Here is a 53,952-nt window from a genome sequence, read left to right on the forward strand (position 1 = left end):
TTGTCTTGAACTGGACACTAAGATGTCTCAGGACATGGTGATGCTTGGCTGGATGTATACATGTAAATTAATTATGGAAATATCTGTATAAATAGGGTGGATTGATTGATTGCAAATCTTCAGTAAAGCAAGCAACAAAACACATAGTTTTCTCACAGATGAAGACTGGTCTGTTGCCACTGTAGATGTCAGGTAACGTTGAAGGATTCCCTCTGTGTCTGGATATCTTCCTCATAAATACTGGATTATTTGCATTCATCTTGAAGATTTCTGAATTCAAACGCATTAAACCATTGCTTATTTAGTTAGCTTGCTAACTAGATACATATGTCTGTCGTTAACTAAGCTAGTTAGTTACAAAACAATGACAGGCAAAGATTGAAAAGAGACAGATTATTTATGTTAACAAGCTAGACAAACATTTGAAAACATTACCTCACCGAAGAATACTTTTATTTTTTAAACTGTAAAGCATTGTTGATTATCCTGGAGCACATTTCATTAGGTAGATAGTTAGCATAGTTAAATACATAAAAATATGTTTTTAAGTCTGAAAATCCTAAATAAAAATTGGAAAAAGGTGACTGCAGTTGACGATGTTGATGTTGGCGCGAAAACAGCCAGTGAATTCTTAACGTCATGATATCAGTCAGCACAACGAACACAATTTATTTTTTATTTGTATCAATAACTATTTTACTTGTAAGACAAAATAAGTATTTTGGAACATGTGGTAACTACATTTAATTATGAAAAATAAATAATTATCACGAAAGTAGTCCGGTCATCACCCTTGTTTCATCCGCCGTATTGCACAGTAGAGACCTAGATTGTCCCATTTATACGTTGTTTTCGCCGTTGTATAGTATTTCAATATCAATATTTAACTGGAGAAATCTATATTGACTTAGAATAGAAACATTTGCCTCTATAGTATTGCATTTATTTAACGTTTAATTTGCCGGAAGTGTGACGACGTCGGAAGCATATATCGTGTGAGTTGCATTGCCAACTTCCTTTTCTACTCTTATCTTCCATTGAGTGAGGAGCGTGGTTCTCGGGGAGCCGAAACACAAAAATAAAAATGGTGAGAATCCTAGCTAATTTGTTTCAATTGTATATACCATTTGGCGTCAGCGTTAGTGAGCAAGGTATAGTCGCAAACCGAACACTTGTCTCGCTACAATCTTTACAAGGCAATGCCATTTAACTCATTCCATGTCGAAGCTGAACGAAGCTGACACGAGGCGACATTTTGGATGGGCACGGTTCTAGCCAAGTCACATGTACTTTCCTTGCAACCACAGGCCGGGTTTGCTCAATTATAGGTGAGATTCGTAAACCAGTATACCTTTCTTCATTAAACTGTCCTGAATATGTACTTAGCTCAGTTAGACCTTTGCCAGGTGTGCTACCTACAAACATGCCAGTATGTCGTGATTTTACTTTTAATATATTGCAGTACTTAAATACATTTACTTGCTATGATGGTGTAATTTGCGTCCTACTTTGCGATCAGTCGACAGATGCCTACTGTCATATGCTGGCGCAAGTGAATGACGACAGCTGAATCTGAGCAAGATTGCAAACTAGCTATATTAGCTAAAGTTAACCAAGAGTCCCATCTGAAATGTTTAACTATCAACATGCGATTGGGTACATTGTAACCTACTGCAAGATTTATCAGATTTCCCTGACCTTTGTCTTCCTCAGGCTTGTGCCCGGCCTTTAATCTCTATCTACTCCGAGAAAGGAGAGAGTTCAGGCAAAAATGTCATTATGCCTGCCGTGTTCAAGGCTCCCATCCGCCCGGACATTGTCAACTTTGTACACACCAACATGCGCAAGAACAACCGTCAGCCCTATGCTGTCAGCAAACTGGCCGGTGAGTGACTATTTAAGCATGTATTCAATCAAATAAATATTGCTTTTTGGAGACAGGTTGCAAGCTTTAATGATTAGTTTCCACTTCGGTCCGTGTTTCTGAAAGCAGTGATTATACTAGAAGTTCTGAAGGGCTTTGTCTGTACCATAAAACCAATAGCAGCCTATTTTGGTATGTATAGAGGACAGGTTCTAATGCACTCTGGGTTCCAGGTCATCAGACAAGCGCGGAGTCCTGGGGTACAGGCAGAGCCGTGGCTCGTATTCCTCGTGTGAGGGGAGGTGGTACCCACCGCTCCGGCCAGGGAGCCTTCGGAAATGTATCCTTCTCTGACAGACTAAATTAAACATTTCCTATTAATCTTGCCACGTCCATCGGGTACAAATGTGCTACCGGGGTTCTGTTCATTATGGCTCATTGTGACTTCGTTTCTGTTCATTTGAGTTAATTTGTTTCTGATTGTACAAGTACAGGTGGCACCTCACTGTTTTAGTGTTCATCTGTTTGTTGCCTAATGAACAAAGCCCTGGTGGTAATGCATGCTGACGTGGACTAGACATTCAAGGGGCTTGCAGTGATGGTGTCATTTGCGCCCTACACTGTGAACGGTGACATTATGCCTGATGTCGTATGCTGGCACAAGTGGCTGACGAACATTGAGTCTGAGCAAAGCACCTAAATTCATTTAGGGCCAGTTTCCGAGACAGACTTGTCCTAGACTAAAGACCACTTAATGTTGATTTCCTGCGACTTAATGTTTGAAAAACTGGTCAAAAAGATAACAATCTTAATGCTTTGTTTAGCCGTTCCTTGACCCCTGTGACTGTAGATGTGTCGTGGAGGTCGCATGTTCGCCCCCACCAAGACGTGGCGCCGCTGGCACCGCAGGATCAACACTACCCAGAAGCGTTACGCCATATGCTCTGCCCTGGCCGCCTCCGCCCTGCCCGCACTTGTCATGTCAAAAGGTATGCCGCCCACCGTGCTGTACTCACTGCATAGCTTGGTCTTCTTACCAGTGTAAATATGTATTTAGCCTTTATACAAGGTCTCATTTTTAGGTAAGACACTTGTTGCCAGACGCCTGTTGTGTATTTAAGAAATCACAGGTTCTTAAAGAGTTCAGGATTTTGGCAAGGGGCCCCTTTTCCGCTTCCCCAGAGTTTATATATTTTTTATTTTTACCTTTTATTTAACTAGGCAAGTCAGTTAAGAACAATTTCTTATTTTCAATGACGGCCTAGGAACAGTGGGTTAACTGCCTTGTTCAGGGGCAGAACGATCTTGTCAGTCAGGTGAGTGCAATTTATCTAGCGTTTGTGCAGTGACTGAAAGTCTATTGTAATAGCTAGCATGCCAACTCCTCCTGAGTTTGTTGTGCTAACGCTAGATGGCATTAACTCGCAAAACATCTTATTTCTTTCATACTGGACACAGACACAAATGGTATCTGACTCCGGGGAAGTAAAGATCCTCATTGCCAAAATGCAGAACTGCAAAATGTTGATTCATTAAAGCTGACTTGCTATGATGGTGTTACTTGAGTAACTGAGCAGTGGTTTACTGACTCTTGTAGCTGACAGTGGGTTGACAAAACAATTCTAACACAATATTGTGACGTGACGATGCTGGCAACGGGGTTGTAGCACTTTTGATCCCCCAACTTCAGTGTCTCGCTCTCTTCACAAGATGATACTTGTGGATCTAAATGGCTGTAAATCTCTAACTAGAGGGCCTCCCCTTCAGGACACCGCATTGAGGAGATCCCAGAGGTTCCCCTGGTAGTTGATGACAAAGTGGAGGGTTACAAGAAGACTAAAGAGGCCGTGCTGCTGCTGAAGAAACTCAAGGCCTGGAACGACATCAAAAAGGTCAATATAGCTAGTTAATACTGTCTCACTGGTCAACGTTCATTCTTCCTCTTCTTATGAGTGACCATGAGGCAATGATGAGGTTCCACTTCAGGTCCGTGTTTCTGAATCCTGATTTGAATGGAAGTCCTGAGCCATGGTGTGATCGTGAAATTGAGTGTCCTTGGATGAGTGGATGAGATTAATGTGTCCCCTGGTTGTGTGCGCAGGTGTACGCGTCACAACGCATGCGAGCTGGCAAAGGTAAGATGAGGAATCGCAGGCGTATCCAGCGCAAAGGGCCGTGCATCATCTACAACCAGGACCAAGGTGTCACCAAGGCCTTCAGAAACATCCCTGGTATGTACTGGCTAGTCTGACCTGGTGAGAACATGTAAAGATCTCCCATTCTCTCCTACTTTGGCACCCTGTTCCCTCAATGGGGCACTACTTCACGCAGTGTAGCTGTGATTCCCACTTCTGGTCCGTGTTTCTGAACACAATGATTTCAGTGTTCTGAACCCTCGTTATCAGTTGTCCTTTTTTGCCATGATTTTATTTTTTGCATTGGAACAAAACATGATAAATGGATAGGTGTTTTCTGTAAAAGGATCACGGTGAATGTCATTCTGTACTAAAGAGCACCTGTCACTCTAAATGACCAATGTTGATCCTCTTCTTTTCAAAGGAAAATGTCTCTTTAGATGCCACTGTGTAGGAAATGGAGTTTGAGTCTCGTTTTCTTTTTTTGCTGTCTCAATAAGTGCCTCTTCTCAATATTAAAATGTAACTGTCCTCCCATCCCTCTACCAGGCATCACCCTACAGAACGTGAACAAGCTGAACCTGCTGAGGCTCGCCCCTGGTGGTCATGTCGGCCGCTTCTGTATCTGGACCGAATCCGCCTTCCGCAAGCTGGACCAGCTCTACGGGACCTGGCGCAAGTCTGCCTCTCTCAAGGTGGACTACAAGTCAGTAAAACGAGGGTTACGTGGGCCTAATCCTAATTGGACTCTGCTCTTGTGGACTTCTGTTGATTTTGATAGAAATTTGACCAGGTTACTTAAACCAGTCTAGCCTATCAAGGTTGAGCTACTACTAGTGTTAGGTGACGCGACAATGTCCACTAGGACAGAATTCTACAGGAACACACTAAACAAATGTTTTACTAAATGTCGATATGATCATAAAAATTGATAATTAGAAAACATGAATGTGGCTGTGAACCGTGTCAGGCTAGGTGGGTGGCGTGTTGGTCAGGCTAGGTGGGTGGCGTGTTGGTCAGGCTAGGTGGGTGGGTGGGGTGGCGCGTACGGAAGGGCTGCTACCAATTATATGCCAACAGATGCGCATCTGTATCCTTGGTCTTGAAATCCATAAATGGGGCAAAATGAATTTATTCATAGAAGGAAATCCATCAATTTAAATAACGCAGTGAAGTCATTAGTAGCTGCATATTGGGCTTATTTTTGTTCAGTGTACATTTGTGCCCATATATGGTGGTCTGTTTACGTATGGGGTGTGGCTGGGCGGCGTCCTGCCCTCGGGAGGAGCGGAGTAGGGGCCTGGGACAGGGGAAGTAGTACTAGTTGTGGCTGCAGTTTGTCACGTCAGTTTGTCTGAAGTTTTTCTACCGTACCATCTGGTACTGCCTGTCTTCACTGAATCAAGTCGTTCTAAAGCTAGCTACAGTATCAAGGCTAATTGAGGCTATTTTACTGCGTTCTCCGTCCTTGTCTATAACAACTAAGTATGAAACAGCTGACCTGTTGGTTGGATCATTGTAGCCTGCTCCTTCTCATTTAGCCAACCCAATTCAGTCATTTTGTTGTATTGATTAGAAATCTCCCTCTTCACTTGTTACACATGGAGCCTCTGACTGTAAACGCAGCTTTGACGTACACTAACAACCAGCTACTGTAAATGTGTGTAGGCTATGGGTGTCTTTAATGAGATGCACTCGTTAAAACTGTTGAATGTAGTTGTCTTTGTTAAAATACTTTGTCTCTAAAGAATACTCTCCCAAGTATTAGATTATTGTTTGGGATAGTGGAATGACTTATTTTTTTACACAATGCCCTTTTGGGGTAAACTAACTTCATAGTTTAACAAATAATCTGTTACCGTCAGACGAGTCTCGTGTGGTTCGTAGAACATCCCCTTTCCTCAGTGGGGTCCAGTTCGGTAGCTTCCGAACGGTGGCACATCGGCGGTTCTGACTTGGTAATGTCCTAAGATCTCCTGGTGTATGGGGTGTACTTACTATTGGGCCTTAACTTACCAGTTGGTAAAAACTGGTTGAAAATTGAAGTTTGGCGTTTAAACTAGTTAGTGATGTTAACCAGTTGGGCATCATGTTGTAGTGTTACCCCAGCTCAGTCCTCCAGAACTCCCAGCAAAGCACTTTTTTTAGTGTGTAGCCCTGAACAAACTTGCCTCATTCAACTCTGAGGGCTTGGTTACTTGACCAGCTGAATCAGGTGTACTTGTCCTGGTCAACAGCATTGTGTTGGATGTGCTCAAGGACGGGCCTTTAGTGTGTTGGTTAGTAACAGATTTGAGAGCTATTTAATATCTACAGTGATGAGCTTCCACTTCGGTCCGTGTTTCTGAATCCTGATATCCACCAGAAGTTCTGAGTTTTAATGAAATGCTCTAATGGTCTGTTGCTAAACCACATGCTCCCCCCAACAGCCTTAGAGGTACTGCCAGCTGTATTCTGACCTCTGTCATGTCTCCGTCTGTCTCCCACCTCCAGTCTGCCCATGCACAAGATGACCAACACAGATCTGAGCAGGATTCTGAAGAGTGAGGAGATCCAGAAAGCACTTCGTGCACCAAAGTAAGCCCAGCTCACTTTCTATTGTGCAGAGCATTATGGGTACTGTAGTATGATGTTGCATTATCCTCCATTGTGACATGAAGCCTTGATGAGGTTCCACTTCAGGTCCGTGTTTCTGAATCCTGATTTGAATGGAAGTCCTGAGCTATTCCGATAGGTTGCATCCCGAATGACCCGTTCCCCATAATGCACTACTGTTGATCAGGGCCAATTGGGCTCAGGTCTAAAGTAGTGCACTATGTAACAGTGTTCCATTTGGTAATGTTACCATTAACAACACGAAGGTTCACTCAATGCTGCTAGATTTGATCCCCTCCTGAACCTGTCTGGCCTCCTCACAGCAAGAAGATCAGGCGCAGAGTCCTGAAGAAGAACCCTCTGAAGAACCTGAGAATAATGATGAAGCTGAACCCCTACGCCAAGACGGCCAGACGTCAAGCCATCCTGCTGCATGACCCGGCTGTGAGTAGAACACCAAAATGGCCGACTAGGGCTCTCAGTTGCATTTGAAGGCCTGTATAATAGGGAAACTGGTTAACCATTGGGCATACTCCTGGAGTCTTAGTCTAGGCTTAATCTGTGGTGAAACAACCCCAAATTATCACTGTTTGTAGTGTGGGAGTGGTGAGTAACAGAATGAGCTATTTAATTCTACACGGAGCTTCCACTTTTGTCCGTGTTTCTGAATCCTGATATCTAGCTGAAGTTCTGAAATAAAGCCTGTGAAATACTCCCCATTGCACCTAAACAATGTGACACAGGAGTACTAGTAGAACTATCATCAAATCTCTTCTTCTGGCTTGCCTAGTTAAATAAATACAATTCTATCACCTCCATTCATACATTGAAATTGACCAACCACTGCATCAATATCCTATATTGTCCTAATGACAGGTCTCTCCCGCGGCCCCCGCGCTCTCAATTCAATTTAAGAGCTTTATTGGCATAGGAAACATGTTTTAAAATTGCCAAAGCAAGTGAAGTAGATGATAAACAGTATACATTAACACTAAACATTACCTTCCTGCTCTTTCTTCCCAGATCAAGGCCAAGATGCTGAAGCCTAAGAAGAAGCTGTCCAAGGCGGCCCCGTCCAAGGCGGCCCCGTCCAAGGCGGCCCCGTCCAAGGCGGCCCCAGCCAAGGCATAGAGCAGCTCGTCTCTTCTAACAGACTTTGGGGTTCGGAGATGGTTTGAAATAAAATATGTAGAAAAACAATTTATTTCTGCAGTCTTGATAACCCTTGGATTTGGCATGACCCGTCAGGGACAATTAAAATGAATGAGTGCTACCTTCTGTTGTTAATTGAAAGCGACCATGCAATGCTTTCAGTTAAAAACCTAATTTATTAACATTATTTTACATACGCTTATTAAAGCACCTGTACACCTAGCTACAGTTGAAGTGGGAAATTTACATACACCTTAGCCAAATACATTTAAACTCTGTTTTTCACAATTCCTGACATTTAATTCTAGTAAAGATTTCCTCTCTTAGGTCAGTTAGGATCACCACTTTATTATAAGAATGTGAAATGTCAGAATAATAGTAGTGATTTATTTCAGCTTTTATTTCTTTAATCACATTCCCAGGGGGTCAGAAGTTTACATACACTCAATTAGTATTTGGTAACATTGCCTTTAAATTGTTTAACTTGGGTCAAACGTTTCGGTGCGCCTTCCACAAGCTTCCCACAATAAGTTGGGTGAATTTTGGCCCATTCCTCCTGACAGAGCTGGTGTAACTGAGTCAGGTTTGTAGGCCTCCTTGCTCGCACATGCTTTTTCAGTTCTGCCCACAAATGTTCTATAGGATTGAGGTCAGGGCTTTGTGATGGCCACTCCAATACCTTCACTTGGTTGTCCTTAAGCCATTTTGCCACAACTTTGGCAGTGCTTGGGGTCATTGTCCTTTTGAAAGCCCCATTTGCGACCATGTTTTGACTTCTTGACTGGTGTCTTGAGATGTTGCTTCAATACACATTAGTTTCTGACCGCCATGATGCCATCTATTTTGAAGTGCACCAGTCCCTCCTGCAGCAAAGCACCCCCACAACATGATGCTGCCACCCCCGTGCTTCACGGTTGGGATGGTGTTCTTTGGCTTGCAAGCCTCCCCCTTTTTCCTCCAAACATAACGATGGTCATTATGGCCAAACAGTTCTATTTTTGCTTCATCAGATCAAAGAACATTTCTCCAAAAAGTATGATCTTTGTCCCCATGTGCAGTTGCAAACCTCTGGCATTTTTATGGTGGTTTTGGAGCAGTGGCTTCTTCCTTGCTGAGCAGCCTTTCAGGTTATGTTGATATAGGACTCGTTTTACTGTGGATATAGAAACTTTTGTACCCGTTTCCTCCAGCATCTTACCAGGGTCCTTTGCTGTTCTTGGATTGACTTGCACTTTTCGCACCAAATTGCGTTCATCAGACAGAACGCGTCTCCTTCCTGAGCGGGATGACTGCTGCATGGTCCCATGGTGTTTATACTTGTGTACTATTGTTTGTACAGGTGAACGTGGTACCTTCAGGGGTTTGGAAATTGCTGCCTATTACACTGTTGTATTGTAATACTGGACCTGTACACCTAGCTAGGTTGTACTGTAATACTGGACCTGTACACCTAGCTGGGTTGTATTAAGACCGTTTACTTTCTTCATAGTAGTGGTGCAGCCCTTTCAAGTGTGCAACACATGTAAAAGTGTTGTCTTGGAGGCATTACTGGGAGATTCCACCATGTTGTACCAGTCCTTTTCAAATCAGTGAAGGGAAGTGAACCGGTGAACAGTTGGTAGTCTTTGCCCTAGTCACTTGACAACACTGGGACTGACTTTCTAGTTGAGTCCTAAGGCGCTACAGAGAGTGGGAGAGAGAGGGTGTGTATCCAATGTATGTACATGTGGAAATGGTAAGATCTCAATTACATACTCCTTGCGTCCTCTCTTCGTCTCCTTCTCAAAACCCATTTGAGGAGGGGAGGGACCTCTGGCTTTCTCATCTAATGGGTTTGTAAGGAGAGGCAGAGGATATTTTTATTTCACCTTTATTTAACCAGGTAGGTGAGTTGAGAACAAGTTCTCATTTACAACTGTGACCCGGCCAAGATAAAGCAAAGCAGTGCGACAGTTACACAAAAAATGTACAGTCAATAACACAAGAGATATATGTGCAAATGTAGAAGAGTAGGGAGGTAAAGGCAATAAATAGGCCATGAGGTGAAAATAATTACAATTTTAACATTAATACTTGAGTGATGTGCAAGAGGGTAAGTAATAATATTGGGATGAGGTGGTTGGGTGGGCTATTTACAGATGGGCTGTGTACAGTGTTCTGTGAGCTGCTCTGATAGCTGATGCTTAAAGTTAGTGAGGGAGATATGTGATTTTTTGCAATTCCAGTCATTGGCACCAGAGAACTATAAGGAAAGGCGGCCAAAGGATCTGTTGGCTTTGGGGAAGACCAGTGAGATATACCTGCTGGAGCGTGTGCTATGGGCGGGTGTTATCGTGAGCTGAGATAAGGGGGAGCTTTACCTTGCAGAGACTTATAGATGGCCTGGAGCCAGTGGGTTTGGTGACGACTATGTAGTGAGGACCAGCCAACGAAAGCATACAGTTCACAGTGGTGGGTGGTAAGTATATGGGGCTTTGGCGACAAAACGGATAGCACTGTGATAGACTGCATCCAATTTTCTGAGTAGTGTTGCGGGCTATTTTGTCAAGGATTGGTAGGATAGTGGGTATGTTTGGCAGCATGAGTGAAGGAGGCTTTGTTGCGAAATAGGAAGCCGGTTTCTAGATTTAATTTTTGATTGGAGATGCTTAATGTGAGTGGATGGACAGTTTACAGTAACCAGACGCCTAGGTATTTGTAGTTATCTACGTATTCTAAGTCAGAGCCGTCCAGCGTAGTGATGCTGGATGGGCGGGCAGGTACGGGCAATGATTGGTTGAATAGCATGCATTTTGTTTTTGCATTTAAAAGCAGTTGGAGGCCACGGAAGGAGTGTTGTATGGCATTGAAGCTCATTTGGAGGTTTGTTAGCACAGTGTCCAAAGAAGGGCCAGAAGTATACAGAATGGTGTCGTCTGTGTAGAGGTGGATCAGTGAATCACCAGCAGCAAGAGCGACCTCATTGATGTATACAGAGAAAAGAGTCGACCTGAGAATTGAACCCTGTGGCACCCCCATAGAGACTGCCAGAGGTCCGGACAGCAGACCCTCCGATTTGACACACTGAACTCTATCAGAGAAGTAGTTGGTGAACCGGGCGAGGCAGTCATTTGAGAAACCGAGGCAATCGAGTCTGCCGATGAGGATGTGGTGATTGACAGAGTCGAAAGCCTGGTCTTGATGTCATGATTAGGGAGCGTCTGCCATAGATAGCTCAGCTTTGATTAAACTGCTATGATGATTCGACTGATTATTGTAATCTACCATTAGAAGTTTTAGTTCACATAACAAAGGACACATCTTTTAAACTGGTTTATTTATTTGTAGAAAAAAATGCAAAAAAGATTTTCAAGCAGAAAATAACCTGTTATTTATAGCATAAAACTAAAGTATATTATACAGAGACCAAAATATAAACAATTTCTAAACTTCTACCAATTACAATTAATTTAAGGACATAAATAATTTCAAATAAATCCATTGGGCCCTAATCTAGGTGGATGGATTCATTTGGCAAAGGAGAAATGCTCACTAACCAATGTAAACAAATTTGTGCTCAACATTTTAGAGAAATAAGCTTTTTGTACATAAGGAACATGTCTGGGATCTTTTATTTCAGCTCATGAACATGGGAACAACACTTTACATGTTGTGTTAATATTGTTCACTATATAAATTTCCCACATCCATAGAAATCTGTAGATTTTGTTTGTAGTAGCCAGCAGATTCCAACCCTACCATTACTCTTCACACTGAGCTGTACTGGAGTCTGAACACAATCATAGTTTCATTAAGACACCATGGAGCCAGAGCGAGATATTGGGAAAGGGAGATAGCAAGTACGTTGTACAACAATGCGGTTTACTGAAATGTGTCTTCTGCATTTAACCCAACCTCTGAATCGGAGAGGAGTGGAGGGTTGCCTTAAAGACACCCACGTCTTCTGTGCCCGGGGAACAATGGGTTAACTGCCTTGCTCGGGCAGAATGACAAATTCTTCGGTTACTGGCCCAACAAATTGTTCGGAAAACGTACTTCGATGCAGGGATGTGATATGCAACTGTACTCTTGACCTTTATCCACACTGATATATCGAGAAGATTGAAATACTCCAAAAATGTAGAGTACAGTAGCAAACCCCATTCCTGCATTGAGGTACATTTTCTGACCAATATCTCCATGTTGTCAATGTAACCATGATTCTGCTAGGTAAGTTTCTAGATACTCACTCTGTGGCAAAGGTACTGTTGACCGTGTTGAGTTTAATTAATTTGGGCTTCCTTCTGTTCTGCGTCCTGTCGGTCAGTCTTCCACTTATTTAATCAATCCACTAGGCTACCTGTGGCGGCAGGTAGTATTGGGCCAGTAACCAAAAGGTTGCTAGATCGAATCCCCGAGCTGGCAAGGTAAAAATCTGTCGTTCTGCCCCTGAACAATGCAGTTAACCCACCGTTCCCCGGTAGGCCATCAGAGTAAATAATAAATTGTTCTTTTAACTGACTTGCCTGGTTAAATAAAAAAATAAACCTAATTAATTATCCAAAATTTCCTAATGCTGTCTTTCAAGAACAATTCAATCCAGCTCATTTTGATTAACTAAATAATTAACACTGGGGCGGCAGCGCAGCCTAGTGGTTAGAGTGTTGGACTAGTAATGATCATCTTTCTATTTACACTTCGGTTCTATTTACACTTCGGTTCTAATTCTATTTACACTTCTGTTCTGGTTCACCGGTTGTGGCTGGAGCAAGCAGCAGAACAACCAGGTGGACTGGGAACAGCAAGCAGTCATCAGGCCAGGTAGTCCTGACGCATGGTCCGAGGGCTTAGGTCCTCCGAGAAAAGGGTGAAAAAAGAGAGAGGGAGCATACTTAAATTAACACAGGACTCCGGATAAGACGGGATAAATACTCCAGATATAACAAACTGACCCTAGCCCCCCTGACACATAAACTACTGCAGCATAAATACTGGAGGCTGAGACAGGAGGGGTCAGGAGACACTGTGGCTCCGTCCGACGATACACCTGGACAGGGCCAAACAGGCAGGATATAACCCCACCCACTTTACCAAAGCACAGCCCCCACACCACTAGAGGGATATCTTCAACCACCAACTTACCATCCTGAGACAAGGCCGAGTATAGCCCACAAAGATCTCTGCCACGGCACAACCCAAGGTGGGGTGCCAACCCAGACAGGAAGATCCCGTCAGTGACTCGACCCACTCAAGTGACTCACCCCTCCTATGGGTGGCATGGAAGAGCACCAGTAAGCCAGTGACTCAGTCCCCTATTCTGTTCTATAGAGGCAAATATCACCACCTAGTTCGCTCTTTTTTGTTGATTCTTTCCAATGTGTCAAGTAATTATATTTTTGTTTTCTCATGATTTGGTTGGGTCTAATTGTGCTGCTGTCCTGGGGCCCTGTGGGGTCTGTTTGTGAACAGAGGACCAGCTTGCTTAGGGGGCTCTTCTCCAGGTTCATCTCTCTGTTGGTGATGGATTTGTTATGGAAGGTTTGGAATCGCTTCCTTTTAGGTGATTGTAGAATTGAACGTCTTTATTTGGTGTTACATTTTTTATGAATTTGTGTTTTGTGAGCGAACCCCAGACCTCACAACCATAAAGGGCAATGGTTCTATAACTGATCCAAGTATTTTTAGCCAGATTCTAATTGGTAGGTTGAATTTTATGTTCCTTTTGATGGCATAAGGCCCTTCTTGCCTTGTCTCTCAGATCGCTCACAGCTTTGTGGAAGTTACCTGTGGCGCTGATATTTAGGCCGAGGTATGTATAGTTTTTTTGTGTGCTATAGGGCAACGGTATCTAGATGGAATTGGGCCTGTAAGTAAGCATTTCACATTTCACACACCTGTTGTATTTGGCGCACATGACTAAACTTTTGATTTGGTGGACGTTCTGGCAGTCAACATTCCAATTGCACGCTCACTCAACTTGAGACGAGTGGCATTGTGTTGTGACAAAACTGCACATTTTAGAGTGACCTTTTATTGTCCCCAGCACAAGGTGCACCTGTGTAATGATCATGCTGTTTAATCAGCTTCTTGCTATGACACACCTGTCAGGTAGATGGATTATCTTGTCAAGGAGAAATGATTACTAACAGGGATGTAAACCAATTATTGCACAAAATTTGAGAGAAATAAGCTTTTTATGCAAATCTTATTTCAGCTCATGAAACATGGGACCAAACTTTACATGTTGCGTTTATGTTCAGTCTAATTGTAAAAGTAAAATAAGAAATAGCTTATTTTAAACAAAACCAGATGGCTCCATAATATTGTTTTTTTAATTTATAGAAAGCCAGAGGCACACTCAGACATAATTTGCAAATGAAGCATGTGTGTTTAGTGAGTCCTCCAGATCAGAGGCAGTAGGGATGACCAGGTATGTTCTCTGTTTAGTGAGTCCTCCAGATCAGAGGCAGTAGGGATGACCAGGGATGTTCTCTGTTTAGTGAGTCCTCCAGATCAGAGGCAGTAAGGAGGACCAGGGATGTTCTCTGTTTAGTGAGTCCTCCAGATCAGAGGCAGTAGGGATGACCAGGGATGTTCTCTTGATAAGAGAGTGAATTGGACCATTTTCCTGTCCTGTTAAGCATTCAAAATGTATCTTTTGGGTGTCAGGAAAAATGTATGGAGTAAATTATTTTCTTTCGGAATGTAGTGAAGAAAAAGTTATAAATAGTAAAGTATAAATAGTAGAGTACAGATACCCCAAATAACGATATAAGTTCAACTTTAAAGTGTTTTTACTTAAGTACTTTACACCACTGATGATGATCGAAGATCAGCACTCCTACTCTGAGAGGCTTTGTGAGCGCAGAGATCCTCTATGTGGACCAGCTAAGGAGCAACTGGAGGAGGAGATAATGTCCCCAATGGAGGACAGGAAGCTCCGGAGGACCAACTTTTCATTTTGATCTACAGAAGGGATTTAGAGAATCTAACCCTGTCAATCTGATTGGTAAAATCATGGGTAGAATCATAGAAATAAAATCTAGTTTCTACATCTCTGCTTTTCATCCAGTGGATTCCAGACGACCTGATGGTACACCATCTTGACAAGGGCCCATAGGTCTACATCCTAGTGCACTATGGGATACCGTATATTATATTATATAGGCCTACATCCTAGTGCACTATGGAATATTATATAGGCCTACATCCTAGTGCACTATGGAATATTATATAGGACTACATCCTAGTGCACTATGGGATACTGTATATTATATAGGACTACATCCTAGTGCACTATGGAATATTATATAGGTCTACATCCTAGTGCACTATGGGATACTGTATATTTTTTAGGCCTACATCCTAGTGCACTATGGAATATTATATAGGACTACATCCTAGTGCACTATGGGATACTGTATATTATATAGGACTACATCCTAGTGCACTGGGATACTGTAATTTTTATCATAGGTACACTTCAACTGTGAGAGACGGAATCTAAAACAAAAATCCAGAAAATCACATTATATGATTAAGTAATTAATTTGCATTTTATTGTATGACATAAGTATTTGATACATCAGAAAAGCAGAACTTAATATTTGGTACAGAAACCTTTGTTTGAAATTACAGATCATACGTTTCCTGTAGTTCTTGACCAGGTTTGCACACACTGCAGCAGGGATTTTGGCCCACTCCTCCATACAGACCTTCTCCAGATCCTTCAGGTTTCGGGGCTGTCACTGGGCAATACAGACTTTCAGCTCCCTCCAAAGATTTTCTATTGGGTTCAGGTCTGGAGACTGGCTAGGCCACTCCAGGACCTTGAGATGGAGCCACTCCTTAGTTGCCCTGGCTGTGTGTTTCGGGTCATTGTCATGCTGGAAGACTCAGCCACGACCCATCTTCAATGCTCTTACTGAGGGAAGGAGGTTGTTGGCCAAGATCTTGCGATACATGGCCCCATGCATCCTCCCCTCAATACGGTGCAGTCGTCCTGTCCCCTTTGCAGAAAAGCATCCCCAAATAATGATGTTTTCACCTCCATGCTTCAAAGTTGGGATGGTGTTCTTGGGGTTGTACTCATCCTTCTTCTTCCTCCAAACACGGCGAGTGGAGTTTAGACCAAAAAGCTCTATTTTTGTCTCATCAGACCACATGACCTTCTCCCATTCCTCCTCTGGAACATCCAGATGGTCATTGGCAAACTTCAGACGGGCCTGGACATGCGCTGGCTTGAGCAAGGGGACCTTGCGTGCGCTGCAGGATTTTAGTCCATGACGGCGTAGTGTGTTACTAATGGTTTTCTTTGAGACTGTGGTCCCAGCTCTCTTCAGGTCATTGACCAGGTCCTGCCATGTAGTTCTGGGCTGATCCCTCACGAGGTGAGATCTTGCATGGAGCCCCAGACCGAGGGTGATTGACCGTCATCTTCAACTTCTTCCATTTTCTAATAATTGCGCCAGCAGTTGTTGCCTTCTCACCAAGCTGCTTGCCTATTGCCCTGTAGCCCATCCCAGCCTTATCCCTGATGTCCTTACACAGCCCACTGGTCTTGGCCATTGTGGAGAGGTTGGAGTCTGTTTGATTGAGTGTGTGGACAGGTGTCTTTTATACAGGTAACGAGTTCAAACAGGTGCAGTTAATACAGGTAATGAGTGGAGAACAAGGTGGGCTTCTTAAAGAAAAACGAACAGGTCTGTGAGAGCCGGAATTCTTACTGTTTGGTAGGTGATCAAATACTTATGTCATGCAATGAAATGCAAATTAATATCTTAAAAATCATACAATGTGATTTTTCTGGATTTTTGTTTTAGATTCCGTCTCTCACAGTTGAAGTGTACCTATTATAAAAATTACAGACCTCTACATGCTTTGTAAGTAGGAAAACCTGCAAAACCGGCAGTGTATCAAATACTTGTTCTCCCAGTGTAGGACTACATCCTAGTGCACTATGGGATACTGTATATTATATAGGGCTTCATCCTAGTGCACTATGGGATACTGTATATTATATAGGGCTACATCCTAGTGCACTATGGGATACTGTATATTATATTATATAGGACTACATCCTAGTGCACTATGGGATACTGTATATTATATAGGGCTACATCCTAGTGCACTATGGGATACTGTATATTATATTATATAGGACTACATCCTAGTGCACTATTGGATACTGTATATTATATAGGACTACATCCTAGTGTATTATGGGATACTGTATATTATATAGGACTACATCCTAGTGCACTATGGGATACTGTATATTACATAGGGCTACATCCTAGTGCACTATGGGATACTGTATATTATATTACATAGGACAACATCCTATTGCACAATGGGATACTGTATATTATATTATATAGGGCTACATCCTAGTGCACTATGGGATATTGCATATTATATAGGACAACATCCTAGTGCACTATGGGATACTGTATATTATATAGGACAACATCCTAGTGCACTATGGGATACTGTGTATTATATAGGACAACATCCTAGTGCACACTGGGATACTGTATATTATATATGACTACATCCTAGTGCACTATGGGATACTGTATATTATATAGGACAACATCCTAGTGCACTATGGGATACTGTATATTATATTATACAGGACAACATCCTAGTGCACTATGGGATACTGTATATTATATAGGACTACATCCTGGTGCACTATGGGATACTGTATATTATATAGGGCTACATCCTAGTGCACTATGGGATACTGTATATTATATTATATAGGACTACATCCTAGTGCACTATTGGATACTGTATATTATATAGGGCTACATCCTAGTGCACTATGGGATACTGTATATTATATTATATAGGACTACATCCTAGTGCACTATTGGATACTGTATATTATATAGGACTACATCCTAGTGTACTTTGGGATACTGTATATTATATAGGACTACATCCTTGTGCACTATGGGATACTGTATATTATATAGGGCTACATCCTAGTGTATTATGGGATACTGTATATTATATAGGACTACATCCTAGTGCACTATGGGATACTGTATATTACATAGGGCTACATCCTAGTGCACTATGGGATACTGTATATTATATTACATAGGACAACATCCTAGTGCACAATGGGATACTGTATATTATATTATATAGGGCTACATCCTAGTGCACTATGGGATATTGCATATTATATAGGACAACATCCTAGTGCACTATGGGATACTGTATATTATATTATACAGGACTACATCCTAGTGCACTATGGGATACTGTATATTATATTACATAGGGCTACATCCTAGTGCACTATGGGATACTGCATATTATATAGGACTACATCCTAGTGCACTATGGGATACTGTATATTATATAGGACTACATCCTAGTGTACTTTGGGATACTGTATATTATATAGGACTACATCCTAGTGCTCTATGGGATACTGTATATTATATAGGACTACATCCTAGTGTACTATGGGATACTGTATATTATATAGGGCTACATCCTAGTGTACTACGGGATACTATGGGATACTGTATATTATATAGGACTACATCCTAGTGCACTATGGGATACTGTATATTATATAGGGCTACATCCTAGTGCACTATGGGATACTGTATATTATATAGGACTACATCCTAGTGCTCTATGGGATACTGTATATTATATAGGACTACATCCTAGTGCACTATGGGATACTGTATATTATATAGGACTACATCCTAGTGTACTATGGGATACTGTATATTATATAGGGCTACATCCTAGTGTACTACGGGATACTATGGGATACTGTATATTATATAGGGCTACATCCTATGGGATACTGTATATTATATAGGGCTATTATCTCCAGCCAGTGGGTTGGTGGGTTGGTGGGTTGAAGGTTGATTATATTTTGACCAGGGGTAGAAACCTAAATTATTTTACAATCGTTTCATTCTGAACAGAACCATTCTTTTCTTTGTTCTGTTCCATGGTTCCGACCAGCAAAATAAAGTTCTGAACAGGTTCCAACCAAAATAGCACCAGTTTATATTGTTCCTTTATGTTCCTTTAAAAGGTTTAAAACCTCTTTTAATATTGTTTTTTGAAACTTTTAGCTCGACATGAAATTACTTCACCAATCAGAGCAGCTTCCTATAGAGCGGGGACAAGCTATTGCTCAGTGAGTCGTTTACATGGAGAGGGCAAGCTATTGCTCAGTGAGTCGTTTACATGGAGAGGACAAGCTATTGCTCAGTGAGTCGTTTATATGGAGAGGGCAAGCTATTGCTCAGTGAGTCGTTTACATGGAGAGGACAAGCTATTGCTCAGTGAGTCGTTTACATGGAGAGGACAAGCTATTGCTCAGTGAGTCGTTTACATGGAGAGGACAAGCTATTGCTCAGTGAGTCGTTTACATGGAGAGGGCAAGCTATTGCTCAGTGAGTCGTTTACATGGAGAGGGCAAGCTATTGCTCAGTGAGTCGTTTATATGGAGAGGACAAGCTATTGCTCAGTGAGTCGTTTATATGGAGAGGGCAAGCTATTGCTCAGTGAGTCGTTTACATGGAGAGGACAAGCTATTGCTCAGTGAGTCGTTTACATGGAGAGGACAAGCTATTGCTCAGTGAGTCGTTTACATGGAGAGGGCAAGCTATTGCTCAGTGAGTCGTTTATATGGAGAGGGCAAGCTATTGCTCAGTGAGTCGTTTACATGGAGAGGGCAAGCTATTGCTCAGTGAGTCGTTTATATGGAGAGGACAAGCTATTGCTCAGTGAGTCGTTTATATGGAGAGGACAAGCTATTGCTCAGTGAGTCGTTTATATGGAGAGGGCAAGCTATTGCTCAGTGAGTCGTTTACATGGAGAGGACAAGCTATTGCTCAGTGAGTCGTTTACATGGAGAGGACAAGCTATTGCTCAGTGAGTCGTTTACATGGAGAGGGCAAGCTATTGCTCAGTGAGTCGTTTACATGGAGAGGGCAAGCTATTGCTCAGTGAGTCGTTTACATGGAGTGGGCAAGCTATTGCTCAGTGAGTCGTTTACATGGAGAGGGCAAGCTATTGCTCAGTGAGTCGTTTATATGTGTGATGGACAGAAGTGTATGGCATGAGATCAAACTGAAATCTTGCAGGTGGGGAGAGAGGGTAGGAGGAGGAGGCTTGAAGCGCTGGTAGTCTTATGACGTGCATTATCTGAATTAGGTCTACACAATTATACCTATGGAGGAGCAGCTTCTGTGGAGGACCTTTGAATGTCCTTTGAACTTCAGAGTTGGCTTAATGATGGACCAGAGCTAGCTAGCTATCAAGTTCCTGTGTGCCGGTTCCCATGCTTTAAAATAACGGTTCTGTTCCTAAACAGTTCTGATTCAGTTCCTTGAAAAAATGTGTTATTTTCCGGTTATGTTCCCTGAACCGGTTTCAATCCTGATTATGTCTGTTGTTCCTCTAAAGAAGCATCTCCATTTCCTGTTTCGGTATTTCAATAAAACATGTCAAGTCTATGCTGCCATCAGACAGAGTTCCTGAAACCATACAAGACATGCTTAGACAGACCCTCCCCCCCACACACACACACACACACATTACCTCAGTTGTAATAGTTAATTGTATTTATTTGCACTTTTCAATTGTAAGTAGTGGACAGAGATAACAGTTTAATTATTAAAAAAATACAAATCACAGTACAGCGCGAATGAAAAATAAAACAGTGGAGCCGAGGCATAAAGTGATCGTTGACGTAATTAATTACATAACAGTAATAGTAAGGGGATACAGACAGAGCAGACAAGGCTAATTGGAGATGATGACCTCTGTAACCTCCTCATTGGCACTGCAAGCCTGACAGACACAGACTGGGTCATCCTTTCTCTATATAGTGCACTACTATGGGCCCAGGGTCACTCTATTCCCCTACGGGCCCAGGTCCAAAGTAGTGCTCCATGTAAGGAATAGGGTGCCATTTGGGATGCAGCCAGGGACTACAACCTAAAGCAGGGCTGTGTTCAGCAGGGCTAGCATGCTAGTTGTTCCTGTGGACTTCCAGTCATTGCACTAATGCGACTTCGCATTGGCTACCTTCCGTCATACTGGACACAGAGACATAAAATGTTTATCCACGAGTTCATCTCTGGGTCAGTACGTAAAGGGCCTCATCTGACTCTGGGTCAGTAGATAAAGGGCCTCATCTGACTCTGGGTCAGTAGATAAAGGGCCTCATCTGACTCTGGGTTAGTAGTTAAAGGGCTTCATCTGACTCTGGGTCAGTAGATAAAAGGGCTTCATCTGACTCTGGGTCAGTAGATAAAAGGGCTTCATCTGACTCTGGGTCAGTAGATAAAAGGGCCTCATCTGACTCTGGGTCAGTAGTTAAAGGGCCTCATCTGACTCTGGGTCAGTAGTTAAAGGGCCTCATCTGACTCTGGGTCAGTAGTTAAAGGGCCTCATCTGACTCTGGGTCAGTAGTTAAAGGGCCTCATCTGACTCTGGGTCAGTAGTTAAAGGGCTTCATCTGACTCTGGGTCAGTAGATAAAAGGGCTTCATCTGACTCTGGGTCAGTAGTTAAAAGGCCTTGTTGCCAACATCCAGAAGAATCCCTTTTAATACATGGAAGTAGCAGAGACTTATTTGTAGTGCTCTCAATTTGATAGGGGGCGTGTTTTAAGCTCAATGAGACACACTTTATGTGAAGTGGGATACTAGGCTTTATTAAGTAAATAGACAGTGGCTCCCTCTTATCCACACCTGCAGCTGATCTAAGTCTGTAGACTGTGGTGTGTTGAGTCACTTGGAGGGAACCTGCCAACCAGCCTGATCAACTTCTAAGGCCAGGGACCAGTCCTGTCCACTAACAGTTAACCCTTATCCTTAACTGTTTGAAATGTCCCCTTCAAAGGGCTGACAGAGTTGGACGTCCCAAGGATTCTGTTTAGATCCTTGGGTCCACTAATCCAGAGAGCTAGGTGAGCCGGCCAGGCTTGAAGAGAAGGGGAGGTGGTTTCTGAAAACTCCCAACCAACATGACATTCTACCATAAAGGCACTGAAACACTACTCACTCACAACTTGCAACATAAAAGGAGCCTACAGCCATGTCTCAGGGTTACCATCAGCATTGGGCCATTTCCATTTTAATTCAGAAAGTAAAACCAAATTTCAATTCCAAATGTTCCTCGTTGAAGATGATTGGAATTTCAGTGTAATACCTGAATTGACTGGAATTGATCCTAATCCTGGCATAGAGCATGTTTAAAAACAAAACAAAAGCAGAAATGTATGATTGAATCAGTCTTATAAGACAGTCTGTTAGGCAGTCTAGCTGTAGTCTGGTCTCTCCAGATAGTGGTTATGTATGTGCAATTACTTGTTCCCATTGACACCAAGGTAAACCATGGTTAGCCTGAATCCCAGATCTGTTTGTGCCGTCTTGTCATAACGCCCATGTCCCTCAAATTGAAATCTGGACCTCAAAGCCAGTTGAACTGCTATGTATCATTCTTCCCCTCTAGTTAGGGACTCATTTCGACCTGGGACACCAAGGGTGTATTCATTCCGCCAAACAGGTAGAAAAGAAAAGCAGCAGTAGTCCGGACCTCGTAGGGTAATAACCCCGTCTTATGATAATGACAGAGTTGGCAAGACCACACAAACAGACCTGGGAATCCTGACTCATGAGCAGTGGCATCACTAGACTTTATGCTACCATCCTTTACCATGACAACAAGCTCCACCTGGCTCCCAGGGATTTCTGAAAAACCTGGAAAATGTAGGGACATTTTGCAACCCCTTCAATTGTGAATAAATAGACGACTTGAAGGCAGGAAGCTCAGAAGGAGCACTGATCCCTGGCCTATCATTAGCATTATAGCATTACTACCACTGATCCCTGGCCTATCATTAGCATTATAGCATTACTACCACTGATCCCTAGCCTATCATTAGCATTATAGCATTACTACCACTGATCCCTGGCCTATCATTAGCATTATAGCATTACTACCACTGATCCCTGGCCTATCATTAGCATTATAACATTACTACCACTGATCCCTGGCCTATCATTAGCATTACAGCATTACTACCACTGATCCCTGGCCTATCATTAGCATTATAGCATTACTACCACTGATCCCTGGCCTATCATTAGCATTATAGCATTACTACCACTGATCCCTGGCCTATCATTAGCATTATAGCATTACTACCACTGATCCCTAGCCTATCATTAGCATTATAGCATTACTACCACTGATCCCTAGCCTATCATCATTCACATTACAGCATACCACTGATCCCTAGCCTATCATTAGCATTACAGCATTACTACCACTGATCCCTAGCCTATCATTAGCATTATAGCATTACTACCACTGATCCCTAGCCTATCATTAGCATTATAGAATTACTACCGCTGATCCCTGGCCTATCATCATTCGCATTACAGCATTACTACCACTGATCCCTAGCCTATCATTAGCATTACAGCATTACTACCACTGATCCCTAGCCTATCATTAGCATTACTACCACTGATCCCTAGCCTATCATCATTAGCATTACTACCACTGATCCCTAGCCTATCATTAGCATTACTACCACTGATCCCTAGCCTATCATTAGCATTACAGCATTACTACCACTGATCCCTAGCCTATCATTAGCATTACAGCATTACTACCACTGATCCCTAGCCTATCATTAGCATTACTACCACTGATCCCTAGCCTATCATCATTAGCATTACTACCACTGATCCCTAGCCTATCATCATTAGCATTACTACCACTGATCCCTAGCCTATCATTAGCATTACAGCATTACTACCACTGATCCCTAGCCTATCATTAGCATTACTACCACTGATCCCTAGCCTATCATTAGCATTATAGAATTACTACCACTGATCCCTGGCCTATCATCATTCACATTATAGCATTACTACCACTGATCCCTGGCCTATCATTAGCATTACAACCACTGATCCCTGGCCTATCATTAGCATTATAGCATTACTACCACTGATCCCTAGCCTATCATTAGCATTACAGCATTACTACCACTGATCCCTAGCCTATCATTAGCATTACAGCATTACTACCACTGATCATTAGCATTACTACCACTGATCCCTAGCCTATCATTAGCATTACTACAAGAGAGAAGCCATCATCTATACAGTAGCATCACCAGGCTCCCCACTGCCTGAGTCCCACATGGCCCCCTATTCCCTTCACAGTGCACTCCTTTAACCAGGTTCATTTTCAAATGAACAAAAACAATCCTCACATTATCCTTGAATAAGTTTTACGAGTACCAATTCAGCGCAACGACACCCACACTGCTCAAGTCATAGGCACCTTTTTTATCCAAATGATGTTGGTAGAAGACTGCCTCAGTAGGCATGGTAGTCTATAGACTGCTATGGGTACTTGGTAATTGGCTGGTCTTCAGTAGCTAACTAGAAATACGGTCAGATGTACAATCAGGGCTCTCCCTGGGATTTTCTGCCAAGGTGGTGCGGATGTAGGACTAAGGTTGTGTAGGGGAAGGCCCAGATTGGGTCAATCGACTTTCCCCTCAGGCTAGAGCTATAAATTAAATCAAACATTGTAGTAAACACAGAAGTATTGTGTTTGATGCTAAATGAAATTGAGGTGGTTTTTTTCTAGGTTAAATTGAGGGGTAATGAAGGTGGATCGTCTAGTGAAAATGCAAATTAGCTTCTTCTTAAATTTGTTTGAGGAGAAAATTCTAAATAATTAAATTAATGGATGCAATGTAGTAGTCTAGTTGACTGTAGGATATATGGAATATGACAAAAATTGAGCTAGGCCTATAAGAGCTGGTTCCAGATCCCTATCCCTGACCTCATCCACCGGCCCTGACCTCATCCACCGGCCCTGACCTCATCCACCAGGTATTTGAAGAGGACAGATCCACAAATGATTCAATAACATAGGCCTGCTAATCTTTAACACTTTAACATAACTTTCAATGAAGGATGGTATTAGCAGAACAGCTCTCTGCCATGTATGTTTCCATCCTCACAGTGACGCGCACTGAACTAGCGCAGCGCTGAACTAGCGCAGCGCTGAACTAGCGCAGCGCTGAACTAGCGCAGCGCTGAACTAGCGCAGAGCTGAACTAGCATAACACTCAGTAACATTGAACTACTGCAACACAGCACATGTTGCTCGTCAAGGTGCTTGTGCCTACTACCATTGCAGAGAAATTGTTCTCGCTTAGTTGACTAAACACTGTAGCTAACTACCTTAGTCGTAATGACGCCTTAGCTAAGGAGCTAACTGCTAAATAGTGGTTATGAGCTTGACTAACACTTACAATTATGGAAAATGTATTTGCCAAACAGTTGGTTCTCCATTTTCCCCCTCACACATCAGTGGTATGAACAGACAAAGTGAAGAGCTGCTATCAAGATGGAGTGAGGAAAACATTACTATGAACACAGGGGGGGAGGAGAGCTGGAGATGTTTTCTCCTCAGCCAAGTCCTCTGATTGGCTCAGCTCCAACTTCAGCCGGTTGAGTCAAAAACCACAATGTGCCAAATAGAAGCCTATGGTAGGTACAATGCATGTTGGCAGGTCTGCGTTATCACCAATAAAACTAGTCCATCATATATGAATACATTTCTGTGCAGATTCTTCCAGCGTCTGTCTGGTTATTAAAACAGCTATATAATAATATAAAAGACGGCAAAAATAAAAAGCTGTGGATCCGTAAGGAACCAACGGGCTCAGACACAGCTGTATAGAACCAACGGGCTCAGACACAGCTGTATAGTCCTGACTGGGGATCCTTAAGGAACCAGCGGGCTCAGACACAGCTGTATAGTCCTGACTGGGGATCCTTAAGGAACCAGCGGGCTCAGACACAGCTGTATAGTCCTGACTGGGGATCCTTAAGGAACCAGCGGGCTCAGACACAGATGTATAGAACCAACAGGATCAGACACAGCTGTATAGTCCTGACTGGGGATCCTGAAGGAACCAACGGGCTCAGACACAGCTGTATAGTCCTGACTGGGGATCCGTAAGGAACCAGCGGGCTCAGACACAGCTGTATAGTCCTGACTGGGGATCCGTAAGGAACCAGCGGGCTCAGACACAGCTGTATAGTCCTGACTGGGGATCCTTAAGGAACCAGCGGGCTCAGACACAGCTGTATAGTCCTGACTGGGGATCCGTAAGGAACCAGCGGGCTCAGACACAGCTGTATAGTCCTGACTGGGGATCCGTAAGGAACCAGCGGGCTCAGACACAGCTGTATAGTCCTGACTGGGGATCCGTAAGGAACCAGCGGGCTCACAGCTGCACCCTAATTATCCACCCTTTTCTTAAAGTGTTCACTTGAACACTTCCCATCATACATTTAACAATGGTGAAAATAAACTCCCTTCAGCCAATGATTATAATCTAATGCCTTTAAATCCATGACATGGAGTGTGCCACACTTTGGGAGGAAGGGTGGAGAATCTGGACACAGCCTCACCCTCTACATGGAAGCATAGAGTCTAGAGCCTGGCCATGCAGCTGTGTCTCAGTCTAGAGCCTGGCCATGCAGCTGTGTCTCAGTCTAGAGCCTGGCCATGCAGCTGTGTCTCAGTCTAGAGCCTGGCCATGCAGCTGTGTCTCAGTCAGACAGGACCAAGCAGTCTTTTAGGGGAGGGGAGGGGATCAGGTGCTACTGGTGAGGCTGTTAGATGCTCTGACAACACTGCATCTTTGGTTTGTTCTCCGTCGGCTGCACCTGGATGTTGACCACGTTGTTGCTAGGCGACATGTCGTTGTCTCGTCGGTCCGACATCTGTTTCTGAGACACGATGCGATAGATTTCTGCAGCGGGGGGGGATAGGGAGGGGAGGAGAGGTGGGGAGAGTGAGCAAGATGGGAGAAGAGAGAGACAGGGCATTAACATCACTCACACAGAAAGACAGAACACTAGGGCTCTGTCTCAATTCATCTATCCTTAATTCCTCCCGTCCCATCTCCACACTGCTTTCCCACAACCCATTGGAGGAGAAGGTTACTCCCCTCTGCCTTTTGAGGAGATGGGGATATATACAGTGCCTTGCGAAAGTATTCGGCCCCCTTGAACTTTGCGACCTTTTGCCACATTTCAGGCTTCAAACATAAAGATATAAAATTGTATTTTTTTGTGAAGAATCAACAACAAGTGGGACACAATCATGAAGTGGAACGACATATATTGGATATTTCAAACTTTTTTAACAAATCAAAAACTGAAAAATTGGGCGTGCAAAATTATTCAGCCCCCTTAAGTTAATACTTTGTAGCGCCACCTTTTGCTGCGATTACAGCTGTAAGTCGCTTGGGGTATGTCTCTATCAGTTTTGCACATCGAGAGACTGAAATTTTTTCCCATTCCTCCTTGCAAAACAGCTCGAGCTCAGTGAGGTTGGATGGAGAGCATTTGTGAACAGCAGTTTTCAGTTCTTTCCACAGATTCTCGATTGGATTCAGGTCTGGACTTTGACTTGGCCATTCTAACACCTGGATATGTTTATTTTTGAACCATTCCATTGTAGATTTTGCTTTATGTTTTGGATCATTGTCTTGTTGGAAGACAAATCTCCGTCCCAGTCTCAGGTCTTTTGCAGACTCCATCAGGTTTTCTTCCAGAATGGTCCTGTATTTGGCTCCATCCATCTTCCCATCAATTTTAACCATCTTCCCTGTCCCTGCTGAAGAAAAGCAGGCCCAAACCATGATGCTGCCACCACCATGTTTGACAGTGGGGATGGTGTGTTCAGGGTGATGAGCTGTGTTGCTTTTACGCCAAACATAACATTTGCATTGTTGCCAAAAAGTTCAATTTTGGTTTCATCTGACCAGAGCACCTTCTTCCACATGTTTGGTGTGTCTCCCAGGTGGCTTGTGGCAAACTTTAAATGACACTTTTTATGGATATCTTTAAGAAATGGCTTTCTTCTTGCCACTCTTCCATAAAGGCCAGATTTGTGCAATATACGACTGATTGTTGTCCTATGGACAGAGTCTCCCACCTCAGCTGTAGATCTCTGCAGTTCATCCAGAGTGATCATGGGCCTCTTGGCTGCATCTCTGATCAGTCTTCTCCTTGTATGAGCTGAAAGTTTAGAGGGATGGCCAGGTCTTGGTAGATTTGCAGTGGTCTGATACTCCTTCCATTTCAATATTATCGCTTGCACAGTGCTCCTTGGGATGTTTAAAGCTTGGGAAATCTTTTTGTATCCAAATCCAGCTTTAAACTTCTTCACAACAGTATCTCGGACCTGCCTGGTGTGTTCCTTGTTCTTCATGATGCTCTCTGCGCTTTTAACGGACCTCTGAGACTATCACAGTGCAGGTGCATTTATACGGAGACTTGATTACACACAGGTGGATTGTATTTATCATCATTAGTCATTTAGGTCAACATTGGATCATTCAGAGATCCTCACTGAACTTCTGGAGAGAGTTTGCTGCACTGAAAGTAAAGGGGCTGAATAATTTTGCACGCCCAATTTTTCAGTTTTTGATTTGTTAAAAAAGTTTGAAATATCCAATAAATGTCGTTCCACTTCATGATTGTGTCCCACTTGTTGTTGATTCTTCACAAAAAAATACAGTTTTATATCTTTATGTTTGAAGCCTGAAATGTGGCAAAAGGTCGCAAAGTTCAAGGGGGCCGAATACTTTCGCAAGGCACTGCAGTTGAGAACAAGCCTAGCTCCAAAAAAGTTGTTCACAGCTAGTGTTAAGTACCCTCAGTGTAGGTGAGTGTTAGGCTTTATCAATAAGGACCAAGAAGGTGTGGTATATGGCCAATATACCACGGCTAAGGGCTGTTCTTAGTCACGACACATCACAGAGTATATTGGCCGTATACCACAAACCCCTGAGGTGCCTTATTGCCATTTTAAACTGGAGCAGTAAAATTACATGTTTTGTCATACCTGTGGTATACGGTCAGATATACCACGGCTGTCAGCCAATCAGCATTCAGGGCTGGAACCACCCAGTTTTGAATGGTCTTTAAGTAGCATGTTGCTAAAGTACTTTACTCACAGCTTAAACAGGAGCTATCTAACACAATCACCAGCTAGCACTCCCTTTAAAACATTGGTTTGACATGTTAGTGCAGAACAGGATAAGACAGGGCAGAACAGGGTAAGACAGGGCAGAGCAGGAAAGGGTAAGACAGGGCAGAGCAGGACTGGGTAGGACAGGGCAGAGCAGAGCAGGACAGGGTAAGACAGGGCAGAGCAGGAAAGGTAAGACAGGGCAGAGCAGGACAGGGTGAGACAGGGCAGAGCAGGAAAGGGTAGGACAGGGCAGAGCAGGAAAGGGTAAGACAGGACAGAGCAGGACAGGGCAGAGCAGGAAAGGGTAAGACAGGACAGAGCAGAGTCAGGGCAGAGCAGGACTGGGTAGGACAGGGCAGAGCAGGAAAGGGTAAGACAGGGCAGAGCAGGAAAGGGTAAGACAGGACAGAGCAGGAAAGGGTAAGACAGGGACAGAGCAGGAAAGGGTAAGACAGGGCAGAGCAGGACTGGGTAGGACAGGGCAGAGCAGGACAGGGTAAGACAGGGCAGAACAGGAAAGGGTAAGACAGGGCAGAGCAGGAAAGGGTAAGACAGGGCAGAGCAGGAAAGGGTAAGACAGGGCAGAGCAGGACTGGGTAGGACAGGGCAGAGCAGGACTGGGTAGGACAGGGCAGAGCAGGAAAGGGTAAGACAGGGCAGAGCAGGAAAGGGTAAGACAGGGCAGAGCAGGAAAGGGTAAGACAGGGCAGAGCAGGAAAGGGTAAGACAGGGAAGAGCAGGAAAGGGTAAGACAGGGCAGAGCAGGACTGGGTAGGACAGGGCAGAGCAGAGCAGGACAGGGTAAGACAGGGCAGAGCAGGAAAGGGTAAGACAGGGCAGAGCAGGACAGGGTGAGACAGGGCAGAGCAGGAAAGGGTAGGACAGGGCAGAGCAGGAAAGGGTAAGACAGGACAGAGCAGGACAGGGCAGGCAGGGAAGGGTAAGACAGGGCAGAGCAGGAAAGGGTAAGACAGGGCAGAGCAGGAAAGGGTAAGACAGGACTGACTGGGTAGGACAGGGCAGAGCAGGAAAGGGTAAGACAGGGCAGAGCAGGAAAGGGTAAGACAGGACAGAGCAGGAAAGGGTAAGACAGGGCAGAGCAGGACTGGGTAGGACAGGGCAGAGCAGGACAGGGTAAGACAGGGCAGAACAGGAAAGGGTAAGACAGGGCAGAGCAGGACAGGGTAAGACAGGGCAGAGCAGGAAAGGGTAGGACAGGGCAGAGCAGGAAAGGGTAAGACAGGACAGAGCAGGACAGGGCAGAGCAGGAAAGGCTAAGACAGGGCAGAGCAGGACTGGGTAGGACAGGGCAGAGCAGAGCAGGACAGGGTAAGACAGGGCAGAGCAGGAAAGGGTAAGACAGGGCAGAGCAGGAAAGGGTAAGACAGGGCAGAGCAGGAAAGGGTAAGACAGGGCAGAGCAGGACTGGGCAGAGCAGGAAAGGGTAAGACAGGGCAGAGCAGGAAAGGGTAGGACAGGGCAGAGCAGGACAGGGTAAGACAGGGCAGAGCAGGAAAGGTCCAGAGGTTATATTCGTTAGGGCACACAGTGGAAAACAAGCATTTGTTATTGGACAAGTTCAGGTAGCCTAGTCCCTTCCTGTTTGTCAGTTGTCTTCTTCAGTTTGGTGGCTAATGATTACACCCAGCATTATAAAACAGATCTGGGACCAGGCTAGAGCAGAATTAGGACACAGCTGCAAGGCATTGTGGTGGTCATATCCTGTTAGAAGAGCTGGACTTCAGGAGAACCCACATATTAGTCCTCATCGAGGCTAGTCATGTCTCAGCTGTGATTAGGTCTTCAGGCAGATCCCTCGGCCCAGTGGATTTGATCACTCCAACACATAATCACTGGTCTCGTCTCTGTCACACACACACATCTCTAACACCACAAGTCTATATCATGACACCGTATCAATCGTTCCAGCTTATCATACATACAAATGAACCCGAGTTCTCTTCAGATACAGATCAATGCTGTAGAGAGCATAGAGAGACAGCCCCTCACCAGTCAGAATGGTCTGGAAGGATGTCTCCACGTTAGTAGAGTCCAGGGCTGAGGTCTCCAGGAAAGACAAACCGTTCTTCTCTGAGGAACAGAGGGAAACAGTAAACCATGTCAATCACCATTGTGTTAAGGTCTCTACCATTATGCAAATCTCTATGACATTACAGAGACGTCTTCCTATTTGAATAAGTAAAACCATGAAAACCAACAGCCACTCATGGGTAAGGAAAATAATGAAACGGTTCACCCCACTACTCCTAGACCTCTTCCTGTGTGAGTTGGTACTGCACTGACCTGCGTCGTCGGTGGGCACGGTCCTGAGCTGGCGCAGATCACTCTTATTACCTGCACCATGCCACACACTGTATATAGACATTTTTCTATCTTGTTATTGACTGTATGTTTGTTTATTCCATGTGTAACTCTGTGTTGTTGTTTTTGTCCCACTGCTTTGCTTAATCTTGGCCAGGTCGCAGTTGTAAATGAGAACTTGTTCTCAACTGGCCTACCTGGTTAAATAAAGGTGTTCTCAACTAGCCTACCTGGTTAAATAAAGGTGTTCTCAACTGGCCTACCTGGTTAAATAAAGGTAAATAAAATGAAATGTAAAAAACACACACTGACCTGCGAATGTCCGTGCCTCGTCGGTGGGCACGGCCCTGAGGTGGCGCAGGTCACTCTTGTTGCCAACCAGCATAATGACGATGTTGCTGTCAGCATGGTCTCTCAGCTCCTTCAGCCAACGCTCCACGTTTTCATAGGTCAGGTGCTTGGCGATGTCATAGACCAACAAGGCCCCCACTGCCCCACGGTAATACCTGTGGACCAGAGGAAGCAGAGTTAGGATCAAAGGTGACAAGCAGAGATGGCCTATATAGTGTTGTTAGAAACTTAAAGTAAACCTTGTAACAGGCTTTCAAATTGCCTAAATACATTGGTCCATGTGTTGGACTGACTCCCCATCTAAATACATTGGTCTATGTGTTGAACTGACTCCCCAACTAAATGCATTAGGTCTATGTGTTGAACTGACTCCCATCTAACTGCATTAAGTCTGTGTTGAACTGACTCCCCATCTAAAATAGGTCATTGAACTGACACAAATCTAAATCATTAGGTCTGTGTTGAACTGACTCCCCAACTAAATGCATTAGGTCTATGTGTTGAACTGACTCTCCATCTAAATGCATTAGGTCTATGTGTTGAACTGACTCCCCAACTAAATGCATTAGGTCTATGTGTTGAACTGACACAAATCTAAATGCATTAGGTCTGTGTTGAACTGACTCCCCAACTAAATGCATTAGGTCTATGTTGAACTGACTCCCCATTTAAATGCATTAGGTCTGTGTTGAACTGACTCCCCAACTAAATGCATTAGGTCTATGTGTTGAACTGACTCCCCAACTAAATGCATTAGGCTATGTGTTGAACTGACTCCAATCTAAATGCATTAGGTCTGTGTTGAACTGACTCCCCAACTAAATGCATTAGGTCTATGTGTTGAACTGACTCCCCAACTAAATGCATTAGGTCTGTGTTGAACTGACTCCCCAACTAAATGCATTAGGTCCATGTGTTGAACTGACTCCCCAACTAAATGCATTAGATCTGTGTTGAACTGGCTCCCCAACTAAATGCATTAGGTCTATGTGTTGAACTGACTCCCCAACTACATGCATTAGGTCTATGTGTTGTACTGACTCCCCATCTAAATGCATTAGGTCTATGTGTTGAACTGACTCCCATCTAACTGCATTAGGTGTGTGTTGAACTGACTCCCCATCTAAATGCATTAGGTCTGTGTTGAACTGACTCCCCAACTAAAGGCATTAGGTCTGTGTTGAACTGACTCCCATCTAAATGCATTAGGTCTATGTGTTGAACTGACTCCCATCTAAATGCATTAGGTCTATGTGTTGAACTGACTCCCCAACTAAATGCATTAGGTCTGTGTTGAACTGACTCCCCAACTAAATGCATTAGATCTGTGTTGAACTGACTCCCCAACTAAAGGCATTAGGTCTGTGTTGAACTGACTCCCCAACTAAATGCATTAGGTCTGTGTTGAACTGACTCCCCAACTAAATGCATTAGGTCTGTGTTGAACTGACTCCCCATCTAAATACATTGGTCTATGTGTTGAACTGACTCCCCAACTAAATGCATTAGGTCCATGTGTTGAACTGACTCTCCATCTAAATGCATTAGGTCTGTGTTGAACTGACTCCCCAACTAAATGCATTAGGTCTATGTGTTGAACTGACTCCACAACTAAATGCATTAGGTCCATGTGTGGAACTGACTCCCCAACTAAATGCATTAGGTCTATGTGTTGAACTGACTCCACAACTAAATGCATTAGGTCTATGTGTTGAACTGACTCCCAACTAAATGCATTAGGTCTATGTGTTGAACTGACTCCCCAACTAAATGCATTAGGTCCATGTGTTGAACTGACTCCCCAACTAAATGCATTAGGTCTGTTTGTTGAACTGACTCCCCAACTAAATGCATTAGGTCTATGTGTTGAACTGACTCCCAACTAAATGCATTAGGTCTATCCACCTGAACTGACGGGTGGCAAACCCCAACTAAATGCATTAGGTCCATGTGTTGAACTGACTCCCCAACTAAATGCATTAGGTCCATGTGTTGAACTGACTCCCAACTAAATGCATTAGGTCCATGTGTTGAACTGACTCCCCAACTAAATGCATTAGGTCCATGTGTTGAACTGACTGGGCCCCAACTAAATGCATTAGGTCATGTGTTGAACTGACTCCCCAACTAAATGCATTAGGTCTGTGTTGAACTGACTGGGCCAACTAAATGCATTAGGTCTGTATGAACTGACTCCCCAACTAAATGCATTAGGTCTGTGTTGAACTGACTCCCCAACTAAATGCATTAGGTCTATGTGTTGAACTGACTCCCCATCTAAATGCATTAGGTCCATGTGTTGAACTGACTCCCCAACTAAATGCATTAGGTCCATGTGTTGTATCGCTCCTGTCCAGTCGTGTCAGAAGTGTTTTCTAAACAGTGTGTTTGTTTGTGTGTGTTTGTACTCACGCTGATGTAATAGCCCGGTATCTCTCCTGGCCAGCTGTGTCCCAGATCTGAGCCTTCACGGTCTTCCCATCCACCTGGATACTGCGGGTGGCAAACTCCACCCCGATGGTGCTCTTACTCTCCAGGTTAAACTCATTCCGGGTGAAACGAGACAACAGGTTACTCTTCCCCACACCGGAGTCTCCTATCAACACCACTGGGCCAGAGAGAGAGACGGGTTAGAGTCTCCTATCAACACCACTGGGCCAGAGAGAGAGAGACGTGTTAGAGTCTCCTATTAACACCACTGGGCCAGAGAGAGAGAGAGAGAGAGAGAGGTTAGAGTCTGCTATCAACACCACTGGGCCAGAGAGAGAGATGTGTTAGAGTCTCCTATCAACACCACTGGGCCAGAGAGAGAAAGACAGGTTAGAGTCTCCTATCAACACCACTGGGCCAGAGAGAGAGAGACGGGTTAGAGTCTCCTATCAACACCACTGGGCCAGAGAGAGAGACGTGTTAGAGTCTCCTATCAACACCACTGGGCCAGAGAGAGAGACGGTTAGATTCTCCTATTAACACCACTGGGCCAGAGAGAGAGATGTGTTAGAGTCTCCTATCAACACCACTGGGCCAGAGAGAGAGAAACAGGTTAGAGTCTCCTATCAACACCACTGGGCCAGAGAGAGGAGACAGGTTAGAGTCTCCTATCAACACCACTGGGCCAGAGAGAGAGAAACAGGTTAGAGTCCCCTATCAACACCACTGGGCCAGAGAGAGAAAGACAGGTTAGAATCTCCTATCAACACCACTGGGCCAGAGAGAGGGATGGGTTAGAGTCCCCTATCAACACCACTGGGCCAGAGAGAGAGACAGGTTAGAGTCCCCTATCAACACCACTGGGCCAGAGAGAGAAAGACAGGTTAGAATCTCCTATCAACACCACTGGGCCAGAGAGAGGGACAGGTTAGAGTCTCCTATCAACACCACTGGGCCAGAGAGAGAGACAGGTTAGAGTCCCCTATCAACACCACTGGGCCAGAGAGAGAGGCGGGTTAGAATCAATTCAAAACAGCTTGATGCATCTCCTGATTCCCCTCACATTGAAGAAGGCAGTCAAATGTACAACATCCTGTAGATATTACAGTAGGAATATACACATCCTGTAGATATTACAGTAGGAATATACACATCCTGTAGATATTACAGTAGGAATATACACATCCTGTAGATATTACAGTAGGAATATACACATCCTGTAGATATTACAGTAGGAATATACACATCCTGTAGATATTACAGTAGGAATATACACATCCTGTAGATATTACAGTAGGAATATACACATCCTGTAGATATTACAGTAGGAATATACACATCCTGTAGATATTACAGTAGGAATATACACATCCTGTAGATATTACAGTAGGAATATAAAACAATAGACATCATATACATCAATACAATACACCCCCTTATTGTACAATAAAGAACAGGTCTATCTGAATGTGAAATGTGCTTTGACCAGATTCCCATCACATGCTAACAGCTAACAAGCAGGAGCCCATTCATTATGATGTAGAATAGGAAGATGTTGATTTGGGGAGACAAAATATCTAAAAAGGAGCGTATTACTAAACAGACTTTCCAAACAATGGGTCTGTTGTAGATCCACTTCCTCTGCCACAGGGCGGCGCACAATTGGCCCAGCGTCGTCCGGGTTTGGCCAGGGTAGGCCGCCATTGTAAATAAGATTTTGTTCCTCTATGACTTGCCTAGTTAAATAAAGGTTAAATACAAGGTAATAACAATCACATGTGGGGTGCTTATATTACAAGTGTGTAATTCATATTTTAATTTTTTTGCATATCCCAACTCCCCAAGACACCAGCAGAAAGAGGGGTTCCCATTGTTCTGCATCCTGGAGCAACAGATGTTTGACCTTGTCAGATCTGCTATTCGATTACTGGCCCAAAGCTCTAACCTCAAGGCGACCTGCTGCCCTGAGCAGAGAGCAGAGGGCAGAGAGCAGAGAGCAAGTGGGTCTGCAACAGAGCCTCGGTTGGGACGTCTTTAATAATTACCATTGTTAAGCTATTTCGTCAAATAGTCCCCCTGTTTATAATGATCAACCGCCCTGCCCACCAGCACAGCATATTACAATGAAATTATATTTAACTTCTGGCCTTCCACTGACAGTTTTGGTGCAACCTAATACAATTGAAAGCAACGTTAAGTAGACCTAGGAATAACCCATTTCATCAGATGGCATGATGATGATGAGCATTTTGTTGAAGCCACTATATTTCACAAACAGGATATGGCACATAAACTAGGTAGATATGATTTGTAATCCTCTCTTAAGACATGTGTTTAAATGAATGACATAACGTTAGATCGCTATAAAATCCATTATGTAGCTGGAGCAACTACCCATGGTTTCAGTAGCTGGTTAACTAAGTTAACGTTAGATATGTGTCATTTGACATATTAGCTGGTTCACTAAGTGGCTGTTACTAGTAACCTAACTAACGTTAGTTGTATATTTCCTGACGGTAACGTTTTCCGCACCGGTCCATCAGAGACCTGCGCGATCTAGCCATCAAGACAAAGACAAAGGATCAACTGCTATTAGTTAGCATTATTGAGAATATCAAAACCAAAATCAATCGCTATATTTATATCCAAACGACCTCTTTTAAATTCGCAGGATATCAGGCTAAAGTGAGCAGGCTGCAAATGCGTAGCGTTAGCTAGGAGCTAACTAGGTTAGCCAGGCGACCACTCCTATAATAAAACCACGATGACATCACCTTTTACAGACAGGTACATTGAGGTCACATTTACCTTTAAACAAGTAATCATACTCGTCGTCTCTATTCCCCATTCTGAATCTAAATTAAGGCGAGGTTCGATGTCTTTGAATCCAAGTGGCACCGTCCCTTTCCTTCCTTCCCCGGTCCTATCCGGTTATTATACCTTCTTATCCTGCCCGTCCCCGCAATGCACTGCAGTTCGAGCCTTGTCATTGAACCTCAGCAGCAGGAAAACCAGCGGGCATCCAACCGCTATATATAATGCCCACTTCCGGATCAACCATCTGCATTGATAATACTTCTCATATTATTTACTTAATGTAACTACATGAAATTAATTTACCGGAGTAATACATACATTGTGTTAACAGCTGGCAATGAAGAAGAAGAGACGAAAGAATCAGAGTTACATCAGACTAGTGTCGTACGTATGCGGCAGAAATATGTGGTTCTATGGTGTAATGGTTAGCACTCAGGACTCTGAATCCTGCGATCCGAGTTCAAATCTCGGTAGGACCTAAACTTTTGAAGTTATTAGCTGCGAGTCAAAGCAGTTGTAAATTGCTAGTAGATGAAATATACTAAACAACAATATAAAGGCAACATCTAAGTGTTTTTCCCATGTTTCATCCGCAGAAATGAAAGACCACAGACACTTTACATATGTGTAGAAGGCTTATTTCTCTCAAATGTTGTGCACAAATGTATTCAACCTTAAACAAGTAATCATACTCCTCTCAATTCCCCATTCTCCTTTGCCAATATAATCCATCCACCTGACAGGTGTGGCATGTAAAGAATATGATTAAACAGCATGATCATTACACAGGTGCACCTTGTGCTGGGGTCAACAAATGGTCACTCTAAAATTTTGTCACAACACAGATGTCTCAAGTTTTGACGGAGTGTGTGTTTGGCATGCTGACTGCAGGAATGTCCACCAGAGCTGTTGCCAGAGAATTGAATGTTAATTTCTCTACCATAAGCCTCCTCCAACGTTGTTTCAGAGAATTTGGTAGTACATCCAATCCCGCCTCACAACCGCAAACCACGTGTATGGTGTCGCATGGTCAAGTGGTTTGCCTCTGTCAACGTTGGTGGCGGTGGGGTATGGGCAGTCATAAGCTATGTACAACAAACATAATTACATTTTGTTGATGGCATTTTGAATGCACAGAGATACCGTGACGAGATCCTGAGGCCCATTGTTGTGCCATTCAGCCACCACCACCACCTCATGTTTCAGCATGATAATGCACAGCTCCATGTTGCAGGACTCTGTACACAATTCCTGGAAGCTGAAAATGTCCCAGCTCTTCCATGTCCTGCATACTCACCAGACATGCCACCCATTGAGCATGTTTGGGATGCTCTGGAGGTGTCGCTATGATTGAGGCAAACGGTGGTCACACCAGATACTGACTGGATTTCTGATCCTGAGCACTGCTCCGGGATTCTCTTCCAACATGTCACCGGTGACGTCCGTGAGCGTTCGTGTGATTTGTGCGCGGTCACGTGAATGACTGGTGTGGGATCAAGCACTGCTCGCGCCAAGTCGATTTATTTCATTGGATGCATATTATGTTGGTCTACTTGAGACACATTATTCTCTTATACAACAGAAGTAGGAAAAATAATCCAACTGTCCAAAAATGATAATCCCAAAATGTTAATGAATTTTAGGTTTATTTTGATAGTATAGCAGTGTCTAGTTCAGTGACCGTTTGACAACAATCCTCGTGTGATCCTGGGATGTGAGTAGAGGAACTTCACCATTTCATTGGATGGACATGCCATGTTTTTGACCGTTATAACATATATACAACCATCCTTTAGTGGTTGACTGCCCCCATCGGGTAAAATCACTCTGTGATACTGTACACACCCATCAATAAATCGACTCCATGCCTTACGGAACAAAAGTCAGGCAGATCCAGTGTTATGCCATATTCTGTTACTTACTAGTAGGCGATACATTGTAGCCTAGAGGCAAAAGAAACGCACATCTATTTAGGCGAGGTGCTGGCTAGCGGAGTAGAACGCAAAAATGAACGGAGAGCCGCACACTAGGAGTTCAAATGCAATCATTTAATAACCAACGTTTCGAAAGACAAGCTGTCTTCATCAGGATATAATGACAAACACTGCGGGGTGACTAGTTTATATAGTGTCAAAGGACACACACAGTTGTCTGTAATCATGGTCGGATGTGGCCTGATATCATTGGTTAATTCTCAGATATAAAAAATAACATACCAAAAACATGAATGGATAGCATACGATTATAGAAACAATTTGGCTACATAAGCCTACAGACATTTACAATAGCAAAATCACAATAATCACAAGAATGGCTTCAGATCAAAGTCTACGTTGAGACCGAGACGAGCAAGGGTTTTTCAATTAAAGATCCAGGCAGCTTCTCGTTTGAACAATAAATCGTAGCGGTCACCCCCTCTCCTAGGGAGGGTGACATGTTCGATGCCGATATAACGTAGAGACGAAATCGGGTGGTTTACTAGCAAAAAGTGGGCCGCAACTGGGTAAGTCGGGTTTTGCACTTAATGGTGCTACGATGCTTTGTTTTACCCACATATTTGTTTTACCACAAGGACAAATTATATAAGATAAATAACTGCCTTAGTGGACCAAGTGATAAAACCTTTGATTGGGATCTGCTTCCCTGTTTGAGGGTGTTTGAAGGATCTATATTTATAAGTGCCATTGCATTGAGGACAGCCATTACACTTGTAGTTTCCATCCAGTAGGGGCGCAAATAGACTTTGTGCAGGGATATCTTGGGATGGTAAACCAGAGTTTATCAATTGATCTCTGAGATTTCTGCCCGGAGAGAATACCACCAAGGGAGGGTCCGAAAACACATTACCGAGACTGTCATCGGATCTTAGAATGTGCCAATGTTTGTGAACAATTCTCTTAATTTGTCCAGAGGACTTTGAATAGCAGGTAGTTAGAACGCAAGAATGCTGATTTTTGCGGGACTGACCTTTTGTTTAGAATTTTCTCAAATGCTGTATTAATCTGATCAATTTTGTAGCCCCTCTCCTTTAATTTTCTTTGCTTCTCAGCCATATTTCTGTCGAAATGTAATTGTTTTTTGCAAATTCTTTTGATTCAGTAGTATTGGCTGTAGGGCAAACTGTTTTTCAGGGGAAGCTGGTGACAACTATCAGCCCTCAACAAACTGTTACGATCAGTAGGCTTCCTGTAAAGATCAGTGTATAGAACATTATCTTCACACAAGATCAGAAGATCAAGGAAACTGATTTGACGTGTATCAGATTACATAGTAAATCTCAGATGCTCAGAACAGGAGTTAAGAAAAGCATGGAACGCCTGGAGCTGTTTTGCATCACCTCTCCATAGAACAAAAATATCATCAATATACCATTTCCACATAATGATGTTAGGCAAGAAAACATTTTTGAGAGGATTGTAAATGGACTGTTTCTCCATGTAACCCACATACAAATTAGCATAGTTAGGAGCCATGGGGGATCCCATAGTAGTACCCTTCGTCTGAATAAAGAAATCATGTAGAAACATGAAGTAGTTGTGTGTGAGCACCATTTCAGACAATGTTATAATTCAGCACTGGAAGGTAGTTCATTAGGGTCACGTTGCAGAAGAAAATGTTCCATTGCTTCAATACCGCCCTCGTGTGGAATATTAGTGTATAACGACTCAACATCAAAAGTAACTAACAAAGTATTCTCAGGGAGAGGATCAAGAGATTCAATAATATAGTTCATACTGCTGGTGTCCTTTACAAAGTAGGGGAGCTGATCTGAGACCATACTGCTGGTGTCCTTTAGGAGGGGAGCTGTTCTGAGACCATACTGCTGGTGTCCTTTAGGAGGGGAGCTGTTCTGAGACCATACTGCTGGTGTCCTTTAGGAGGGGAGCTGTTCTGAGACCATACTGCTGGTGTCCTTTAGGAGGGAAGCTGTTCTGATACCATACTGCTGGTGTCCTTTAGGGGAGCTGTTCTGAGACCAAGGAGGGGAGCTGTTCTGAGACCATACTGCTGGTGTCCTTTAGGAGGGGAGCTGTTCTGAGACCATACTGTTGGTGTCCTTTAGGAGGGGAGCTGTTCTGAGACCATACTGCTGGTGTCCTTTACAAAGGAGGGGAGCTGTTCTGAGACCATACTGCTGGTGTCCTTTAGGAGGGGAGCTGTTCTGAGACCATACTGCTGGTGTCCTTTACAAAGGGGAGCTGTTCTGAGACCATACTGCTGGTGTCCTTTAGGAGGGGAGCTGTTCTGAGACCATACTGCTGGTGTCCTTTACAAAGGAGGAGAGCTGTTCTGAGACCATACTGCTGGTGTCCTGTAGGAGGGGAGCTGTTCTGAGACCATACTGCTGGTGTCCCTTAGGAGGGGAGCTGTTCTGAGACCATACTGCTGGTGTCCTTTAGGAGGGAGCTGTTCTGAGACCATACTGCTGGTGTCCTTTAGGAGGGGAGCTGTTCTGAGACCATACTGCTGGTGTCCTTTAGGAGGGGAGCTGTTCTGAGACCATACTGCTGGTGTCCTTTAGGAGGGGAGCTGTTCTGAGACCATACTGCTGGTGTCCTTTAGGAGGGGAGCTGTTCTGAGACCATACTGCTGGTGTCCTTTACAAAGGAGGGAGCTGTTCTGAGACCATACTGCTGGTGTCCTTTACAAAGGAGGGGAGCTGTTCTGAGACCATACTGCTGGTGTCCTTTAGGAGGGAAGCTGTTCTGAGACCATACTGCTGGTGTCCTTTACAAAGGAGGGAGCTGTTCTGAGACCATACTGCTGGTGTCCTTTAGGAGGGAAGCTGTTCTGAGACCATACTGCTGGTGTCCTTTACATAGGAGGGGAGCTGTTCTGAGACCATACTGCTGGTGTCCTTTATAAAGGAGGAGAGCTGTTCTGAGACCATACTGCTGGTGTCCTTTAGGAGGGGAGCTGTTCTGAGACCATACTGCTGGTGTCCTACATAGGAGGGGAGCTGTTCTGAGACCATACTGCTGGTGTCCGTTACAAAGGAGGGGAGCTGTTCTGAGACCATACTGCTGGTGTCCTTTAGGAGGGGAGCTGTTCTGAGACCATACTGCTTGTGTCCTTTAGGAGGGGAGCTGTTCTGAGACCATACTGCTGGTGTCCTTTAGGAGGAGAGCTGTTCTGAGACCATACTGCTGGTGTCCTTTAGGAGGAGCTGTTCTGAGACCGTTACTGCACCAATGATAGAGGGGCCGTTACTGCATCAATGATAGAGGGGCCGTTACTGCATCAATGATAGAGGGGCCGTTACTGCATCAATGATAGAGGGGCCGTTACTGCATCAATGATAGAGGGGCCGTTACTGCACCAATGATAGAGGGGCCGTTACTGCATCAATGATAGAGGGGCCGTTACTGCATCAATGATAGAGGGGCGTTACTGCATCAATGATAGAGGGCCGTTACTGCATCAATGATAGAGGGGCCATTACTGCATCAATGATAGAGGGGCCGTTACTGCATCAATGATAGAGGGGCCATTACTGCATCAATGATAAAGGGGCCATTACTGCATCAATGATAGAGGGGGCGTTACTGCATCAATGATAGAGGGGCGTTACTGCATCAATGATAGAGGGGCCGTTACTGCACCAATGATAGAGGGGCCGTTACTGCACCAATGATAGAGGGGCCGTTACTGCACCAATGATAGAGGGCCGTTACTGCATCAATGATAGAGGGGCGTTACTGCATCAATGATAGAGGGGCCGTTACTGCACCAATGATAGAGGGGCGTTACTGCACAAATGATAGAGGGGCCGTAACTGCACCAATGATAGAGGGGCCGTTACTGCACCAATGATAGAGGGGCCGTTACTGCACCAATGCCCGCTACAATAGGACGCCCTGGAGGTTTTGTAACATTCTTGATTAATTTCGGCTAAGTATAAAAAGTGGCAATTTCAGGGTGTTAAATAGCCAAAAAGTCATGTTATTTTTTGGTGATTTGACCAGAACTTAAAAACCCATCTAGGACAGTAAAGATCGTCTTCTGAAATTGGGCAGTGGGGCCACTTCTGAGTTGTGTTATAGCCTGAATTCAAAATGGATTCAGTCTGTTTTTTTTCTCACCCATCTACTCAAAATATGTTTAAAAAATATTTGCAAATGGTTTAAAAATGTAATACAGAAACATCTACTTGACATAAGTATTCACACCCCTGAGTCAATACATGTTAGAATCACCTTTGGAAAGGATTACAGCTGTGAGTCTTTCTGGGCAAGTCTTTAAGAGCTTTGCACACCTGGATTGTACAATATTTACAGATTATTCTGTTTAAAAAAATGTCAAGCTCTGTCAAGTTGGTTGTTGATCATTGTTAGACAACCATTTTCAAGGTCTTGCCATAGATTTTCAAGACAATTTAATGTTGAAACTGTAACTAGGCCACTCAGGAATATTCAATGTTGTCTTGGTAAGCAACTCCAGCGTATATTTGGCCTTATGTTTTAGGTTATTATCCTGCTGAAAGGTGAATTTGTCTCCCAGTGTCTGTTGGAAAGCAGACTGAACCAGGTTATCTCTAGGATTTTTGCTGTGCTTAGCTCCATTTCTTTTTACCCTAAAAAACTCTGTAGTCCTTGCCGATGGCAATCATACCCATAACATGATGCAGCCACCAGCATGCGGAGAGTGGTACTCAGTAATGTGTTGTATTGGATTTTCCCCAAACATAACACTTTGTATTCGGGAAATAAAATGTATTTCTTTGCCACATTTTTTTGCAGTTTTACTTTAGTGCCTTATTGCAAACAGAATGCATCTTTTGGAATATTTGTATTCTGTACAGGCTTCCTTCTTTTCACTCTGTCCTTTAGGTTAGTATTGTGGAGTAACTACCATGTTGTTGATCCATCCTCAGTTTTCTCCTATCACAGACATTAAACTCTGTAACGGTTTTTAAATCACCATTGGCCTCATGGTGAAATCCCTGAGTGGTTTCCTTCCTCTCCAGCAACTGAGTTAGGAAGGACGCCTGTATCTTTATAGTAACTGGATGTATTAATACACCATCCAAAGTGTATTGTTTGGGGTACAGACATGAGGTAGTCATTCAAAAATCATAATAACACTTTTATTCCACACAGAGGTTTTCCATGCAACTTATTATGTGACTTGTTAAGCACATTTTTACTCCTGAACATATTTAAGCTTGCCATATTTACTCAAAACATTTCAGCTATTACATTTGTATTAATTTGTCTCTAAAAGCACAATTCTACTTGGATGTTATGGCATATGGTGTGTAGGTCAGTTACACACATCTCAATCCATTTTAAATTCAGGCTGTAACACAACAAAATGTGAAAAGAATCAAGGAGTGTGACTACTTTTGAAGCAACCTTTCTCTCCTTTCTGGTCCAGTAACATTGCCTTCAGTTAGAAATAAATCTTAATTTTACAATTACATTTTTGTGATTTAGCAGATGTTCATAATAACCAGAGTGACTTACAGTAGTGAGGGAATTCATGTTCATACTGGTCCCCTGTGGGAATCGAACTCTCAACACTTGTGTCGCAAATTGCTAAGCTCTACCAACTGAGCCGTACAGGACCCCCAATTACTATGGAGATACATATGTAGCCTAGTAACTGGTTATGAGGCTATCTTATTGGTTTTTGATAGAGGCTACTTGAAAGGTAAGCCTACCTATTAGGAACTTGGTCCACCAGTGACTTATGTCTCTCTAGGCTTGTTGGTGCTCCATCACAGGGAGTCTCTCCCTGATTGAGAACTATAATGTACAGTGCTTTCGGAAAGCATTCAGGTCCCTTGACCTTTTACACATGTTGTTATGTTACAGACTTATTCTAAAATGGATCAAATAAAAATGAATTCCACGTCAATCTACACACAATACCACATAATGACAAAGCAAAAACAGGTTTTTAGAGATTTCAGATTTCATTATTAAGTATTCAGACCCTTTGCTATGAGACTCGAAATTGAGCTCAGATGCATCCTGTTTCCGTTGATCATCCTTGAGATGTTTCTACAACTTGATTGGAGTCCACCTGTGGTAAATTCCATTGATTGGACATGATTTGGAAAGGCACACACCTGTCTATATAAGGTCCCACAGTTGACAGTGCACATCAGAGCAAAAACCAAACCATGAGGTTGAAGGAATTGTCCGTAGACCTGGGTTAACCGTGCACAGGGGCCCCTGAGGACCTGGGTTAACCGTGCACAGGGGCCCCTGAGGACCTGGGTTAACCGTGCACAGGGGCGCCTGAGGACCTGGGTTAACCGTGCACAGGGGCGCCTGAGGACCTGGGTTAACCGTGCACAGGGGCCCCTGAGGACCTGGGTTAACCGTGAACAAGGGCCCCTGAGGACCTGGGTTAACCGTGCACAGGGGCCACCAAGTGGCTCAAGGAAACCCGCCCTCCACTGAAGGAGAAGCCCGAACTGAGACAGATATATAGGGTGAGTTCCGAGCGAACTGCAGACCTGCCAACATGCAGTATTTTGCATACCAACTACTCAATTCTCTGTCCATGTACACAGGTACGAGATCAAAGTTAAAAGTATGCAGAAATTAATAGGGATTTAAAAAATAAATAATTAAAAACATTTTAATAAAAAATTATTCCACTGAGTAAACCTAACATCCCGATTCTCGAGCTGCAACACACAGCCATATACAGAGTTTGTGTCAACAGACATGGAGATGAATATCATCATTATTATTGGACGTAGCTACCCCGTGTCTGCTCCTCCTGTTGTGATGCTGAGTTTGCCGACTGTCAGCTGTACATAAACACATGGACAAATCCCTTTTCGACTCCGTGTGTTGGGGAAAGGTTAACACTAATTGTTTCAAACTAATGTTAGCGAACATAAGATGGACATTCAGTGGGCTCTAAAGTGCCAGCAGTTCACTCGCAATTGCTAGTGAAAGAAATTAAATGCAAATATGAAAAATAACTGGTCACATTTGTGCGAGTGTGATTTACATTTAATTCTGCGTCCCATTAGTTGTATTTTCCACGTAACAATACGAAGATCATGCCACCTGAAACTGTAATTATGATCCACGTCAAAAGCATTACAAAAGTAAAATGATAAATAAACATCTTGGCATTAAATGGAGTCGGGAGTTTAGAAGACTGCGCGACGAAGAGTGAATGAGTGTCCGGTATTAGCTACAGAGTCAATGCTTCTAAAATGTATTCTCACTAGATTTGCGAGTTTAATCTCCAATTTGCCGCGTGCCTCTGGTACTCTAAAAAGTTGGACAGGGTTGGCAGGTCTGGAACTGCCATCTAACGTTAACATCCAAACCTGTGTGAACCGGATGAACATCCAAACCTGTGTGGACTAAAAACACTATAGAAATGAAGAGAATGCATTACAATGATATACTGTATATACAGTTGAAGTCAGAAGTTTACATACACTTAGGTTGGAGTCATTAAAACTCGTTTTTCAACCACTCCACAAATTTATTGTTAACAAACTATAGTTTTGGCAAGTCGGTTAGGACATTTACTTTGTGTAATTTTTCCAACAATAGTTTACAAACAGATTATTTCACTTATAATTCACTGTATCACAATTCCAGTGGTTCAGAAGATTACATACACTAAGTTGATTGTGCCTTTAAACAGCTTGGAAAATTCCAGAAAATGATGTCATGGCTTTAGAAGCTTCTGATAGGCTAATTGACATCATTTGAGTCAATTGGAGGTGTACCTGTGGATGTATTTCAAGGGCTACCTTCAAACTCAGTGCCTCTTTGCTTGACATCATGGGAAATTCAAAAGAAATCAGCCAAGACCTTAGAAAAAAATTGTAGACCTCCACAAGCCTGGTTCATCCTTGGGAGCAATTTCCAAATGCCTGAAGGTACCACGTTCATCTGTAAAAACAATAGTACGCAAGTATAAACACCATGGGACCACGCAGCCATCATACCGCTCAGGAAGAAGACACGTTCTTTCCCCTAGAGATGAATGTACTTTGGTGCGAAAAGTGCAAATCCATCCCAGAACAACAGCAAATGACCTTGTGAAGATGCTGGAGGAAACAGGTCCAAAAGTATCTATATCCACAGTAAAACGAGTCCTATATCAACATAACCTGAAAGGCCGCTCAACAAGGAAGAAGCCACTGCTCCAAAACCGCCATAAAAATGCCAGAGGTTTGCAACTGCACATGGGGACAAAGATCATACTTTTTGGAGAAATGGTCTTTGCTCTGATGAAGCAAAAATAGAACTGTTTGGCCATAATGACCATCGTTATGTTTGGAGGAAAAAGGGGGAGGCTTGCAAGCCAAAGAACACCATCCCAACCGTGAAGCACTGGTGTGGCAGCATCATGTTGTGGGGGTGCTTTGCTGCAGGAGGGACTGGTGCACTTCACAAAATAGATGGTGACATGAGGGAGGGAAATTATGTGGATATATTGAAGCAACATCTCAAGACATCAGTTAAAGCTTGGTCGCAAATGGGGCTTTCAAATGGACAATGACCCCAAGCATACTTCCAAAGTTGTGGCAAAATGGCTTGAGGACAACAAAGTGAAGCTATTTGAGTGTCCATCACAAAGCACTGACCTCAATCCTATAGGAAATGTGTGGGCAGAACTGAAAAAGCATGTGTGAGCAAGGAGGCCTACAAACCTGACTCAGTTACACCAGCTCTGTCAGGAGGAATGGTCCAAAATTCACCCAACTTATTGTGGGAAGCTTGTGGAAGGCTACCTGAACCGTTTGACCCAAGTTAAATAATTTAAAGGCAATGCTACCAAATACTAATTGAGTGTATGTAAACTTCTGACCCACTGGGAATGTGATGAAAGATATTAAAGCTGAAATAAATCTTTCTCTCTACTATTATTCTGACATTTCACATTCTTGAAATAAAGTGGTGATCCTAACTGACCTAAAACAGGGACATTTTACTAGGATTAAATGTCAGAAATGGTGAAATACTGAGCTTAAATGTATTTGGCTAAGGTGTATGTAAACTTCCAACTTCAACTGTGTATATTAGTCATGAATGAATTGGACATTTTTAATAAGAAAGGAAGATGTTCCTAACCAAATACAGTTTGTTTTGTGTGTTTTTGTTTTCTCAGTGTGTATTAAAGAGAGCACCATGACAGATTAGGTGGAAGTAGTAGGGCAACTAAGTAAATAAATGAGAAACTAAAGTAAGACTTTGAAATACTTTGAAAGACTTTGAAAGACTTTCAACAATATTATGAAAATACAATTAATTAAGTAAATTGAATGACTGTAAAGGAATTGAGTAAGAATGGGAGAACGTCATAGCTGAAATAATTTCTATAAGAAAAGAGGAAGGATAACTGAACTCGTAAAACACGAAGCCTGTAGACTACTGGACGAATGAAAAATAATGACATGATACGCGACAAATTAGTTGAAGGAGATTCTAAAAGTATGAAGGATTGACACGAATTGCGCCTGAAAGAAATCTAAAACTACTCTGGAAGTGGAACGCGCGAAACGAGATAATAATGTCGAGAGTATGGGTTTGCCTAAAATATCATTATTTGGGCTATACCGTTGCATGATGAGCGAGGAAGAGGGCTGGTAAAACGAATACATGGAAAAGAAGAAACTGCACTGGGCCGGCAGTGGAAGTATCCGGAAGATAAATTGTTTTTTTGATTATTAACGAGACGAGGACGTGAAGCTGAAAGCTGAAGACGGATATCTTACTAACTAGGCTTGCGTGTGGAGTTCCATTTTACAATCAATTGGATTGATTAAGTGAAGTTTAGGAAACGCAAAAAGCGTGTGGGTGCTGTGACCATTCTTCCCAAAGTTCCTGACTGAAATAAATGACAAAGGTATGTAGAAAATTATCATTAACCACCGGTGTAGTAATGATGGGAGAATTATTTATGGGTTAAATTAGCGGGATATAGTTGTTTAAGGTTGCTTTACATTATATTTATTTTGATGACTGTTTTGTAAGGGGGATGTACTGCTTGAAAAATATTTTCAAATATTGTTTTTTGTCAGACAATTAGAGTTGAAGTATGTGAAATTTGTTTAAGGGGTATTAATAAAATTATTGTTGTATCTCAGCAGACTCTTTTAGACCTTCCTAAATTTGATAAGATCTACAATTGCTGTAGACTGAAGTTTTACAAAAACTACAACTAAGCTACTGACTGAAGGAGTTGATTTCCAACAATACCATTTTCTGTCTGCCTGCTAGTTGTAGCAGTATTGTAACCGCGATCCTTTGCTTCACAGCACTACCGGTAAAAGACTTTAGAATTCTAAGTTTTAACCTCTTGAGTGTAGGGGGCAGTATTTTGATGTTTGGATGAAAAACCTACCCATATTAAACTGCCTATTTCTCAGGCCCCGAATCTAGAATATGCATATAATTGTCAGATTAGGATAGAAAACACTATAAAGTTTCCAAAACTGTCAAAAATATTGGCTGTGAGTATAACAGAACTGATATTGCAGGCGAAAACCTGAGGAAAATCAAACCAGGAAGTGGCCTCTATTTTGAAAGCTCCACGATCCATAGCTTGCCTTCGCTCCATTTAAAGGGATATCAACCAGATTCCTTTTCCTATGGCTTCCCCAAGGTGTGAACAGTCTTTAGACATAGTTTCAGGCTTTTATTTTGAAAAATGAGCACGAAAGATCACATCCCGTCATTGTATGGCTGGGTGCCAGCAGCGTTTTGTATGTGCAACAGCTTGGAGCAGCCATTTTCTCTCTCTCTCCTATTGAAGAAGCTACAGTCCCAGTTGATATATTATTGATTATATATTGTAAAAACAACCTGAGGATTGATTATAAAAGACGTTTGAAATGTTTCTACGAACATTACAGATACTATTTGGAATTTTCGTCTGCGATGTCGTGACCGCTCGAGCCTGTGGATTTCTGAACATAACACGCCAACCAAGTGGAGCTATTTTGGATATTAAAAATAATCTTTATGGAACAAAGGGAACATTTATTGTGTAACCGGGAGTCTCGTGAGTGCAAACATCCTAAATTCATCAAAGGCAAGCATTTTAATTGATTGGTCACGAAAGTCAGAAAAGCAATCTACTTGGCTGCTAGCTGTTTGTAATATTTTGTCTACTGAGAGAGATGTCCTTACATAAACACTTGGTATGCTTTCGCCGAAAAGCTATTGAAATCTGACACGCCAGGTGGACTAACAACTAGCTAAGCTGTGTTTTGATATATTGCACTTGTGATTGCATGAAAATTACTTATTTTTAGTAATTTCATTTGAATTTGGCGCTCTGCAATTCAGCGGTGGTTGACGAAAATGATCCCGCTAACGGGATGGGTGCATCAAGAATTAAAAGTTAATGCTTTGAGCCTTGTGTAGAGAAGGCCTGTGTACAAGATGTGAAAAGGTCTTCTTGATGTAACTGATTCCTGGTTTTCAAGTGAGTTGACACGTGCAGTAAGAATAACACACCCCTGAGGGGGCCCTAGTGTTGAGGATCAGCGTGGCAGATGTGTTGTTTGCCTACTCTTACCACCTGGGTGCGGCCCGTCAGGAAGTCCAGGATCCAGTTGCAGAGGGAGGTGTTTAGTCCAGGGTCCTTAGCTTTGTGATGAGCTTCGTGGGCGCTATGGTGTTCCTTAGTCCCCTCCTGTACTCTCCGTTCACCCACGACTGCGTGGCCAAACACTACTCCAACACTATCATTAGATGTCAATGATAAATCACATCATCTATTCCTCTGATATTTTTGAGTCATACTGAGGACAGTTATTATAGGAAACTGAAACTCATCTTGAAAAAACTATGTAGTAAACTGAAATAAAATAATTAACAAACCTGTTTTGAAAAATTAAAACTACAGTGCCTTGCGAATGTATTCGGCCCCCTTGAACTTTGCGACCTTTTGCCACATTTCAGGCTTCAAACATAAAGATATAAAACTGTATTTTTTTGTGAAGAATCAACAACAAGTGGGACACAATCATGAAGTGGAACGTCATTTATTGGATATTTCAAACTTTTTTAACAAATCAAAAACTGAAAAATTGGGCGTGCAAAATTATTCAGCCCCTTTACTTTCAGTGCAGCAAACTCTCTCCAGAAGTTCAGTGAGGATCTCTGAATGATCCAATGTTGACCTAATTGACTAATGATGATAAATACAATCCACCTGTGTGTAATCAAGTCTCCGTATAAATGCACCTGCACTGTGATAGTCTCAGAGGTCCGTTAAAAGCGCAGAGAGCATCATGAAGAACAAGGAACACACCAGGCAGGTCCGAGATACTGTTGTGAAGAAGTTTAAAGCCGGATTTGGATACAAAAAGATTTCCCAAGCTTTAAACATCCCAAGGAGCACTGTGCAAGCGATAATATTGAAATGGAAGGAGTATCAGACCACTGCAAATCTACCAAGACCTGGCCGTCCCTCTAAACTTTCAGCTCATACAAGGAAAAGACTGATCAGAGATGCAGCCAAGAGGCCCATGATCACTCTGGATGAACTGCAGAGATCTACAGCTGAGGTGGGAGACTCTGTCCATAGGACAACAATCAGTCGTATATTGCACAAATCTGGCCTTTATGGAAGAGTGGCAAGAAGAAAGCCATTTCTTAAAGATATCCATAAAAAGTGTTGTTTAAAGTTTTCCACATGCCACCTGGGAGACACACCAAACATGTGGAAGAAGGTGCTCTGGTCAGAGGAAACCAAAATTGAACTTTTTGGCAACAATGCAAAACGTTATGTTTGGCGTAAAAGCAACACAGCTCATCACCCTGAACACACCATCCCCACTGTCAAACATGGTGGTGGCAGCATCATGGTTTGGGCCTGCTTTTCTTCAGCAGGGACAGGGAAGATGGTTAAAATTGATGGGAAGATGGATGGAGCCAAATACAGGACCATTCTGGAAGAAAACCTGATGGAGTCTGCAAAAGACCTGAGACGGGGACAGAGATTTGTCTTCCAACAAGACAATGATCCAAAACATAAAGCAAAATCTACAATGGAATGGTTCAAAAATAAACATATCCAGGTGTTAGAATGGCCAAGTCAAAGTCCAGACCTGAATCCAATTGAGAATCTGTGGAAAGAACTGAACTGCTGTTCACAAATGCTCTCCATCCAACCTCACTGAGCTCGAGCTGTTTTGCAAGGAGGAATGGGAAAACATTTCAGTCTCTCGATGTGCAAAACTGATAGAGACATACCCCAAGCGACTTACAGCTGTAATCGCAGCAAAAGGTGGCGCTACAAAGTATTAACTTAAGGGGGCTGAATAATTTTGCACGCCCAATTTTTCAGTTTTTGATTTGTTAAAAAAGTTTGAAATATCCAATAAATGTCGTTCCACTTCATGATTGTGTTGCACTTGTTGTTGATTCTTCACAAAAAATACAGTTTTATATCTTTTGTTTGAAGCCTGAAATGTGGCAAAAGGTCGCAAAGTTCAAGGGGGCCGAATACTTTCGCAAGGCACTGTATATTGAAACTATTATCTTTGAATCCAAAGCTAACCAAATTAAATAAATTCATCATGAATTATGTTAAGTTGTAGATTTTCTTCTCAAAATTACAGCCAAACATTTTATGGGGTTTCAAGCTTCTGAATCTGGCGGATTTTAATTTAAAGGTAGACCCATCAAGATGGTGTTGCCATGAACTGCACCACAGATATTGGCTGCGTTCCACTGCTTAGACATTGCCAGATCTTGCAACACCTGGATAGGTATTTTACATATCAGCTAATTGCATCATTATGTTATATCAATCTGTCAGTCGATGACACAGTTGATGACGTGGCACACAACCATTGGTTGATGCATGCAACTTCTATGCAGGGGAACGTGACCTATATTAGATGTAAACTCAGCAAAAAAAGAAACACCCTCTCACTGTCAACTGAGTTTATTTTCAGCAAACTTAACATGTGTAAATATATGTATGAACATAACAAGATTCAACAACTGAGATATAAACTGAACAAGTTGCACAGACATTTGACTAACAGAAATGTAATAATGTGTCCCTGAATAAAGGGTGGGAGGATGAAAATCAAAAGTAACAGTCAGTATCTTGTGTGGCCACCAGCTGCATTAAGTACTGCAGTGCATCTCCTCCTCATGGACTGCACCAGATTTGCCAGTTCTTGCTGTGAGATGTTACCCTACTCTTCCACCAAGGCACCTGCAAGTTCCCAGATATTTCTGGGGGGAATGGCCCTAGCCCTCACCCTCCGATCCAACAGGTCCCAGACATGCTCAATGGGATTGAGATCTAGGCTCTTCGCTGGCCATGGCAGAACACTGACATTCCTGTCTTGCAGGAAATCACACACAGAACAAGCAGTATGGCTGGTGGCATTGTCATGCTGGAGGGTCATGTCAGGATGAGCCTGCAGGAAGGGTACCACATGAGGGAGGAGGATGTCTTCCCTGTAACACACAGCGTTTAGATTGCCTGCAATGACAACAAGCTTGGTCCGATGATACTGTGACACACCGCCCCAGACCATGACGGACCCTCCACCTCCAAATCGATCCCGCCCCAGAGTACAGGCCTCGGTGTTACGCTCAATCCCTCGACGATAAACGCAAATCCAACCATCACCCCTGGTGGGACAAAACCACGACTCGTCAGTGAAGAGCACTTTTTGCCAGTCCTGTCTGGTCCAGCGACGGTGGGTTTGTGCCCATAGGCGACGTTGTTGCCGGTGATGTCTGGTGAGGACCTGCCTTACAACAGGAATGCACAGCCCTCAGGAATGCACAGCCCTCAGTCCAGCCTGTCTCAGCCTATTGTGGACAGTCTGAGCACTGATGGAGGGATTGTGCATTCCTGGTGTATTCCTGGTGTAACTCGGGCAGTTGTTGCCATCCTGTAACTGTCTCGCAGTTGTGATGTTCGGATGTACCGATCCTGTGCAGGTGTTGTTACACGTGGTCTGAGACTGCGAGGAAGATCAACTGTCTGTCCTGTCTCCCTGTAGCGCTGTCTTAGGCGTCTCACAGTATGGACATTGCAATGTATTGCCCTGGCCAAATCTGCAGTCCTCATGCCTCCTTACAGCATGCCTAAGGCACATTCATGCAGATGAGCAGGGACCCTGGGCATCTTTCTTTTGGTGTTTTTCATAGTCAGTAGAAAGGCCTCTCTAGTGTCCTAAGTTTTCATAGCTGTTAGTGTCTTAACGACCATTCCACACGTGCATGTTCATTAATTGTTTATGGTTTAT

The 53,952-nt window shown here is 43.2% G+C and overlaps 2 protein-coding genes and 7 non-coding genes across 11 annotated transcripts; 8 read left to right on the forward strand and 1 right to left on the reverse strand.

The window, feature by feature from the left end:
* Nucleotides 1–935: 935 nt before the first annotated feature.
* On the forward strand, nucleotides 936–7,794 carry LOC112218960 (60S ribosomal protein L4-B). Of its 3 annotated transcripts, XM_042301997.1 has the most exons (11): nucleotides 936–1,087; nucleotides 1,714–1,885; nucleotides 2,098–2,204; nucleotides 2,715–2,853; nucleotides 3,632–3,756; nucleotides 3,966–4,095; nucleotides 4,549–4,705; nucleotides 6,493–6,576; nucleotides 6,918–7,038; nucleotides 7,618–7,659; nucleotides 7,690–7,794. In XM_042301997.1, exons 1-11 carry the CDS (start codon nucleotides 1,085–1,087, stop codon nucleotides 7,723–7,725), a joined length of 1,116 nt encoding a protein of 371 aa, XP_042157931.1. In that variant the 5' UTR covers nucleotides 936–1,084; the 3' UTR covers nucleotides 7,726–7,794. The 3 variants fall into 3 exon arrangements, with proteins under 3 accessions (XP_042157931.1, XP_024235970.2, XP_042157932.1); XM_024380202.2 differs by having other exon boundaries at nucleotides 7,618–7,794; XM_042301998.1 differs by lacking the exon at nucleotides 936–1,087 and adding an exon at nucleotides 1,222–1,328 and having other exon boundaries at nucleotides 7,618–7,794.
* LOC112219280 lies at nucleotides 1,481–1,579 on the forward strand. Its single transcript, XR_002948734.1, has one exon. It is a non-coding gene; the product is annotated as a small nucleolar RNA SNORD16 (small nucleolar RNA).
* LOC112219278 lies at nucleotides 1,950–2,018 on the forward strand. The gene has a single exon (XR_002948732.1). It is a non-coding gene; the product is annotated as a small nucleolar RNA SNORD18 (small nucleolar RNA).
* On the forward strand, nucleotides 2,456–2,554 carry LOC112219281. The gene has a single exon (XR_002948735.1). It is a non-coding gene; the product is annotated as a small nucleolar RNA SNORD16 (small nucleolar RNA).
* Nucleotides 3,826–3,893, forward strand: LOC112219276. The gene has a single exon (XR_002948730.1). It is a non-coding gene; the product is annotated as a small nucleolar RNA SNORD18 (small nucleolar RNA).
* LOC112219279 lies at nucleotides 6,310–6,377 on the forward strand. The gene has a single exon (XR_002948733.1). It is a non-coding gene; the product is annotated as a small nucleolar RNA SNORD18 (small nucleolar RNA).
* Nucleotides 6,657–6,724, forward strand: LOC112219277. Its single transcript, XR_002948731.1, has one exon. It is a non-coding gene; the product is annotated as a small nucleolar RNA SNORD18 (small nucleolar RNA).
* Nucleotides 7,795–23,209: 15,415 nt separating the features above from the next.
* LOC112218961 (ras-related protein Rab-11A) lies at nucleotides 23,210–36,991 on the reverse strand. The gene is made up of 5 exons (XM_024380203.2): nucleotides 36,723–36,991; nucleotides 33,897–34,092; nucleotides 31,446–31,639; nucleotides 30,822–30,902; nucleotides 23,210–26,580 (listed from the first exon to the last, which is right to left on the reverse strand). Exons 1-5 carry the CDS (start codon nucleotides 36,760–36,762, stop codon nucleotides 26,444–26,446), a joined length of 648 nt encoding a protein of 215 aa, XP_024235971.2. The 5' UTR covers nucleotides 36,763–36,991; the 3' UTR covers nucleotides 23,210–26,443.
* A 147-nt stretch (nucleotides 36,992–37,138) lies between these two features.
* trnaq-cug lies at nucleotides 37,139–37,210 on the forward strand. Its single transcript has one exon. It is a non-coding gene; the product is annotated as a tRNA-Gln (tRNA).
* The last annotated feature ends 16,742 nt before the right edge of the window (nucleotides 37,211–53,952 follow it).

This window comes from Oncorhynchus tshawytscha, linkage group LG19, assembly GCF_018296145.1.
Source record: "Oncorhynchus tshawytscha isolate Ot180627B linkage group LG19, Otsh_v2.0, whole genome shotgun sequence".
Taxonomy (NCBI): Eukaryota; Metazoa; Chordata; class Actinopteri; order Salmoniformes; family Salmonidae; genus Oncorhynchus; species Oncorhynchus tshawytscha.

What these genes read in the sequence shown, in the direction of transcription:
- LOC112218960 (XM_024380202.2), top strand. An exon ending in CGCACTTGTCATGTCAAAAG is followed by an intron (nt 2,854 to 3,631) that starts GTATGCCGCCCA and finishes CCTCCCCTTCAG; the next exon opens with GACACCGCATTGAGGAGATC. An exon ending in TCCTGCTGCATGACCCGGCT is followed by an intron (nt 7,039 to 7,617) that starts GTGAGTAGAACA and finishes CTTTCTTCCCAG; the next exon opens with ATCAAGGCCAAGATGCTGAA.
- LOC112218961 (XM_024380203.2), bottom strand. Translation starts at nt 36,762, where the DNA reads ATGGGGAATAGAGACGACGAGTATGATTACTTGTTTAAAG. An exon ending in GTATGATTACTTGTTTAAAG is followed by an intron (nt 34,093 to 36,722) that starts GTAAATGTGACC and finishes TCTCTGGCCCAG; the next exon opens with TGGTGTTGATAGGAGACTCC. An exon ending in TACCGGGCTATTACATCAGC is followed by an intron (nt 31,640 to 33,896) that starts GTGAGTACAAAC and finishes TCTGGTCCACAG; the next exon opens with GTATTACCGTGGGGCAGTGG.